Source organism: Oryctolagus cuniculus, chromosome 15, assembly GCF_051225735.1.
Source record: "Oryctolagus cuniculus isolate XC-2025 breed Fujian yellow rabbit chromosome 15, ASM5122573v1, whole genome shotgun sequence".
Taxonomy (NCBI): domain Eukaryota; kingdom Metazoa; phylum Chordata; class Mammalia; order Lagomorpha; family Leporidae; genus Oryctolagus; species Oryctolagus cuniculus.
This window is the reverse complement of record NC_142881.1, coordinates 75,006,441-75,078,529: the sequence shown is the minus strand read 5'-3', so window position 1 is coordinate 75,078,529 and position 72,089 is coordinate 75,006,441. Positions and strand designations below refer to the sequence as shown.

General features: G+C 44.6%; 1 long non-coding RNA gene across 1 annotated transcript; it reads right to left on the bottom strand.

Annotated features, from left to right (window-relative positions):
* Window positions 1-26,870: 26,870 nt before the first annotated feature.
* On the bottom strand, window positions 26,871-55,359 carry LOC149122075 (uncharacterized). Its single transcript, XR_016221727.1, has 3 exons — window positions 54,296-55,359; window positions 53,934-54,035; window positions 26,871-27,133 (listed from the first exon to the last, which is right to left on the bottom strand). It is a non-coding gene; the product is annotated as an uncharacterized LOC149122075 (long non-coding RNA).
* Between the last annotated feature and the right edge of the window lie 16,730 nt (window positions 55,360-72,089).

Here is a 72,089-nt window from a genome sequence, read left to right as displayed (position 1 = left end):
CCGCGGCTCACTAGGCTAATCCTCTGCCTTGCGGGGCCGGCACACTGGGTTCTAGTCCCGGTCAGGGTGCCAGATTCTGTCCTGGTTGCCCCTCTTCCAGGCCAGCTCTCTGCTGTGGCCAGGGAGTGCAGTGGAGGATGGCCCAAGTGCTTGGGCCCTGCACCCCATGGGAGACCAGGAGAAGTACCTGGCTCCTGCCATCGGATCAGCGCGGTGTGCCGGCCGCAGTGCACTGGCCGTGGCGGCCATTGGAGGGTGAACCAATGGCAAAGGAAGACCTTTCTCTCTGTCTCTCTCTCTCACTGTCCACTCTGCCTGTCAAAAAAAAAAAAAAAGAAAGAAAGAAAGAAAAAGAAAAAGAAAGAAAGAAAGATGGAGCTACAGAAAGAGAGGGAGAGACACAAAGAGAGGGAGCTTCCATCTGCTGGTTCACTCCCCAAATGACCACTACAGTCAGGGTTGGAGCAGGGTGAAGCCAGGAGCCAGGAGCTTCTTCCAGGACTCCCATGTTGAGTGCAAAGGCCTAGGACCTGGACCATCTTCCACTGCTTTCCCAGGTGCATCAGCAGGGAGCTGATGGATCAGAAATAAGTAAATTATTTTTTAAAGATGTATTTATTTATTTGAAAGACAAAATTACAGAGAGAGGAGAGAGAGAGGGAGAGATCTTCCATCTGCTAGATTACCCCACAAAGGCTAGGGCTGGGCCAGGTGGAAGCTAGGAGCCAGGAGCTTCTTCTGGGTCTCCCATGTGAGTTCAAGGGCCCAAGCACCTGGACCACCTTCCACTGCTTTTTCCCAGGCTGTTAGTAGGGAGCTAGAAGGGAACCAGCACCCATGACTTCTGGGGCCATCATTCCTCATTTCCTAATTTTTCTCCCTTTCTATACCACCCATTCAGTCTATCAGTAAATCCAGTTATCATTACCTTGAAAATACATCCAGATTGTTATCACTTAGCCCCTGCATTTTTGACCAGCCTCAGCCTGCAGTCTCCCAGTGCTCTCCCCCATCCATCCTTGCCCCATTATAATCCACTTGTTCTCCATCCACAATCCTTGAAAACCTCACTTGAGTCCTGCTGCTTTGTTTAAATTCCCCCAATAGCTTTTGTCTTATTGAGAGTAAAATCTGGACCTCTGACATTTGTGCACAGTGCACCCTCCCCCAGCTTCTTCCTGCAGCTGGGCTGATCCCTAGCTGCTCCCTGAAAACTGTGAGTGTGTCTTAGCCTCAGGAAAGACTCTGGCTCTTCTGCGTGGTGTGCCTTTTCATCCAATACTGGAAGACTGGTCCCCTTACCTCTTCAGCTCTCTGCTTGACAGGGAGGCCTCTCTCATTGTCTACATGAGCTCCATGAGAGGGCTAGCACTCTCATTCATGGCTGTATTTTAAGGGTCCAGAATATTTGCCTGACCTAAAGCAGTCCTTGGTGGGTGGTGGTGCAACAGATGAATTCATTGACGACATTTTAGGAGTCAGAAGCCACAGAGATGTGAGGGAAGCTGATAGGCATTAAGGAAAAGCCACAGACTGGAGGAGCAGATGGACAAGGGAGCGTAAGAGCCAGGGAGTGGCTGAGGGAGTGCCTGCCTCTGGCTGAGTGACATTTCCTTAGCCCTCACAGCTCTATGACAAGGGTCTGTGGTCTTCATCCCAAAGAGGAATTGGAAGACCATGTTGGGATTTCCTCAAATGGGCTGACATGGTTAGTTTTGTGTTTTAAAGAGATAGCTCAGGGTGCTTCATGGAGTTGGTAGAGCAGCGGATGAAATAAGAGGCTGCTAGAATGTTCTCTGTGAGAAAAGACACCTGACTGAACCTTAAATCATATGTCAGTAGGGAGGGAGATAAAGAAATGGCTTTTAGAGAGAGGGAGGAGGTAAAACCCTAAAATTCACGAGTGCAAAACCATAAATCAGGCTTCTTGGGAGGCTGTTAGCATCCTGAGAAGCCGTCTCACCTTATCTGCTTTTCATGCCATTCAAGGGAAGCATTTAGAACTGCCTTCAGAATGTCCTCTTTATCGCAACCAAGGTTGTCATCCTGCAGAAATGAATGTGACTCTAACCAACTTCAACCCTACATTCAGTCACCTGTTCACAGTGCCTGCCTCCCACAGCTCAATGCCCATCACAGGATAAGAGAACATTTAGTCCACAGAGAACCAGGTGAAGAGCTGTATGCCCAGCAGAGGCAACTCTGCTTTTTCAGCCCCTAACTTGGCATTGAACACCCTGGGGCAAGCTGGACAGGGAATTCACAGCTCAGTATCTTTATCTTAGCCTGCATTTAAGAGAGATCAAGTCTCTGACTCTGGGGCCTTAGGACTGGCAGCACAGAGCAGATGCAAGGAAAGAAGCATGTGGGCTCTACACAAGGGGACCCTTGGCAGATAAGCAACTGAAGGTAAGATGTCAGAGCCCTGCCACCTGTTACCACCATGCAGAAGTCGTCATCACCATGCATTTATTAACACCATGTGCATTCAGTGCTGCTAAAGAAGTGTGGCAATAGACAATCATCTGTCATCCCCCTGCACTTCCTGCCTCAGATGTCCAAGTAGCTCCCTGGAGATGCCGTTATTCATATCAAAGATCTCAAAGAACCCTTCACTGAGCCTTCTCCAAATCTCTGTTGAGAGGTGCTTTCTTTTGGTGTGAAAAGCAGTCATGACCAGCAATAGGGCAATCTGACCCTGTTGTGATTTGAAGGTGGGAGCTCAACATACTGCTTATCTACACTTTATTTTGTTGCATTTGAATTCATAGGTCATAATAAAGTATTGCATGTCCACAGATCAGCAAGAAGAATTAATTAAGAGGAGCCTTTTAATGTAGAAAGCAGCTTACTGAGATAATGGAAAAGGCTTTGGTAAGACTTGGCTTAATTGGAATTTTAAGCAATTCTTCACTTGTTGTACCAGATTTTTACTGTTATAGAGAGGATGAGCAAGCTGTTTAAAAGAGCTTACTGGCAGAACTGGACGCAGAGGTTTCAGCACAGGTGGATTTGGCTCAAACAATCAGGGCTGCCTCAGAAAACAGCAAGAAGGAGCATAGGTTTGTTCCCTTGTCACTTCATGAACTTACAAGGCTTATAGCCCTCTATTGTCACAGGTGACCCAGAACCTGGAGGTTGAACCCTAAGGTCACATTCAAGTACAGCAAACGTGTTGCTTGCTTCAATAAATATAAACTGGGATGATATGTATGGGAACCAAATACAGAATGTACCCTTTGGTATTTGAAATGCATGGTGTATGCCCTCAATTCTACCATGTATTTCCTAGTAAAGTCTGGAGACAAATGCCCACCTCACAGGAGCAGTGTGGGTATTAACTGTTCATGAACACATTAAACGCACAGTGCTATGCTGCAATGTGCAATCCTGTCTGTGTAGAACACATCATTGGACAAGACACAGACACTACCTTTGGGAAGTATATAATGCCACGTAGATGGCAGACGAATTACACTGGCTTGGATGAAGCCTTTTCTATTTGAATCATGGTCTATGAACCGATCAGCTGGAAGACAAAGCCAATTGAAGTGCATGTCTTTCAAGGACATAAAAAGGCTGCAGGGAAGAAGAGAGAGCTTTTGTCTTCTTGTGCTTGGCTTAGGGTGGACAGAGGCACCAGGAGACCACTGAGAACTTACCATCACTTGCTTGTCTCACTCTCCCCCCAGGTCCAGATGCTTCTCGTCATACACACCTCTGCCTGCAATTCAGTGGGAACTTCTGAAAGGCTGTTTTCCTGGAAATTAGCTTGATTCACATCTCAATTATCAATAATTATCAATGATTAGTTGATTACATCTTGACTTGAGCTTCAATTGCTGTAAAATGCTATATATCACCCTAAAATATATTCCACTGAAGGCTGTTTCTGTTTGCTTCTTGTTGTCTCATTGGGGCTGAACTCAAATTCTCTTGGCTTACCTCCTGGTGGCTTCAGGGAACATGAATGTATTCCTCTCTCATGACATTTCTTCAGAGTGTGAAGAGTAATTCCTTGGTCTCAAGGTTAAGGATAGGAGCAGCACTTTCAAGGGTGGCAGTTTCTTTATCAGAACATGGTTTCTGTTCTTGCAGTAACAAAAGGATGAAACTGAATCCAGGGTATTGACCTGAAGCTTTTTCCAACTTAGCAGATATGTATGATTTTGAAAATAAGCAGTCTTAAATAAGACCCTGAGGCAAGGAAAGATTCAGCAGAATGTGCATTTGCTGGAATAATAAGCCTCTATCTATAGCAGCACAGAGATGCCCCAGGACAACAGAAAATTCCAGAATGGTCTTCTCATGAGTGGCTGGCCAGTTTATAAGAAGGAAAAATGAACCTATATTGGTTCTCTCCTCAGTGTACATTGTGCAGTTGCCTCATTGAGTCCACTATCGTTAAAAGTCATCATGTTTGTCCTCCAACTCTATCTGAACACCAAACCTGATAGACATGTGTTTTTATCCCCACTCACAAATTAGGTCACTGAGGTTGAGAGAAGATATATACTTGTCCTAGCTTCAGATGACCATCAGGAGGGAAGACTGACATATGGAATGTCAACTTCTCTGGCAAATCAGCAAGAGTTGTTTTACTCCAATGCAGTGGAGTAAAATACAGGAATGTTGTTCTGCTTTCATTTGACAATGACCTAGAGCCACTTTCTTGTGGTTCTGCCATAAAACTCTGACCATTGCTCCTGTCACAGCAGCAGCCACTTCTCAAGACCTTCCCACCCCTGGCCAAGACCTCCCAAACATGAGTGCAACTCAGAGTTACCTGCAAGGCTTCATAAATTCTCAGTGCTGGGTTGTGTTCCAGATTTACTAGGTCTGGGTGAAGCCAGAGAATTTGCAAGTTTTTTCATCAAGATATATATATATATGTAAATATTGTAATAGCTTCATTGAAATGTGCTTCCCATACCATAAATTTCAACCATTTTAAATGTACAATTCAATAATTTTAAAAAATATTTATTTATTTATTTATTTGAAAGTGAGAGTTACACAGAGAGAGAAGGACAGGGAGAGAGAGAGAGAGAGAGAGAGACATAGAGAGAGAGAAAGGTCTTCTATCCACTGGTTCATCCCCCAATTGGCTGCAAAGGCTGGAGCTGCACCGATCTGAAGCCAGGAGCTTCTTCCAGGTCTCTCACATGGGTGCAGGAGCCCAAGGACTTGGGCCATCTTCCACTGCTTTCCCAGGCCATAGCAGAGAGCTGGATCAACAGTGGAGCAGCCAGGACTGGAACTGGCATCCATATGGGATGCCGGCACTACAGGCAGCAAATTTACCTGCTATGCCATAGAGCTGGTCCCAGTGGGTTGTTTTTTTGAACTTCACCTACTTATACAACCATCCATGCAGTCTAGTTCTAGGACACTTCCATCAACTAACAGAGATCCTGTGTGCCTATTTGCAGTCACTCCCAGTGACAAGGTAATTATTATTTCACTTCCTTAGACATTTAAAACATTTTATTGACATAACAATTGTAATATTTCTGGGGTAAATGTAATATATGTGTGTGTACATATATAATATGTGCATAAATATAAAAATAAATATGTATACACTATGTCCTGACCAAGTCATGGTAATCATGTGTGAGGTGCATTCATGCTGTGGCATGTGGCAATACTTCCCTCCTTTTCCTTGCTGAATCATTTTCTGTTCATTACTTAGCCCACAAAGTATGCATCTGTTTACTGAGAATTTGAAATTGAGACAAGTTTCCAGGTGATGCTGAGGCCATAGTTCCAGTAACTATATTTGGAGGAACTTTGTGGTGTAAGCCAATCGTTCTCAACCTTGGCTGCCCATTGGTATGTTAAAAATACACTTGGTCTTGAGGCTGGTGCTGTAGTGTAGCAGGTAAAGCCGCCACCTGCAGTGCTGGCATCTTATATGGGTGCCGGTTCAAGATCTGGCTGCTCTACTTCCCATCCGGCTCTCTGCTGTGGCCTGGGAAAGCAGTGGAAGATGGCCCAAGTCCTTGGGCCCCTGCACCCATGTGAGAGTTCAGAAGAAGATCCTGGCTCCTGGCTTCAGATAGGCACAGCTCCAGCCATTGTGACCAACTGGAGAGTGAATCATCGGATGGAAGACCTCTCTCACTCTATCTGCCTCTCCTGTCTCTGTGTAACTCTGACTTTCGAATAAATAAATCTTTACAAAAATACACTTGCTCTCATCCAGATTTTGATGTAAATTGACCAAGGTGTGGACTGGGAATGGACACTGATTAGAACTCTCCAGATGATTCAAGGGCAGAGCTGAGGCTGAGAGCTGCATCTCTCAGTCCTTGTTATTCTAAGTGTCTTTTTAGGGCCAGCAGCAACAGCGCATGACCTAGGAACTGCTACAGTCTCCAAATCCCAGGCCCTACCTCGGGCTTCCTGCATGAGAAGTGCATTTTAACAACATCCCTGGTTGATTCTTAGACACATGGGGGTTTGAGAAGTACTGCTCCACAGCAGGGTTTAATGCTGAGAAGCAGAAAATAAGAACAAAAGGAAATTTTCAGTGTTAGTCAGCAACTGTAATGAGAGCCAAAGAAAAGGCTGCTGATGAACAGGTGGTTCCTTTTGTCTGCATTGTCAAGATGAGCTCCCACATTGATCAAATCATGGGCTAATTGCCGACCTTTCTCCCCGTGCCTGTGGCTACAGATGAACTCAATGATGGGAGCCGGGTTAACTGGCTGCTCAAAACAGATCTCATTCCCTTCCTGGAGTGTGGATGGGACATACTAATGAGCCTCATCTGTGCCCATCCTAATGAGGTCACACTGGGATTTCTCCAACAGTGTCTTGCCTGCATGGCTGAAGCTGTGTGGAGTCCATGGCACCTCAGCATATAAACCAGATTCATTAATCCAGCTGTGTGTAGCCATTTATTTGTGTGAGCCAATCTTATTGCGGGCATGGTTAAGAAGGCATTAGGGTATAAAGATGAAGATAGAGAGCCTGCTTGGAGGAACTCAATGGACTAGGGGGTCAGAGGCTCTGAGAGGTACTTAATGCCCAGTGTGAGGAGAGTGGTGGAAACCCCAGAAGGAAAGCCCCATGACCACATTCGGAGGAGGTTCACAGAGAAGGTGATTGTCAGGATCATGTTGAATCATTCCTATTAACTCCCCAGGCTGTAAGGATGAGAAAGGGCAAGGGGGCATTAAGCAAACAGAGCAAGAGGGAGAGCAAAGTCAGGAGACATGAAATTTCTGGAAATCTTGCTTCTCTTTTTTTATATTCAGGGTTTGTAAAAAAAAAAAAATTTTGGACCTAGAAGCTCAAATTGTTTTCTTTTGCGGAGAGTGATTTATGCTTAATTTTGAGCTTGAAGCCTGAAATATTTAGTGTGGACAGAGACCCTAAAGGCTGCTACAGTCTGAACAGAAAAGCATAAAGCAAAAAGGAAGTGAATGCACTGTTTTAAGTCTGGGGGCCCCTGGCACACAGAGGTCTACTCAAGGACACTTCTGATGTTTTTGCCCAGGACAAGCAGTCAAACAACCTCCCCCTGGAGCCTTGTGATATAGGGATACACGTGGAGGAGGCATCTCTCAGGAAGCAAACAGACCCAAAAGGCAAAAGGAGACTTGACAGGGACTAAACTCACTCTAGATGTCAGTCTCTGGAGCTCTGTATCGGAGATGGAGTCAGAGACATGGGTTCATATTAGAGCCTTGAAACCCAGCAACCATGAGAAAGAGAAAACGTCTGAATAAAACACCAAACACGAGGCCAAGTTTGATATAGGTGATCAACGCCAATTCCCCACCTGGCCACAGCTTCCTTTCCGTGCTAGTGCTCTGGGAGCCAAACCCAGATTTCAGTGGTAACTAGCACTGTTTGCTTCTCTTTGACTTCTTGTCTTTAGCGAGAGCCTCTCTTGCTATTGGGGGAAGATCCATGAGACAGTCAACAAAAGCATTTAAATGTCCCCCTCTCTTCCTTTCTTTCCTTCCTTGCTCCCTTCCACATTAAATAAACCCACTGCAGCTGTCTGCATTCTGAGGGCTGAAACACATTCAGAACGAATGCAAGGAATTAACATTCAAGGGATTATCTCCTTTCAATCCTCAAAATAGCTCTATGAAGTAGATAATAGCATACTATTCCCATTTTACGAGTTTAGAAACATTGAGGCATGTAATCTTGCTCAAGACCACTCAGCTCCCAAGTGTTGGAACTGATCTGTCCAAGTTTACCCTGGATTGGGCTGCTTTTAGAGGGACTGTTTCCTAAGCCAGTGGCTCAGTAGACACTGCAGGCTCATATGACCTCAGATGCCCCAGTTGCCGTGGTGTCTGGGTCACCACCGTGTAAAAAGACTCCGATGATCTTGGAACAGTCCTGAGATGGTGAAATGTTGCCGTGGGTATGGGTTCTGTGACCTGAAGCCAGATAGCCTAGGGCTGCCTGGAGAGGGTTCACATGAAGTGTCCACGTGTCTCATTTAGAGTGTGTGTTGTATCGTGGGATCAACGCAGGACTTGGATCCAGGGAAGGGCACATGAGTCACAGCTGCAGAATGATTCCATTCTGTTGGATGCTAGCAGGCAAGTTAGCCTGAAAACAAGTTATGCTTATGGAAGGGTTGGATGAGTCCATTGTGGACAGCCCTGAGTGTAGCGGGTCATTTCTTGTCCGTAATTACTCTGGCCTCTGTTGGGGATGGAAAATAAGGTTAATCCATTACAGTCTGTCCCTAGAGCCAAGACCCCCTTGCTTATTTCCACTTTAAAATCCCTTGTTTTATTCAAATGAATGTGATTATTGTTTTAAATTTGTAAATGAATATAATTAACAAAGAAATTCTAACTCAAGTGCAGGATTACATTTATTTGGCATCTACTCCATTAATGTCTAGTGTTGAAAAAGCATTGTTAATCGTGTGCACACTGTTAATTAACTCAACATGTTTAATGGTTATTTTCTTAAATAACTAGTAGGCCACATGTAAATGATCTTTCAAGCATTCACATTTCATTGTGTAAAAGAGTAAAGCACAGAACAGATTGCTCGACACATTAGGTTGAACATGGCCCATGGCTCACTTGTGCTGTCTTAGGGAAATGGAAAACCCTCCTCACCACCTCAACCTAATGCCCATACAAACCCAGAGGGGCCAACATTCCTGCACTTGAAAATATTACCACATTGTCAAAAGAGCAGCAGATCTGCAATGTAAATTGTGAAACATGTTGATTCTGTTTTTCCTGTAACTGTAAACTCAGCAATCTTTGAAGCTCAGAAACAAAAATCATAACATATATCACTACCTGTACACAGGATCGGTGCTGGGGCAGGCACTGCCTGTAGCACCAACATCACATATAGGTACCAGTTCGAGTCCTGGCTGCTCCACTTCCGATGCAGCTCTCTGCTATGACCTGGGAAAGCAGTAGAATGGTGGCCCAAGTCCTTGGGCCCCTGTACCCATGTGGGAGACCAGGAAGCTGCTCTTGGCTCCTGGCTTCAGACTGGCACAGCTGCGGCCATTGCAGCCATCTGGGGAGTGAACCACCAGATGAAAGACCTCTCTCTCTCTGTCTCTCTCTCTGCCTCTGCCTCTTTGTAACTCTGCCTCTCAAATATAGATAAATCTTAAAAAAATAAGGGGGGAATGGGTGCCTATTTTCATTTCACTCTCATGAAGGTTCTACAATTAGTCTATGTATCATCCCATTTTATAAACCCAGGCAAATAACATTAATTTAATTTCCCAGGGTCACACGCCTAGTGTGGTAGCCACAGGGACACTTGGTGGACATTTCCTATTTATCTAAATGGGATTGGCCAGCAGTTTCTTTGGTAGTAATAGCTAAAAGCAACTGATTACCCTGGCTGACACTGTGGCACCACAGGTTAAGCCACAACCTGCAGTGCCATCATCCCATATGGGAGCTGGTTCGAGTCCCGGCTGCTCTACTTCTGATCCAGCTCTCTGCTATGGCCTGGGAAAGCAGCAGAAGATGGCTCAAGTCCCTGGGCCCCTGCACCCACATGGGAGACTGGGAGAAGATCCAGGCTCCTGGCTTCAGATTGGCCTAGCTCTGACCATTGAAGCCACTGGGGGAGTGAACCAGTGGATGGAAGGTCTCTGTCTGTCCTTCTCTTAAAAAAAATACCCCACTTATTGCTTGTTGAGCAACTGGGCTCAGCATCTGTAGGAGATAGAAGATTCACTCTCCAGCATACCTGGAAAACTTCTTCTGTAATCTTGCTTGACATCTTGTGTATTGAAACAGATGTATTAGTCTGCTCAGGAGACAGGAGGCTGTAAGTGTTTTTGACTTTTGTGGTTTTTTTGTTTGTTTTTTGTTTTTTTACTTATGATGCAGGGATGCACCATGGTGAATATAGAGGAAGGAAAGAGGGTGTGTGGTGTGTGTGTGTGTGTGTGTGTATGTGTGTAGAAAAAGATGAGCAAGTGCATGAGCAAGACCGAGTCAGAACTAGAGATGTGTAGAGCAGCACATAAGAAAAGAACTACACTAACATATGAGGGTTCTTGGAAAATGAATCTTATGAGAAAACTATGCATGGAAATTAAAAAAAAGTTTTTGTAGCAAAATATGAATGTATCTTTTATTTCAATTTTTCCATGAACTTTTTACATATCTTGTGTGAATGCTGATAGATGCAGGATGTTTTCCTCCTTCCTTGGTAATTCTTGGGAAAAAAAACAGATATGATCAATGTGGAAATGAATAGCAGCAACATCCAAGCAAGTATCTGACTGCCTGAAAACACAAATCACCTCATTGAATGCTCATCAGTGCATTTAGATTGAGTAGAAACTGAACTTGTTCTCCAGTAATCCAGTGGGAGTGACAGTCTACACCCACAAGTGACAGCTTTTCACTGAGTATTGGAAACTCCTCCACCATGCAGGTGGGACCCAGCATCCTGGTAGCCTTGGTGAGTTAGAGACAGGTAACACTGCACACATAACAAGAACTCTCCCAGACAGTAGACATACAATGAGGCTGGGGCAGCAGGACAAGGCTAGGTGTGCAGTGACAGAAGTGAATGAAATACAAATTAAGCATGCTAAATAATTTCAGTTATTCTACACCAATTTACAACTGTGTTAAATCTGGAGGAGCTGAAGGACTTAGCAAGTGTGTGATGAATCAAGGCCAAGGTGGATGACAAGTGAGAAGGAAAGAACAATTCAGCCACGTACAGCCCAAGACACTGCCAAAGATGTTGCTCAAAGCACAGGTGCCCCAGAATTTCACCAGTGCCAGTGTTTTTAATTGCATATTTAAAATTTTTCAATTCTTGGAATTCCATGGGGTTTTTTGTTTTGTTTTTTGTGTTTAGTGTTCCCTAATTTGTGGCCCATTTGGCCACATTTCCATTATTTTTGAGTCACAGACAAATTAATGGCTGTTTAATGGTTCAAATGTGTGTGTCTATTAAGAGGAAAAAGAGAGAGAGATCTTGCGTCTCATTCCCTTTGGAGAGTTAACTGCATAAGGCCAGTGTAAACCACGATGTATAAACATGCTTCAGGAGTCCAGTAAAGATGCTGATGACTCAAGGCTCTCTTCCTGCCCCCATCTGACAGGGTGAAGATAATGGTGAGGATAGATTGCTCTTCCTGAACTTCCAGGCATGACAAGGAGTCCAGGCCACTGTGCGACAGCTCTGAAGAAAGGCATATGCCTCTCAGAGACTGCTGGCTCACTAGATGCCTGCCCTGCACTGGGTGAGACTGTCCCAAGGTCATGATATTTTACAACTCTCTCTGCCCATGCTGTTCACTTTGCTTGCACCCCTGCCATCCCATGACCCCATTCTAGTCTATCCCTGCTGCAAAATCCTTGAGACTGCATAGAGATGTTTTTGCACATAGCTCTGAAGGCTGGGTAGTGCAACATCAAGTGCCGACATCTGCTGAGCACCCTCTTGCTGCATCATAATGTGGGAGAGGACAGAGCAAGTGAGCTAGCCTGGGTCTGTTCTCACCTTCTTACAAAGTGACAGATGCCATCCTGGGGGCTCCACGCTCATGACCATATGTAACTCTGATTACCTCCCAAAGGAGCTTCTTCTGGGTCTTCCACGTGGGTGCAGGGGCCCAAGGACTTGGGCCATCTTCCACTGCTTTCCCAGGCCATGAGCAGAGAGCTGGATCAGAAGAGGAATAGCCAGGACTTGAATCAGTGCCTATATGGGATGCCTGAACTGCAGGCTGGGGCTTTATCCACTATGCCACAGTGTCCCCCACCCCCACTATGAGCTTTTGAGAGACACATTCAGACCACAACTGTTCACTTTGCTTCAGAGTGAATTCACTCATGCATCCCTGACACCACCATTACTCAGCTCCATGCTGCCTGGAATTTTCTTTAAGATTCAGCCCACACATTAACATACACTGTGAAGTCTTCTCTAATTGCCCAAACGGTGTTTCAACATATATTTTTGTCAATGTTTCTTAGACAATCAACCATTGACAGCATTGACTGTATCTTATTTCTCTGTTTAACTCCAGAGCCTAGCAGGATGTCAGCACAGCTTCTTAAATACATAAGTGATGGACTCCCAGGAAAGTAAAGGGCAAGGGGAGGAGTTTAAATTGGAAAGAAGAAGGAATAAGAGAGGGACAGAAAGGAAAACTTAATTTTCATCCACATCCACCATGGAATATAGACTAGAACCCAAGGCAAGTTCCCAGACTGTTCCTAGTATTCTTCGGCTCTTGCCTTTGTGTCCATCACTAAGACTACTACTCGGGCTGACAGCTTCTGGGGGAAGATTTTCCCAGGGTCCCTCAGACATTGGTGCAGTCTCTGACATTCCTCTTGACAGCATGGATGCCTCTTTATACTCACTATTTTGGATCTCAGAACCATTATAGAATTTCAGCTCTTTCCAATCAGGTCATCTTACATCTCTGAGAGCCACTTGTCTCAAAAACCAGTGGGAAATTCTGTTGAACATCAGCACATGGGGTATCTCATGGTGTCCCTCATTGTGTCCTGAAACTCCTGGGTGTATTCTAGAAGCCAAGGCTGCTGAGACCTCCCCAGAGCTTCTTAGTCCTCACTCCAGAATCCCAGGCTCCCTCTATCCAGACAACTGACATCTCCTCAACTGGGTAGTTGTGCTCAGCTCATAAATAAATGATACCCAGATTGAGAGTCTTTGAGTGAGGGGGACCTCAAGAAGGAGGAGTCTTCCTAATATAATATCTTTTTTAGCCCCAATTTCTAGGACCAAGTTCCTGAATACCAGCACATGTCCAAACAATCAGAATTTGAGGGAGCTACAGTGGAGATCTTTGTTTAGAGAAAACAGTATAATGTAGACATTGCCCATCTTTATTCCACAGATAGCATGGCAAGGAAGTCACTGCCATAAGTGTTTTACATGATGATCTTTGTAATTCTGATGACAGCAATAAATTGCTTTTGAGATGTACTGTGCTCAATTTACAGAAGAGGAAACTGAGGCATGGGGCTGTGGCACTGGTTGGGTTCTCTGGGAAGCAGTTGCTAGATGGAATAAGGAGTAAAAAGGGTTATGAGGCACAACTCCTGTGAAAGAACAGAACAGGAAGTAGCATTGATCAAGGGGTACCATCAGGCCAGAGTGAAGACTTGCTAACTCAGTGGGGAGCAGAGCAAAGATAGCCCATTAGAAGAGTCTCTCTTTTGAAAGAAATGCCTCACTAGGGAATGTCTTCCACCACCATGCTTAGTCACTTGTAAGGCTGCCCCAAGAGTAGCAGGACCTCTCCATGAAAGCTGAGTGGACCCTACTAACAGTGGGAGGGAGTCAGCTGCCCACACTCCCCTCCACGGAGCAGTGAGTCTGTTCTTGGAGGGGCAGCTGAGCAGCATAGCCCCATGCCTGCCACAGGTGGTGACCTTTTCCACTGTTATCCATAGTGGTGTGTATTGGCAAGGCCAGGATATGAACCCAGGTTATATGGTTCCAGCCCCTGAGCTATGTATGTAAAAGCCTATGGCTTTTCTATAGTGGTCTGTAGTGGACAGTTAACCCTAGACACACTACAGACTCTTCCACCTCTCTTCTCTATCAAGTTGCCAAGGCCCTCTGACACCTGCACAGGACTTCCTTATAAGTATGCTGATGTTCAGGACAGCTCTGTTGGTGAGGGCCAAGAAAACCTAGTCTAGTCTTTGTCATCTCTTCCTTTCCTTGCAGATAGTATGGGCCCTGAGTTTCCTCCGGAGGTTGTATGCTTTGCTGTCAGCCCCACTTCCTTGTCTTCTGGGTCTTCATCACCCCACTTTTCAGTCTAGAATTTTCTAGGAGAGAGTAAAAGCAACTTTACCCTTGTATTTCTCAGTATTCCAACCCACATCCCTTCTCTCTTCATGCTTGTTCTATTGTGAGAGCAATCCTGTTGGTTTCACTGCCTTGCTGTTTCATCCTGTGTCCTCTCTCAACAAACTCCAGGCATAGTCTCTGTAGGATTTGTCTGAAGAAAATATCTGCTTCTACAGCATCATATTCAAAGTCGACTCTTTTGACTGCTCAGGTGCCAACATCTTCACTGTCCTGCTAAGCGGACATCAGAGCATTACTGATCCCAAGTTTAACTTCAAAATTACAGATGACAGAGTCTCTCTCTCCCCCCTCTCTCTCTTTCTCTCTCTCTCTCCCTCCTTCCTCCTTCCCACCCTCCTTCCCCCCTCCTTCCTTCCCTCCCTCTCACCTTCTCAAATGCCTATCAACTAAATAGAACCCTCAGTTGCCCACCTTGACATGGTTCAACATGCCGGGGCTCTTTTTGAATGGATTCCCAAAAGAGAAATTGCCCTGCACCATTGCTATATGGTCACTGAGCTGACCAAAGGGGCATTCAGCAGAGAAAGAAAGGAGATGATCTTTGGGGAGATTTGCTTCTGTCCCCCAACCTGACTGAGATTTGAATTTTTCCTGGACAAGGATGACTTTGTACCCAGCTGTTCCCCTATGGAGTCTGCTGTCAGTGTATTAATGTGATCCTTGTGTGGCCCCGAGTGAATAATGATAACCTGGCAGACACGCAATTATGCACTGACGATTTCAGAGCTGCCTCTGCCAGTCCATCCTCCCCAGCCACAGGCAGCTTTTGAGCCTGAATTCTATGTGTTTTCTAAATCCATCGTGACCTAGGTAGGGGCCAGCAAGCCCACAGATGCCTGGGTGTGATGGGGTTGAAGCCCAGATATGGTGTCCCCTCCCCAGGTGCAGTGAGCAATTGTTGGAGTCTGTTTGCAAGATGATACCCCAAATGTTTTGACATTGAGGCTACATCTGCAGCAATAAGCCAATGGAAAATGTAGCTGAAGAGATGATAACGTGGCACCTGGGAAATGAAGCAGCATCAAAAATCTAATTTCCATGAGCAAATTTCCAGAGCACTCACTGACGGGACCATCCTATTCACCTACATCTTTAACTGAGCATTTACAAGCTCTGATTCTATTAGATTTTATACCAGACTATGCCTGTGAATGCTTTTTAATAGAAAAACTAATTAAAATAACCTTATAGTTTATCAAGTGTGAGAGTTTCTTTAAAAGGCAAATATAGGTGACAGACCAGACTAAGCTATGGCTCTAGCTTTTTCCTGGTGAATATGATGAAACAAAAGAGATCTTAAAGCCCTGCTGGAGATTAAGAGAAAACCTTACTGTAAAATTTGGGGGTTGTGTGCCAATTTTTATTTAATTTCTGGTTCCAGTTGATATCACTGTTCTTTTCATGCAAGGCTAGTGTAGCCATGTGTTCTGTGAAGGGCACACTCTTGGCCCGATGCCCCCAAGGGACCACTAGCTTTGCACTCTGCAGCCAGCCCTCCCAGGCCCAGTAGGGAGATCAATCACTCAAGCATCTCCCAGGACGCCAGGTCAAGTGGCAAAAGTTCATCCTCCAGAATCTTCAGTCCTTGGGACCTTTGCAGCATTGGTTGTCAGCTTGATGAGACCAGCTGAGTTTCTGTGCACAGTTTCCAGACAGCACTGGGCAGAACAAAACCTGAGAGGCCAGTGCTAAACCCACAGGCTTTCTGAAGAGGAAGAGTGAGATAGAACATCACGCTGCAGTAGGAAAAGCAAACCATCAGCCTCGCACTACCCAGTGCCCTGTAAAATGAACCAGTTGCACTTGGGATTTTGTTTATTCATCCTTAAATGGCCGCAGTGGGTGAGCCACTCTCTGCAAAGGCATTATCCCGTGGCCTCTCCCTCATCCTCCTCTGGGAGCAGAGAGCCCTTGCTGTCAGTTACTGTTAGTTCCCTCTCTCCATATCTGTGGTCATTCCACATGCGTAGACAAAGAGTGGATTGAATCTTTATGTGATCTTGTTGGAACTGGGCAGAAGACCAACAAGACATGGAGGATAGTCCTTGAATGACATCCTCAACCCAACACCACTCTGGGAAGAAAAGTATCCATTTTGAAAAATCACATGTGGATCTTATTAAATGACAAATGCCGAAGGTCACAGTGGAAAAGTCACTTTGGAAAAGATTTTCAGATTATCAGAGCCCTGTCAGGTCACTGCAGGGAGGAGCTACTAGGGGATCCCTAAGGAAAGTTCACACTATCTCACACTCATCAGAGGGCGGCTAGCTTGAGGTAGACACTAGACAGTCCCTGATCAAGGGTTCTATGTCTAACCCACAGGGGAAGGGAGAAAGCAAATGAAGAGAGCTAGAATTTCCCAAGTATTTCTAGAGATATCATTGGAAATTAGGAGAGAGAGAGAGAGAAAGAGAGAGAGAGAGAGAGAGAGTCCTAGTAGATCAGTTTCCTTTTCTGGAAGACTGCCCACCTATTCAGCACAGTCCTTGGTTTTCATTGTCCTGCTGAAAGTGGGCATCTCTGGACACAACAAAGCTCTGCATATCTGCACATGGAGTGTTGAGTTCCCACCTTTCTCCCATAGAATAACATCCCTCACACCAGCCCCACTGAGAAATGATGTGTATCAAGTAATGGAACCAAGCTTCTTCGCAACCATCGGTCTCTGTGTTGTGATCTTGGTCTCTCTGGTCTTGAAGGGCTACAAGTCCTTGTCCCTCCATCTTTGCCTGTGCCCTTTCTTTTGAGTGGGTTGTGCAGCTGGAGCAATCCAATCTTGAATGCAGTGGTTTCTAGGGAATCATGGCCACAGAAGGTTACTGCCTTTCCCCTGGACATGGAACCCCAGGTTGGAAGTGGCTGTAGGCTCTTGAAATAGATTGTCATACATAGGCATGACTTCTCTGAAAAGAGTTTGTTTGGTCCATGTTCCTGTAGAGACATTTCTATGTGCAATCCACTGTGTCTTGAAACCTGCAGAGGGAAACACGTCTGTCCTCAGGGAAGGTGTCAGTCCTGCAGAGGAGACTTGGAAATACTCATCAGACAGGAGCCTATGGGGGTGGAAGCAGGGGCCAGAAGGACTTCCAGGCAGGGACAGCTTGGCTGCATGTAGCCCAGGGTCGTGTCTCTGGCTGGCTGTAGGAAGTAAGTCTCAAGTCTCTGCTTCTGTATGAGGCGGCTTGTAAAGGGCAGTTGCCCTGGGCAGTGGTAAGGAAAGCCTATTCCAACTGCTCATTATTTGAAAATCAAGTGCTATTTTCTAATATGGGGAAATTACAGGTTGATAATGTGATTCTGATGGGAACAAAATACAGTGGTTGATCCCTCCCATCAGTCAAACCCTGATGTCAGCAGGCAATCCCCATGCCAGGGGTTAAATTACAATGGTTTGAAAGGGGAGGCTTTTAAACATAAATATCAGGTATTTGTGTTTTACTTTATGGAAATTCTTGACCATTTAGCAGTTTGGTAATTGCTATGCACAGCTGAATAAATACACAGTGAGTTCTAAGTCATTCACTACTAAAGAAATGGAACTTTTTTCTTCCCCTCTCACTCCCTCTCTCTCCATATACATTTGTAACTTGTTCTTAGAGCAACTCCCTTTGACACCGAGGTTGGCAGTTCTTTCTGTCTAGGACCAGAGGTCGGCTTGACTTCCGGGAAATTCCCAAACTGCCAAATATTCTCTTTCCTTTCCAATTCAGAAGCGTTGACTGAAGTTGATGGGAAAAGAGAACATGGGATCCCTCAGAAATGAATGTGTTTTCCCTGTTGCCCAGCCCGGCTCTCCCTGAGCAGGTTGGATACCTCTGCAAACATATAAAGTTATTTCTTTCCTTCCTCTTCTCTAGCAGCCAACATCAAGACAGAGCTGCAGCAAGGTGGGGCCTCTTGGAGGGAGACTGACCCAGGACACACTGAGCCAGCTGCCATGCCACTCAGGACATCGGCAGAGGCCATGCCTTCTGACTGGGAAACACCCACCACCCTTCTCCTGGCCACCCTCCTCCCCTTCCTTCAGACATACTGTGCAAGTCCCCACCACCCCAGACAGCCTGGCTCCATCTGAATCCTACAGACCAGGCCCTGTCCCTGGTTATTGGTTCTCATTGTGTCCATACTTCTCTTTCCAACTTAGCACAGGGAGTACATAAAGATTCTAAGTGGCAAGCAGGAGCCAGAGAGCCGGAACATAGAGGTCTTGGAAGTCCAAGACAGACAAGCTCTATCCAATCCATACATGTACACTGTTTCAGTCTCCCCTAACACATCAAAGCGAAAGCAAACCACAGAGGAGATAACTTCCAACTGAAGTCAGCTACAGCAGGTGTTTGGACCTGCTCTCTAAGGATCCCATCAATGTCCACACTTATGTTAAATCTTCAACTAAGCTGTGCTGGATTTGCAACATAAATAGGAGACTACCTCAAAAAGTTCAAGGAAAGATGGAATTCAAAGGAAAGTTTATTTTGTTGCAAAACAATTTTGCAATCCAATCATGGGATTTTTATAATATGCAATTTTCCATGTTCTTGAAGACCCCTGGCATGCACAGATTTCAAATATTTTGGGAGTGGGCATTTGGCACTCAGTGTGTAAGACACTGCTTGGGAGGCCCACATCCTATACTGGACTTATTTGGGTCCTGGCTCCTCTGCTTCTAATCCAGGTTCCTGCTAATGTGCATTGTGGGAGGCAGCAGGTGACAGGTCACATATTTATGTGCCTGCCACCCATGTGGGAGATTTGGATTGTGTTCACCATTTCCAGTTTTGCCCTTGAGTAACCCCAACTGTTAAACACATTTCAGAAGTGAATGAAGCGATGGAAGATCTTCCTGCCTGTGACTTTCAAATAAAGTACGATAAAAGCAAATATTTTGCACCAAAATGAACTTATCTTTTAACTCCATTTTCCACAAACTCATTGACATTCCCTCACATATTCTACTGCCTTCAGGGTAATTCCCCAAGGTGAGTTTATTTCCAACTCCTGGCTCTTCCTCTTTGCCTTTGTTCTGAGAGGCTGTGTCCTCTCACAGTGAGCTCAGCTCCTCTTCTTCTGGCTTCCTTGCCCTGTGGTCTCCTGGGCTTTGGCCTCCATTGTGTCTGTATTCATTGTGTGTGGTCTACACCAGGCATTCTCAGCTGGGCCTTGAAAAGAAGTGGCCAGGTCTTAGTTTTTCCCTAGGGTCTAGGAAAAGAATTCAAATCAATCATGGCAAGGAAGGAAACTTTAGAACAAGTTTTGATTTCTCAATGGTGAGGCAGGCATTTACGTCTTGAATTCAATGATCAGAGTTGCAGACTCATCAGAACATGGGATGAATATAGAAAGTAGGGCAAGAACTCCTGGTTTCCTTGTGCCAATGTTTAGGATTAATCTTGAGGCTGAGAACTGGGTCTAGGTCTGGTGTTTAAAGTCAGAAGCCTCTATGGGTAGGTGGGAAGATGCAGGTGCACATTCTTAGAATATCTTCTTACAGGTCTATTCTTAACATCCCTCTCATTCCTTGAGAATCACTGGCAATCTGAAAAGCCCAGAAGCCTCAGTCAGTGTTATTTCCAGCCACACATTTTCTTTCTAAAAGAAAGGATGGCAGCTGATGTTGGTGACTTCATTGCTGCAATCCAGGACTGCCTGTGCATGTAGCAATGTACTCCCCTCACCTTACAAGAATTGTGCCCAACAGCTCCTCTGGGCCTTCACAGCTCATTATCACCTCGTTAGAGAGGATTGCAGGTCAAACTCTGGCACCAAAAAAGCCACTGTAGATAGGTCCTCAGTGACATGGTTATTTGTGTACTTTTGTTCAGAATTGAATTTGCATGCTAATTACCTTTGAGCATCTATGCACATTCCACAGGGTTACCTGTAGATGGTAGGGACTCTCTTCCTCCTTGAACTCTAGTTTTGTTAAACTGCCATCTTATTGACAAGCAATCATACGCACTGAGTCTTTTAAACACAAAATTGAAGGCACTCCTATTACAAAACTTCAGAAGGCTGTTCATTAATTGAACTTCCAGACTGGGGGCCAGGGAGGTGCCAAGGTCAAGAGGACCACACTCATCAACACGGGAGAGGGCTTTTTTCTCGCTGGAATCAGTGTGCATGACAATATGGAAATTTATTGTCTAACATGCAATCCTGGAGATCAAGTGACTCCTCTCTACCAAAATGTGGCTCCAAAGTCCTCAAATAGTTACTAAGGGAACCATTGTGCCCACTGTAGTGTGTTTGTGTGCAAGTGTTTTGAAGCACAAAATGCCAAACTGTGTGCATTAACTGCAGCTGACTCTTCCCAGATTTTACTCTACAGTTTTAATTCAAACGTAATTGACCGTGGTAATGCTGAAGGCACTGAAACCCTTTCTTTAGGGGGATAAACTCCCAAGCATTGCACCCACTGGTGAGACATGCTGCTGCACAGGAAGGATTTACACAGATGCCCTGTTGAAAAGTCATAGGTAAGACATTGCCTGGAAAAGAAAAAAGTGGTCCTTAGAGGGGTCCCTGGCCCCCAGTCTGGAAACTCCTTAGAGGAGTTGCACAGAGAGAGAAGGACAGGCAGAGAGAGAGAGAGAGAGAGGTCTTCCATCTGCTGGTTCACTCTCCAGTTGGCCACAACGGCCAGAGCTGTACCTATCTGAAGCCAGAAGTCAGGAGCTTCTTTCCAGATGGGAAGTGGAGCAGCCGGGACTCGAACTGGCACCCATATGGGATGCTGGCACTGCATGCTGTGGCTTTTCCCACTATGCCACAGCACTGCCCCCCCACCATCTATTTTTATGGCCATTTAATAAGATGGACTTGACGTGACAAGCTGAGCTACTCCTGGGATGCCAAGGTCTCCCAACCGCCTTGCTGCATTTCCTTGAATGATTTGTAGGTTCCACCCACACTGGGCCTTCTACAAGGGACTTCAGCAGAGGAGTGAGATGGAGAAGATATCAGGATTCTATGAAACTACTTCAATGCTTCTCCTAAGTTGGAACTATAGGACTTGCTGAGAAAATGCAGTTGAAATTGGAGCCTGTCCCTCTGGTTGAATAAGACATTGCGTGGGAAACTTCTCAGGATTCTGAAAAGCCATTTGGTGTTTGGGCCGGTGTTATCACCAAGCTTGAGAAAGCCTGATGTTTACCATGGGGTCTCATAGACACCTCTCAGAGCACCAGGCAAATGCAGCAAGACCACTCGGGATGAGCTCTTGTGTCACCTCCTCCCCATCCCAACTGATGTCTCCCCAATACACCATCAAGACACCCTAAGACTTCTGCCACAGCAACTATGTACGCTAAGAGCACCTGGTCGTTGCACAGCTATCTCTCCCTAGAGTGCCTCCTTCCACTACTGTGTTGTCTTTGTCTTTATCATTCCAGACCCTAGCAGATGCAGAATCAACCCTCAGGTTGAATAATGAAAGAGCACCCAAGTGTTTCCTATGACTCAAAGAAAAGTTCTCTTACTGTGTGCTTGGCTTGGGCTAGCCCCCATCCTCCCTCTCCCAGGCACGTTACAACCCATATATAATTTGTGGTCTCCTGGCCCCTGTGCCAGTGGGCACTGGCAGTGTCTGCTTCCAAGCTGAGAGGATGACAGCGCTTGCTGCAGTGAGAGGAAACTGGGACACTCCACTTAGAAATGCAGCCCGAATGTTCCCAGGGGTATCTGCAAGGTAGGTTCATTAACCATTGGCCACTCTATGCAGGAATGAAGGACGCAGCATCTGGAGAGTTATGGAGAAATGATTGTTGCTGGTCGACCCTGTGGGAGATATCCAGGCACAGAGTTCCAAGAGAAGAGCCCCTGACTTCTTTGTGAACGATGCTGAGCAACCTCCTCCTTTGCCAGTCCATGTGCTGGAGCTCCCTGGAATCTACAAATCTCACCCTCTGACCATCTCCACTCTAAAGAGGTGATGGTGACAACATCACAGATGTTAGGGGTGGGAGGTTGAGATTTGGGCTGGGGAGTGGTGTTTGTGGGGGTAGAGAGAGACCAGTACAGAATTGCCCTGATTATATGCTCTGCTTCTGAAGTATAACAGGCATTTCCTAGATTGGCTTCATGCAAGGAGAGTGTTATGGTGGGTCTAGCCTGGGACCCCAGAAATGCCCAGCTCAGTACTGAGCAGGAGAGGGAAGGGAGACAGAGGGAAAAGAGGGCTTAAACTGCCTCGCCCCTCCCAGTGCAGACACATTACACGCATTGTTCCATTTCAGTCTGGAAAAACCTGGGTCACTAAATATTCTTATCTCCATTTTACAGAAGAGAAAATTGCATCTCATAAACACTTGAAAATTTTGAAGCCAGTAAGTGGTTGTAACACCACACTGGAGGGCTCTGTCTCATTCCAAAGCCCTGGCCCATTCATTTTACTCAGGAAAAAAGAGAAAACGTGTGTGTGTGGTGGCAGGGGGAAGCAAGCAACAGACAAACAAGAGAAAGAGAAAAGGAAATGTAGAAAGAAAGAAATGAAAGTTGAATAAACCAGGAAAGAAAAAGAAGAGGCGTCTGAACCCATGAGCCACCCCCCTCCAATCTGTATTCTAAGGCCATCTCAGGACAAATGATAATCAGCAGATCTGCCGGCCTTTCCAGCTCTTCCTGTCTTTTCCTCAAGCTAGTTTCCTTGGCTGTTTGGTTCTTCATTTCCTTCGGGAAGTAATTTGAATTTTGGTGAATTTCTGTACCAGTAGGGCTTAGTAGTTAAGCATAATAGGGCAAAAAGCACGTTAATTTAAGGGCAGTGTAACAAATGAACCAAGAACTGCATGAGTTACTTCCTTGTGGGAGAAAGATGAAGGGGGTAATGCCAAGGTATCCTGATCCACTGCATGGCAATCAGTGACATTCAGTGGTGTAGGTCCCTTCAGGATCCATCTCACTGTCTAGTCTATCAGGCCGGACAAGGCACCTGCACCCCTCCAGGGTGGACCAGATGCCCTTAGGAACGGTGCTTACAATCTCACCATGGTGTCCACTGGAACATCATCTCAGTGTTGACTTTTGCCTTTGGGAGATTAGACACATTCTGATTTCTGCACCTTTTAATTTGAACTTAGTGACATCTGTCCATCTTGTTTGATGGAGCATTCTTTTGTTGTCTATAAGATGAGAAAATTCTCCTCTGTGCACATGGCAAATATTTACTTCCATGTGACTGAGCTATCTTGTGTGACTTTTTATTTTACATTGAAATTTATAGAATTTATTTGGAGATATTATTTGAGGTAGGGAAAAAATTTATTCCCAATCATGAAATATCAGGCATTAAAGGCCTTAGTCCCATATTTTCATCTTTTTTAAGATTGGGATATTCTTTTTTTGACAACTCAAAATTCTTGTTTATTATAGTCCTTTTCTCCATTCATTCTGATTATTTTTGTAAAGGAGGAAAATCTTTTCTAGCAGTGCCTAAATTTCAATTTATAAGTGCTTTACTATATTTGCCTTTTCCATTTATTCATATTCTCTCTCTCTTCTCCCCACACCCCCAATAAATCTTTGCCTCCTCACTATCATCTGCGGCCCCTTCTTTTGATTTCTTTAGTAATATCTCAAACATCTCTTTTAGCATTAATTCAATTTTCTGCACCATCAAGTTTATTAGTTTTTGGGCTGGATGCCAATTTTAAATATGACATAGCTTTTTTGGGGAGTTTTATGGAAGGCTTTTAAAATGTAGCTTATTTTATTTTATCTTAGAACTTTGGCTTCTTTTTGTTATTATTGTTGTTGTTGTTTTTCAGATTTATTTATATATTTGAAAGGCAGAATTACAGAGAGGAAGAGGCAGAGAGAGAGAGAAGTCTTCTATCCATTAGTTCACTCTCCAAATGGCCACAATGACCAGGCTGGACTGACCTGAAGCCAGGAGCCAGAAGCCTCCTCCTGGTCTCCCACGCAGGTGCAGGACCCAAAGCACCTGAGTCATCTTCCAGTGCTTCCCAGGCCATAACAGAGAGTTGGATCAGAAGTAGAGCAGCCAGGACTCGAACCGGAGCCCATATCAAATGCCAGCACTGCAGGTGGTAGCTTTCCCCGCTACACCACAGTGCAGCCCCTGTGTTTTGTTTTAGGTCACCTACTTTTTCCTTCTGTGTCATTTTCTTATTCCATGGTCCTCTTTATCTTCCTAAAAACAAACACCCAATAATATTTTTAAAATAAGATCTATTTTCTCACCCACTGTCAAGGATATGTTTTTCTCTGCTGCAGAATTTTCTTACAGACCACAAAGTTACACATAGTAAGATACTGAAATCTTTGGCAGGAATCCAAACTCCCTCACCACTTTCTTTGCAGCTCGGTGCCTCTGAGGGCTCTCAGGGAAGTACCACCGGGGACACACTCTGCATCTGATTTGCTGCTAGCTCCTCTTTGCTCCCAGGTCTGGAGGCACTCTAGTCCAAGTCAGCCCAGGTGTGCAGCCTCACTGAGGCATGAGAGAGGTCAACATTTGTTGGTAATCTCTCTATCCCATGCTACTGTATAAAGGAAGCTGGAAGTTTAGCTTCTTTTCACAATTAAAGTCCCATCTCTAAGTCTTCTTGATGGAGACATTTGCAGCCTATGCGTAGGGTGATACTTTCAATGACTGTTTGCCACCTAGATGGCCATGTACCTGTTTGGATCCTGATAGGAAAACCTTCCCTGAGGGAGTGTGTCCATCCCCTCACCACATCTGTAGGCAACTCCATCAACCAGAAATACAATTGTTTCTTGTTGCCATCACCTAAGTAACTCCCATAAAAGAATGAAAACAGAACGTGGAGGATTTGAGGGCACTTCCAAAAGTTCATGGAGAATTGAGCTGGAAGATCTATTTACCTTGGTGCACAAAATTTGAAATCCACACTTAGAGGGGCCCAGCAAAAAGTTCCTGGAAAATGTGCATTATGAAAAACCCATGCATGGATTGTAAAATGTTTCATACAGAAATAAGCTTATCTTGTAATTCCATGTTTCCATGATCCTTTTGAATTCACACATAGAGTCTTTTAGGTGTTGCCTTTCCTTTAAACAAATCAAAACAGAAATGATTATCCACCACCGTATATGATGTACAGAAAGTTTGTGGAAAATGAAATTAAATGATGACTTTCTTTCAATGCAAAATGTTTGAAATTTCTTCATAACTCACATTTTCTGCAGACTTTTTGAAAACCCCTGAAACTTATGCTCCTCCAGGTGTTACTGCTGCCTCACCTGGTCTAACACACACACACTGAACACACAAGGCCAAACTCCCAACATGTGCTTTTCCACCTGTGGGATTCAGAACTGCTGTATCATGGTGGGTATTTCAGAGGGCAAAGGAAATGGGAAACAGGTGAGTGGCAGGGATTGGAAATGGATACAGATTCAATGCATGAGTTTTGCTTCCTCCGGCATTTGTTCCATCCCTGTGCTGCACCATTTCTAGTACAGTCTTTGCCAACATTTAGTGTACATGAAAAGCACCCCTGGTTAGACACAGACCCTAATTCAGCAGACTGGAGGTGCAGCCTGCATGTTTGTGTCTAACAAGCTCCCAGGTGATGCTGATGCTTTTGGCTCAGGGGCCACACATTGAGTTCAGGTTTCAGAAGTCTGCTGTGCAGGGGTGTGTGTAACTGTTTTAGTCTGGAACTTACTTATCCTCCCTATCTGGGTCCTGAGCAGTGCCCTGTTCCCCCTTTCTCTGGGCTGGAGGGCACTCTGCTGAGTACAGGTATGTGCACCAATCGCACCTGAGCTTGTGTGTGTTCAGATAGACACGCATGCACACAGTCACCACTTCTGTCACAGGATCACTGTCCTGCCAACAAACGGCTAAGTTAGTGCACTCCATGGTAGCCATGCCAATTCAGTGGAGCTTGATCAGTCAGGAGAGGGAAATTATCTACGCACAGTTTTCACAACGTGCGTTGTCCATGAACTTGTTGAAGACCCCCATTGTATGCATGGATTTCAAAAACTTTGTGCACCAAAATAAAATGACCTTATGTTAAATTGTTATCTATTTGTTGGGGGGCAGGGAGGGAGAGAGAGAAAGAGAGAGATGTTCTTGTCCTTTGCTTCACTCCCCAAATAGCTACAATGGCCAGGGCCAAAATCTAGAGCTGGATCCCAATCCAGGTCTCCTCCATGAGTGGCAGGAACCCAACCACTTGAGCTCCAGGAAGCGGGAGTCAGGAGCTGAGTCAGTGCTCAAATCTAACTGCTCTAATGTGGGAATGCAGGTGTCAGCTGGGCCAGGTGCCAAATGACCACTCCTACACGCATCTTTCACTTCCGTTTTCCGTGAGCTTTTGGCAGTGTCCTCATGAAAGTAAATTTAACAGAGGATGTTGAGCATATGGATTTGTGGAGCAGATACAACATCTTGAATGATGCGTCACTGAGGTAGAACATGAGGAAGCAGTGCCCACACTAGATCAGGGAACAAAGTGAAACATTAGAGTTATGCAGATTTAGAAGTTTTAAAGAAGGGGCCAAGCAGAGTTAAAACTTACCCGGTGTTGGTGCTTGAGCCCAGAGGGCAGGACTCAGGGGCCCAGGCCAATCCTCCAAGGAGACAGTATCTGGTGGGTGCTGGTGCCTCTGAGACACACAGAAGAATGTTGGCTCTGCAAGTGTCCGAGAAACTGCAAAGCGGCTCCAGCTGCTGCTTCGGGAAGAAAGTGCCCTGGCATGTAGGAAGTGCTGCTGGGGTGATGCCCCCAGGAAGAAGAAGCAGATGAGGAGGGTGTCTCCTGTCCCTTCCCCAGCTGTGAGCCTCACGCTGTACAAACAGAAATACAAGGGAACATCACATGAGTTAGCAGCATCAGGGAACCATGCTATAAGAATAGGCCTTTGATTTCATAAGCCATGAGCTTGAGTGACTGGTGCTAGCCAGGTGCCCAGTGTCCAGGCAGCATGGTGCTCATCACCAGATGTCACAGGAACCTGCCAAGAGGAACAGGAACCCTCATGGGAAGTAGAATTCCCTTGCCAACCTCCCTGGAGGCCAAATGAAACCTCCACCAAAGGAAAAATCAGTTCTGGTAAGGAGTTGGAACCTTGAATTAAACCAAATGATTAGTTTATTAAACAACACTGAGGTGACATGAAAATGGCTTTTTAAATGAATGAGGTAGCTTTAGATAAACAATATGTATTTATCTCCAACACCCCCCCTTCTCTCTCTTCTCTCTCTCTCTCTCTCTCTCTCTCTCTCTCTCTCACACACACACACACACACACACAATGCAATGCTGTGACCCCCCAGTCCTGGATGTTACGCTCATTTGGGGAGTGAATCAGCAGGTGGGAGCTTTCCCTGTCTCCTCCAGTCTATGTGTGTTTGTCAAATAATTAATAAATATAGGGGTAGGTGCTGTGACATAGTGGCTAAGCCTCCGCCTGCAGTGCAGGCACCTCATATGGGCACCAGTTCTAGTCCCAGCTATTCCACTTCTGATCCAGCTTTCTGCTATGTCCTGGGAAAGCAGTGGAAAAGGGGAGAAACTCCTGGCTCCTAGCTTTGGATTGGCCTAGCTCCAGCCACTGCCTATGACACCAGCATCCCATATGGGCGCTGGTTCAAGTCCAGGCTGCTCTACTTCTGATCTAGCTCCCCACTGATGTGTTTGGGAAAGGAGCAGCAGATGGCCCTGGTGCTTGGGCCCTTGCACCCACATGGGAGACCTGGAAGAAGTTTCTGGCTGTCGGCTTTGGCCTGGCCCCAGCTCTGGCCATTTGGGGAGTGAACCAGCAGATAGAATAGAAATCTCTCTCTCTCTCTCTCTCTCTAACTCTACCTTTCAAATAAAATAAAAGGAATCTTAAAAAAATATTGACCAAAGTCATACATCTAAGAAGCAGTTAAACTGGTACTCAAATTCCAATGTTCCACTTCCAACCTACTGCCCCTTCTCCCACCCCATGTTAATCAGTTGACAAACAAGTGCAAACTTAAATGACCACAAATGACAAGAAAACAGTGCTGAAGTGCTCCATGATTGGTCAGCTGTTCTCACCTCTGTCTTTAAGACAAAACAAAGAAAGTAGTTTGGAAAGGAAATAGCACAGGCCAAGAGAAAGCATTCGCAACTCCATTGCAGATCATCTGCAAAAAGGTTATTTGCATTTCGTTTTATCTATCCAATTTTTCTTACACAATTGCCTAGTGTTATCTTGAGATCTAAATTAATTAAAGTTGGCCAAAGGGCACAGAGACAAGGAAGCAGACTTTGTTTCAGCTGTTCCCCATCAGTGCTGCTCTTCAGCACTGCAGGAGCTGCAGAAGGCGCCTCTAAGTAATTTTCCCCCCTCTGCCTATGTTCACATTGTCTCTGCATCTCCCCTTCTTTCAGCTCATCCATTTGAAAGTGGCACCTGTGTAACCAGCCCGCTCTCTCCCTCCCTGTCTCTCTGTGCCCATCATTGAAATTACACTTGAAAATGCCTTTTTTTTTCTCTACAACTCTTAGCTCCCGAGCCAAGAAAATCTCATTGCCTTTGGAACACCTGCATTCAGAGAGTTTACAGGTGAGTTGACACCGACATCAGAGTCAGCTCATTGTCCACCACCATGGACCGAAAGCTCCTCCTGCAATCGGTGTTGCACTGCAGTCTCAGGATCCAGCTGCAGACCTGAGCACTGCTCACAGCTATGCCTCACTCATCTGCTGGCCCCCAGGCTCGCAACCCCACTTGCACCACCTCTTCCTTACCCCTGCTGCACACCCAGTGGTCTACAAACACGCTTCTGCCTCGCAACTTTTCCTGCAGTGTGCTGACAGGATGACTATCCTAAAACACAAATATTTTCCTAAAAGTCCCCAATAGTAGAAACTTCATAGCATTCTCCTACCTCATTTTTTTGATAAATATTTCTTGGTTCCAAGTATTTTGATTATACCAGCTTCAGGCCCGTTTTGCAAGTTCACCTTTGTCCTCATCCAAACCGTACTGTCTGCAGGTTCCTTAATTCTCTTTGTTGCCTGTCACACACTGGGATTTCAAAGATGGTATGTTTCTGCTCCCAGTGCTTGCTTGCTTCATTATTAAATTTGGCCAAGGCTCACTGGAAATGTCACACTCTTGCTGCTGCTGTCCAGGATCCTCAGACAAAATCAATTGCTCCCTCTTCTCTTTGCGAATGTGCATAAGGTCCGGGCATTGCACAGGCACAGATTGCAGTAGTCTATAAAAAGAATTAATTAGTGTATGATCCTCACTGTATCTTGATATTGGTTAGGCCCATAGCGGACTGCTTCACTCTTAAGAACATTAATATCTTGTTTCTTCACTTCACAGACAAAGACACAATTCCTAGTTAGGATGTCAAGTTTCAAAATTTTAAGAGGGGTGGATCTTTAGCCTAAAGGTTAAAATGTCTGCATCTCACATCAGAATTTCTGGATTCAATTTCCAGTTCTAATTCCTGACTCCAGCTTCTTGCTGATTTAGTCCCTGGAAAGTAGTTATGACAACTCAAGTCACTGGGTTCCTGCCACCTATGCAGGATGCAGGAGACTTGAACTGAGTTCCTGGATCCCAGCATCTGCCCTGGCCCAGACCTGTACATGTAGCACTGTGGGCATTTGGGGAGTGATCCAGTGGAGGAGCTCTCTCTCTCTGCTCTCTCTCTCTCTCTCTCTCTCTCTCTCTTTCTCTCTGTGTGTGTAAGTAATAAATCAATCACAGTTTCTAGGACAGGTATTTGACATAGCAATTAGGATACCAGTTATGATACCCCTATTCCATGTTGGAGCACTAGGTTTGAGTTTGTGATTCTAATTTCATGCTCTAATGCAGACTCTGGGAGGCAGAGGGTGATGGCTGAAATGGCTGGGGCCCCTGTCACCCATGTGGAAGACCAGGATTGAATTCCTGGCTCCCAGCTTTAGCCTGGCCCAGCCTCAGCTGTTGTGGAAACTTAGTGAATGAACCAACAGATGGATACTAGCTTGCTGTCTTTCTCTTTCTCTCTCTCTCTCTGTGCCTCTGAAATAATAAATAATATTATTATTATTGAAATAATAAAAATAACAATAATTTCCAGAAGTAACATTGGTTATTTGAAGAATGGAGTCCCAGGATTCTTCTCTCTTTATTAGTCATTCCTGGAAGACAGGAGAACAAAAAGAACATCAAAGTTCTTTCTAGAGCTTCCACTATATCAGGTGTCTTTGGGGTCTCTGACCTGGCAAAGGTTGCTTGTGACTGTCTCAAATCTTTAGTTTCAGTTTATTTTTTGAAAGATTCATTTATTTATTTGATAGGCAGAGTTACAGACAGAGAGAGGGAGAGACAGAGAAAGAGGTTTTTCATCCAATGGTTCGTTCCTCAGATGGCCACAACAGCCAGTACCAGGCCAATCCAAAGCCAGGAGCTTTTTCTGAGTCTCCCTCACAGGTACAGGAGCCCAAGCTAGGTCTGAGGCAGATTCATCGTTCTTGGCAACACAAGCCAGAAAACATCAATTCCTGATGACTTACTTTAAAATCCTGCTTTTGGATCTGGTAAACTTCGTTTTATAAACAGCATCTATAGTGTATCAGTGTTTTGGTAAGAATTTTCATTTCAGTATTCTGTTATACACCAATTCACACATGTAAAATAGAAGGCAACATGAAAGTGCTTTTCCTAAATAATCTTTCTTGTTATAGTTGTAAGTTTACTTTTTAATTTTAAAATTTAAAAGATAAATAACATCTGCCACCCTGGAAATTATTAGGTGCTAGAAATATCAGAAAAGGGTATTTAAGAGCATATTATAAGAATACACAGGAGCCGGCACCGCGGCTCACTAGGCTAATCCTCCGCCTTGTGGCGCCGGCACACCAGGTTCTAGTTCCGGTCGGGGCACTGGATTCTCTCCCAGTTGCCCCTCTTCCAGGCCAGCTCTCTGCTGTCGCCTGGGAGTGCAGTGGAGGATGGCCCAAGTGCTTGGGCCCTGCACCCCATGGGAGACCAGGAGGAAGCACCTGGCTCCTGCCTTCAGATCAGCGTGGTGCACCGGCCGCAGCGGCCATTGGAGGGTGAACCAATGGCAAAGGAAGACCTTTCTCTCTGTCTCTCTCTCTCTCACTGTCCACTCTGCCTGTCAAAAAAAAAAAAAAAAAAAAAAAAGAATACACAGGAAAATAAACCAATAAAACACAGTAAAGATAGCAATATCACCAAAATATTAACAAAAACAACAAATTTGATATTCCAGATCTGTAAAATCTTTTAATTAAAATATGCTTATCAACATATGGGTTTAATTATGGCATAGCAAGGACAGAAATGAATCAATGAACACAAAAATATGTCAATATGCTTCTTGCAATATAAAAATTATTAAAACAATAGGTCAAATGGAATTTAAGGCCCTGAGAGACAATTTATAAGAGTCAAAAAAAAAAAACACAACAACAACAACAAAAAAAAAAAACAAACAACTAGAGTCCCAGAAGAGAGGACGAGAGAAAGGAGGGCACAAATATTGAAAGAATTATTCCCAAATTTGTTCAAAAGCAATTAGATTCAAGCATCCCAGGAAACCCTGAACATCATACCTTTGTGGAGCACCCTACCTTGGCGTATCATAATCAAATTGCAGAAAACAATACAAAGAGCAAAACTGTGAGAGCAACCAGGTTGTATCACTGCATTACATGCAGGAAAGTAATAACTTGAAGGACGGTTGACTTCCGACTCAAAACTGTGGTGATCAGAGAACAGTGGGATGACCTCTGTTAAAGGTTGTTAAACTGTCAACGTTCTGTTATGGGAGGAGAAAAGCAGGGAGATACTGGGCAAAAGATGAGGAATTTCAGCTGAACAAGATAGACTAGCTCAGGAGATCTATATTACAACACAGTGACTGTAGTTAATAACAATGTATTTTACACTTGAGAATGTTCAGAAAAGGCTGATTTTAAGTGTTCTTGACTATGTAAAGTAACACTTGTATTATTCAGTTTGATTGAACCATTTCACAATGTAGACATATTTCAAGGACTTCATGTTGTATACCATAAATATATACTTCTGTTTATCTGATTCATCTGAAAAAATCAGAGAAATCTCTCATGCAACAAGATAAATTGAGCCGCGGCTCAATAGGTTAATCTTCCACCTGTGGCACCTGCACCCCAGGTTCTAGTCCCAGTCAGGGTGCTGGATTCTGTCCCTGTTGCTCCTCTTCCAGGCCAGCTCTCTGCTGTGGCCTGGGAGTGCAGTGGAGGATGGCCCAAGTCCTTGGGCCCTGCACCCAAATGGGAGATCAGGAAAAGCACCTGGCTCCTGGCTTTGGATCAGCGAGGTGCACCGGCTGCAGTGCACCAGCCGCAGTGCGCTGGCCACAGTGGCCACTGGGGGGGGGGGGTGAACCAATGGAAAAAGAAAGACCTTTCTCTCTGTCTCTCTCTCTCATTGTCCACTCTGCCTGTCCAAAAAAAAAAGAAAAAAAAAAAAGAAAAAGAACAAAAGAAAGAAAGAAAAAGATATTTGTTGACCCAGAATTCCATAGGCAGCAAAGACATTTTAATAAATGAGAGCAAAATAGATATGTTTGGATGAAGGGAAACAATTTGAATTTACTGCCGATAGGACTATAGCACAAGAAATGTCACAGACATTCTTTCAGCCTGTAAAAAATATCAGAGAGAAACCTGAGCCTTTGCAAATAAGAACACTTGAAATGATAAATAATTGGCTACTTTTTATGTTAACTTCTTTAAAAATCCATATACTTTTTAAAGCAAGCACTATAAATTGTTACCTTTTAAGGCAAGAAGATGTAGTACAGATGACAACTGAAACATACAAGGTGGTTTGAGTAGATAATTATTTGATTGAGACTTGCACTGTGGCACAGCAGATTAAGTTACTGCTTGCAACATCAGCATTCCATTAGAGCACTTGTTCAAGTCTTAGCACCTGGGAAAGGAGCAGAAGATACCCCAGGTACCTGGGCCACTGCCACCCACAGGGGAGACCTGGGCAGAGCTCTGGGCTCCTGGTTTTGGCATGGATAGGCCCTGGCCCTTGTGGTCATTTTGGGGAGCAAACCAGTAGATAGAAGATACCTTTCCCTCTGTGTCTTGCCTCTGTCCTGTCTGTGTCTCTGCTTATCAAATAAGTAGAAATAAATCTTTAAGTATAATAAAAATAAATATTATTTTTACTGCAGAAGTTTTTGTAAATGCCCGTTTGCTATGTTTTGACATGAGTATAGAATGTTATCAAAAATGCTTTGTTTACATATGTGATAGTCATCACATGATTTTTCTCCTTTGTTTTATGAAAGTGTGATAACACTGATTTATTGTCAAATGTCAAATGAACATTATGGATCTTGATAAATATTATCTGTTTTTTTTTTTTTTGACAGGCAGAGTGGACAGTGAGAGAGAGAAAGAGACAGAGAGAAAGGTCTTCCTTTGCCGTTGGTTCACCCTCCAATGGCCGCCATGGCCGGTGCGCTGTGGCCAGTGCACCACGCCTATCCGAAGGCAGGAGCCAGGTGCTTCTCCTGGTCTCCCATGGGGTGCAGGGCCCAAGCACTTGGGCCATCCTCCACTGCACTCCCGGGCCACAGCAGAGAGCTGGCCTGGAAGAGGGGCAACCGGGACAGAATCTGGTGCCCTGACCGGGACTAGAACCCAGTGTGCAGGCGCCGCTAGGTGGAGGATTAGCCTATTGAGCCATGGCGTCGGCCACCTGTTCTTGACATAGTAACTTTTCAGTATCTCATTGAATTTGATTTGTTACTGTTTTATGTAGTATTTCTATATCAGAACATTCTAATACAATAAAATCAATTTTTCTCTTAATAGATAAAATTTTTAAAGATTTATTTATTTGAAAGGCAGTGAGAGAGAGAGAGGGAGACACACAAGGAGAAGTCGATCCACTGGTTCACTTCCCAGATGGCCATAACACCTGGAGCCAGGCCTTTGTGAAGCCAGGAGCTTCTTCCAGGTTCCCACACATGGATCCAGGGGCCCAAACACTTGTACCATCTTCCACTGCTTTCCTAGGTGCATTAGGGATCTGGATAGGAAGTGGAACAGCCAGGACTTGAACTAGCACCTGTGTAGGATGCTTGGAGCCATAGGCAGAGGATTAATGTACTATACCACAGAGCTGGCCCCTAAGGAAATATTTTAATTATGTAAGTTTAAAACTTAATTACCTCGCTTTCTTTCAACATTGTTTCATTATGAATGGCAAAAAGACAAAAAGAGCATCACCCTTCACCCAACAACTCCTAAGAGAGGAATTGTCAACAGCATTATGAGAACAAGAGATCAAAGAGCGTGGCATTCTCAATAACACAGAGGACGTATCCTGAGTGAAACAAGAGGAGAACGCCTTAAGCAAATGAAAGACAGAGATGAAAATTCAATAAAATGACATAAGGAATACAGAGGGGAGATTTACAGGGCACTAGTTGATCAGAGAAGGATTTTCAAAGCATCCAAACAACACAAAAACAAATGCAAACCCAGGTAAGAAGACAGCATGACTGACGTGGATGCACACAGAATCAGTAGGGCTTTCGGTTCACAGGGCGATTTTAAAGCTGTGCACTTAACATCCTTTTAACAACTCCACTGAAATGAATAATGAAATATTAAATTGGGAGAAGCACATACCACTACTTGAAACTAAGGAAGCCTGGTGCCTGAAGCTAAGGAACACCTTAAGAGTCCGAAGGCTGGCGTGAAAGCTCAGCATAAAATAAAGGATCAGCCCAGTGTTGCAGAGCTGCCCATGCACAGGGGCGGGTGGAGAGCGTCCAGCAGAATCTCAGTTTCAGTGCTGAGTTCTGAGAGCAGAGCCGAAGGCAACCTTTGGCTGAGTGCAGCTGTGGCCCCGCCAGGGCCAGTGGTAACCGGCACAGTGGACCTGCCCTTGTGGCTGCCACACCAGAGGAACGAGGGGCTGTGTCCCGGCAGGCACCTCCCAAGAAAGGATCTGTCTTTTTACAAAACAGGCTGTCTTCCAGATGTGCCTCAGCTAGTATACACCCCCCAAAAAGGAGAAAAGCCAGAGCAGGCTTTAGCAGAGAGGCAAAGCTCTCCGTTGCACCTGTGTACGGGTGTGCAGATACATTTACCACTTGCTATGATTTCAGTGTTGTTTTTCCACACCAAAACTGAGGTGTAGGCTTAATTCTCTGATGCAACAATGGTATTGGGGTGGCAGGGCCTTTAAGAGAGATGACTAGGCCAAGAAACATTCGAACAGTTCCTCCTCTTGTGGTTCTAGGTTAGTGCTTGCCAGAGTGGGTTATTATGTAGGAGATTGCTCCCCTGGTTCCCTCTCTTGCTTCCTCTCTTACCATGTGATTTCTCCCACACATGCCTGCCCATGAGATAATATCTGCCACATTAGGACCCAGCATGAGGTCCTCACCAGTGAGCTAAATCAACCTTCTGTTTCTTTTTCAGTGACTCAGGTAATCTGTCACAGCAACACAAAACACAGAGACACCGTTCCATCACCCTTGCTTGCTCAAACTACTACAGGTGCCAGCCTCAAAGAAAAAGTTCCACAAGGCTCAACATGCTCCTTTCACTCACCCAGCCTTGCAGATGAGAGCAAGGCACTGCCAGAAATCCAACGGTGAGAGAGGAAGCCACAGTGTGAACCAAGGAGCCCACACTCCATATAACCACCCTCTCTGGAGAGCCCTAAGCTGGAGTCGCAAGAGCTAGAAGCCCAGGGGACTGCATTAATCTGCCTTAAAGACCTAATCTCTTTTCTTCAAGGCACCACTGCCTCAGTAACATTTTGTCAGGGACGTAAGCCTCAACGTGAGTTTTCCTGCAGACAAACCACATTCAAACCATAGCAAGGGGTAACTGTATCTGCACACCTACACAGGTAGTCACACCCATCTTCAGTCTCCCTATCAGATAAACATAGAGACCCTTTAGTGACAGCGAACAGAAAAGCAACACATCATGTGATTATGAGAAACGTGTGAAAACAATCAAATGTTTTTTTCTTCTAAAACAAATATATTCTAAGAACTCAAAAAAAAAACCCTCAGGAAACATTTTGCTTTACTCAAGATCTGAGTTTCATTGTGCACAGGGAAAAATGAACAGTTAGAAAATATTGCCTTCAAATGAAAATGCAGAATACAAAAAAAAAGCAGGAAGGCTATGAAGGCAGCAGGTGTCAGGCTGGAAACTATAGAAAACACTGAGGGAACAGCGCTGTGGCGTAGCAGGTAAAGCCACTGCCTGCAGTGCCGACATTATATGAGGGCATGGGTTTGAGTCCCAGCTGCTCCTCATTCAATCCAGCTCTCTGCTATGGCCTGGGAAAGCAGTAGAAGATGGCCCAAGTCCTTAGGCCCCTGCACCTGTGTGGGAGACCTGGAAGAACCTCCTGGCTCATGGCTTCAGATCAGCACAGCTCTGGCCATTGTAGCCAATTAGAGAGTGAACCAGCAGATATTCCCTCTCTCTCTCTCTCTCTCTCTGCCTCTCCTCCTCTCTCTGTGTAACTCTGACTTTCAAATAAATAAATAAATCTTGAAAAAAAAAAACACTGAATGAATCTAGTTTGGAACAAATCAGAGATTAGCAGAAAAGTATATGGACTGAGTCTCAGATCATGGATAGAATCCATGAAGACATACTACTTATCTGTATTTATCCTTAAAGACACACATTTAAGAGTTTAAAAAAAAAACACCCTGAAACAGATGAATAAACAAAAAAGAAAGAAAAAACCCACTGAACTGAGGAATAAGTCTTCACATCAAAAGACTCTGTCAAAACAATTCTACCCAGGATGAGCATGGGGTACTTTGTGAATTTAAAAAATGAAAAGAAAGGGGCCGGTGCTATGGCATAGGGGGTTAAAGCCCCAGCCTGCAGCACTGGCATCCCATATGGGTGCTGGTTATAGTCCCAGCTGCTTCACTTCCCATCCAGCTCCCAACTAATGGCCTGGGAAAGCCATGGAGGATGGCCTCAGTAACTGGGCCCATGCACCCATGTGGGAGATTCGGAAGAAGCTCCTGGCTCCTGGCTTCAGATCGGCCCAGCTCCAGCTGTTTTGGGGAGTGAACCAATGGATGGAAGACCTCTCTCTCTCTCTCTCTCTCTCTCTCTGTGTGTGTGTGTGTGTGTGTGTCTACCTCTCTCTGTAACTCTTTCAAATAAATAAATTATAAATAAACAAATTCAAAAAATGAAAGGAAGAAGAGAATGTGAGTTCTCATTCAGAAATCCCTTTTGTTTTCTCCCAGCTCTTATAAAACTTATGAAATTACTAACGTAGGAGAAATCAGGCAGTTGTGTTAAAATATTACAAACTGCCATCAAAGAGCCAGCACCTGTGGTGCAGCAGGTTAACACCTTGGCCTGAAATGCTGGCATCCCATATGGGTGCTGGTTTGAGACCCAGCTGCTCCACTTCCAATCCAGCTCTCTGCTATGGCCTGGGAAAACAGTGGAAGATGGCCCAAGTCCTTGGGCCCCTGCACCATCGTGAAAGACCTGGAAGAAGCCCCTGGCTCTTGGCTTTGGATTGGCGCAGCTCTGGCCGTCGTGGCCAAATGGGAGTGAACCAATGGATGGAAGACCTCTCTGTCTCTCTGCTTCTCCTCTCTCTGTGTAACTCTCACTTTCAAATACATAAGTAAATCTTTAAAATAAAAAATTGCCATTGAAGTGAAAAAATGTGGAGTGATTCTAGAAAATATTAAGTTAATGGAATAACACTGATCCCTGAACCTGATAAAACTATATATATAAAACCTATAAAAACAACAGGGAGGCATCTCAAGTGTTGTTTGTCCAAAAGAATCCTTTTAAAACCAAGTCATAGAAAGCAGCAGCAAGGATCCCAGTGTGAGACTGTTTTACTGCGTCATTAATTAGAGGGCTACAGGATGGCTGCTGCAACTCCTTGCTCTCAACCCTTCTGTTGTTGCCATTTTCCAACTGGATAATGTCCGCAGGACATCTCTCTACAGATGGCCGGAGTTCCGCCAGGTGGCGCTGTAGTGGGATGGCTGGGGGCTCACTGTGAGCACTGGGCAGCCAACACGTGGTCTGCAGTAGCTCCCTAGGTGCCTCTGTGAGGAAACTTGCCTGCTCATACCTTCCTGAACGCTGGACACGGTGGCCTCAGCAGTCACTGCTATGACAGTAGTGTCACATGTGTCCCCTGGACAGTAATCATTCTGAATCTCTAAGCTCCTTGATGCATGCAAATGAGCAAGCAAAAGAAATCACCAACACTGAAGGAAAAAAGTACTACTGAAAAAATGTAAGATCATGAAAGGGAGAAATCAAAGGAGAAAATCAAAATAAACAGAAAGGAGTAGCAACACCAAGGGAATCCGTTATATGGACCGCAGAGGGACTTTACCTATTTTGTGCTCATATTTCCATATAGATGAAAGGATTCTCAGAAAAGCAGAAAACAAAAGTGCAATTATTAAGATTAACTGTTAGAATAACAATACAAAGTTGGATGGCAGAATTGCCGTGGGTAAAGATTATTTTATTGATTTAGAAGTTAAACCTTTAAAAATAGTCCGGCATAAAGCTTAAATAGTCAAAGAAATAAAGGATTAAAAGACACAAAGCAGGAAACCTGGAGATTAGGTCTACAAAAGCCAGTGTCTGAAGCCAGTGGCTTTGTGGTACAGCAAGTTAAGCCACTGCTTGTGATCCAGCTTCCCATAAAAGTGCCAATTCCAGTCCCAGCTTCGCTACTTCTTTTTTTTTTTTCAAAGATTTATTTATTTATTTTGGAAGGCAGAGTTACAGAGAGGCAGAGAGAGAGAGAGAGAGGAGGCAGAGAGCGAGGTCTTACATCCTCTGGTTCACTCCCCAAATGGCTGCAATGGTTGGAGCTGAGCCAATCCAAAGCCAGGAGGCTGGACCTTCTTCTGGGTCTCTCACACAAGTATGTGGGCAAAAGTACTTGGGCCATCTTCCACTGCTTTCCTAGGCCATAGCAGAGAGCTGGATCAGAAGTGGAGCAGCCGGGACTCGAACCAGCACTGCAGGTGGCGGCTTTACCCACTAAGCCACAGTGCCAGCCCCTTTTCTACTTCTGATTCAGCTGGGGAGACAGTGAAATATGACCCAACTACTTGAGCCCCTGCCACCTATGTGGGAGAACAGGATGGAGTTCTCGGCCCAGTCCTGGCTGTTGCAGCCATTTGGGGAGTGAACCAGCAGATGCAAGATCTGTCTCTCTGCCTCTCCCTCTCACTGTGTCACATTGCATTTCAAATGAATTAATAAATAAATCTTAAACACTTTACATGTAGAGATTATACAAAAGAAATAAAAATTAGATAGCATAGCTCCAAAGAATTTGCGTATGAATTAAACATCTGCCATGAAAATGAAAATTGTGACAGAACATAGACGAATACCTTCATAACAGAGTAAAAGAATACTTGAACAAATTGCCAAACATGCAAAACTAAGGCAAAAGAGGGACACAATTGGCTATAGAAATTAACATTTTTATGACAAAGGCTAAAAAAATACACACACATACATGTGTGTGTGTGCATGTGTGTGTGTGTGTGTAAAATGGATTGGTGTATGAAACAAAGTATTGGGGCCGATGCTGTGGCATAGAGGGTGCTGGTTCAAGTCCCAGCTGTTCCTCTTCCCATCCAGCTCTCTGCTATGGCATGGGAAAACTGTGGAGGATGGCCCACGTCCTTGGGCCCCTGTGCCCACATGGGAGACCCAGAGGAAGCTCTTGGCTCCTGGCTTGTGATTGTCCCAGCTCCAGCCATTGCAGCCATTTGAGGAGTGAACCAGCAGATGAAACACCTTTCTCTCTGTCTCTCCCTCCCTTCCTCCCTCTCCCTCCCTCTCTCTCTCTCTCTTTAACTCTCTCAAATAAACAATACAAATCTTTAAAAACAAAGAAACAAAGTGCTGAAAATCAGCAAGAAAAAAAGACAAATCATAAAATGTACAAATGTCAAAGATGGGGCTATGCAATGACAAATAAATACATGAATGTGTATCTTCACAAGTAGACAAGAAAATGCATTTTTAAATTAAGATTAAATGTTACATTGTTGGGTTGTCAGAGTGGAAGTCTTAAATAAATGCAGGATGACAGGAAGTGCCAGTGAGGGTTTAGAATAATGGGTGCTCTCACAGACTGTTGGAGGACATGCCAGTTGGTGACAGGTTTTAGAAAGAACGTGTCCATTAATCAAAATGTAAAGGCAATTACACCAGTATATTAAAATTCATATACAAGAATGTTTACTGCTTCACTGATTATAATAGCCAAAATGAGGAAGCAACCTAAACATTGCCTGTAAAAAAGTGCTTCACTTAATTATTTGATAGCCATAAAATGGATTATTGTAAAATCATTAAAATATATATATGGGCCTCTCTACCCATTACAAAGACCCTAAGATACACTTTTGAGTGAAAAGAAGGAATCTTGCAGGATGGTTCACGTGGAATAATCTCATCTTTTTAAGCGCATGTGTTCAAATTGTGTCACTATGCACCTACCTACAGGCAAACTCACCACTGAAAGAACACCCCACACAGCTGATAGCAGTGACCAGCTAATAAGCAGGTTTGGGGAACCTTTTTCCCCCAATAAGGGCCATGTGGATATTTACAGCATCATTCCCAGGCCGTACAGCAGTATCCACTTAAAAGGCCTGCTGTAGATTCATGGAACTTTGAGTCCTGCCTGGACTTGCCTTGGCAGGGCCAGACCAAATGGTCTCACTAACCTCACATCCTCCAGCCCTGCAGGGGAGAACATGCCACACATCCCCTCATGGCACCTACAAGCCCGTGCAGCCATGGTCTTCACGATACAGCCCAACAGGACCAGAGAGTAGCGTCTGTAGCCCAGTTGGGGTGTGTTGATTTTCCTGATAGCCACGGGAATGATGTTTCTCCTCCACACAATTCATGGTGTTGGGGGACACAACATCCCTTATTCACTCCTTCTCTCAAGAACATCGAATCTGCTCTGTGATATTGGTGAGAATATTGCAACCAGTAAGCCTTGTCCCAAGAGGTTTCAGAAATGTGGACCTCACCCACCAAGGAAAGGCTGTTGGATGCTGTAGGAGACACTCTCCTTCTCAGAGACCACAGCTGTTTTGAGATTTATTTATTTATTTATTGGAAAAGCAAAAGTGTGTGTATGTGGGGAAAGGGGAGGGGAGAGAGAGAGAGAGAGGGTCCATCTACTGGTTCACTCCTTAAATGACTGCAACAGCTAGGTCTGAGCCAGGATGAAGCTGGGAGACTGGAACTCCAACTGGTACACCACATGGTAGCTGGGGCCCAAGGACTTGGACCATCATCGGCTACTTTCCCTGGTACATTAGCAGGGAGTTGGATTTGAGGCAGAGCAGCCAGGACTTGAACCAGCACTCTACTATGGAATGCTGACATTGCAAGTGGCAGCTTAACCTGCTACAACACAATGCTCGCCCTGAGCTGTGCTATTTTGGATGACCAAGTGGCAGATAATAAACAATAAAATATACAATAAAATAAACAATGAAACCAATCAAACATATAAAAAGTTACCTAAGTTAAAAACACTAATATCTGGATACCTGGGGCCTTGAATCTCTTTGCACAATAGTTGTCCATTAAACATCTACTAGGGGCTGGCGCCACAGCTCACTAGGCTAATCCTCTGCTTGCAGGACCGGCACACCGGGTTCTAGTCCTGGTCGGGGAGTCAGATTCTGTCCCGGTTGCCCCTCTTCCAGGCCAGCTCCCTGCTATGGCCCGGGAGTGCAGTGGAGGATGGCCCAAGTGCTTGGGCCCTGCACCACTGGCATGGGAGACCAGGAGAAGCACCTGGCTCCTGGCTTCAGATCAGTGCGGTGAACCGGCCACAGCAGCCATTGGGGGATGAACCAATAGCAAAGGAAGACCTTTCTCTCTGTCTCTCTCTCTCTCATTGTTCACTCTGCCTGTTAAAAAAAGAAAAAAAATCTATTAGGTAGGATGTGAAGTACCTCCTGTGTGGATCTTTTTAGCAAATCTTCCAGCCAGAACCTTTAATAGTTTAAATAACCTACCTGAGATAACACAACTGGTAAGGAGTGAACCCAAGCTCTGGAGTCTGCTTTTAACCACAACATCCACAGTTCCTCCTGTGGGGAGAGCTAAGGTGTCAGTGAAATCCCCAAATAAGCTGTTTGACCCTGCTAGTCAATTTCCCCCAGGCAGCGTGGGTACTTTTTTCTCTGATCCCCAGGCAAATCCCAACTCAATGACAATTCACTCTGCAGAGCGTCAGGGTTTTGTGTGCGTGCTGTACAACAAGCACTGACTATTGTGTGCTTGCCTTTCCCTTTCCATTCTTCCTCCAGGTTCTTTCTTTAGTTGAGAGGCCAAGATAGTGCGAATATAAACAGAGAGAGAGAGACAGAGAGAGAGAGAGAGAGAGAGAGAGACAGGCAGAGAATGAGAGAGCTATCTTCCATCCACTGGTTGATTCACCAAATGGCCACAATGGCCATGACTGGGTTGGGCCAAAGCCAGGAGCCAGGAGGTTCATCTGGGTCTCCGGCATGGGTGCAAGGGCCTACGAACTTGGGCCATCTTCCACTGCCTTTCCAGGCACATTAGCAGGGAGCTGGATTGGAAGTGGAACATCTGGGACTCAAACAGGCACCCATGTGGCATGCCAGTGTTGCAGGCTTAATCTGCTGCACTGCCATGTGAATTTAATATTATGAGCATACAAAAGTTCCTGATTCACTAAAGTGCATGAAATGCAACCCTTTTTCCCGTGCCAGCCCGTGGCCTATTCTCTCACCAGCATCAGGCAATAGAGCACAGGGATTAAAAGGTCTAGCTGCTATTGGTCTATGTCCATGGTCATTCTTTACAAAGGAAAATGTGATGTCAAATCTTTGCACGCACATTCTGCTTCACTTCCTGGCATTCTTGTCTCATGGGATGCAGTCATTCTGATGTCTTCTTATCAATTCACATAAGCCACTCTTGTCAGCGTTACTTAGGACTGCCTCCTGGTTTAACACAGACTCCTGTCAATCCTCCTGGAACTGATCACAGGGCAGCCATTGTCACTCCTAGCCACTCTCCATTGTTCTTGGAAGTGATCCTGGTGTGCTTCTTCTTCTGCCCTTCCTACCACTCCACTGGCAGGCGGCTCTCTCTGATGAGCACCTACCTGTTCATTTTCCTTGCATCTTCTTCCCTGAGCATGCCCCTCCCCGCATCTCTGTGGGAGCAGTGGGTGCCTTAGTAGTGATATTCCTGTGCGGCTCCCACCAAAGCTCCATGGTCTAAGAAGGGGGGTGGGTCTGACCCATTTTTTTTATTCCCTAGGAAAATTGGGCTGGAATCCAAGGGAGAGTCTCATTGGCTACCCAAGCTATCAGATATAAACTGCGGGGATCAGAGAAACAGGTAGGACCATGAAGGATGGAACAGACAGACTGGGTGCTGGTGTTTGAAACCTGGGCCTCTTCCTCAGTGTAAAACCTCTGGCCTCTGGTTTCTTGTTTCTAGAGATAGCAAAGGAAAAATAAGGGGGCGTTGAATCACAACAGTGTGGACCAATGGGAAGAGCTTAGTGTGAGCTTCCAACTTCTGATCTCAGGGTTTGGGAAGTCAAGCAAGAGCCTCTTCCCAGAAACAGGAGAATGGATGCTACGCAAACAGGAGAAGCCATAGGGGCCTTTGAGGTTTTTTTTTTTTTTTTTTTTCATTCTCATAGAAGCTCCAAAGTATTGATATAGTTTATGCAAATTACATTATGCAAAGTATATGTGGTCACATAGCTACTTAGAGGGAAAGGAGATTTACATCCAAAACAGCTTCCCACAGTGTCTGGGATCTTTCCAAAGCAACGGAGATTTTCCAACACCTTTATTTTCTGTTAATCTGATTTTTTTTCTTTCTCCTTCCTCCCTCCTCTTCTTCCTTGAAAGAACAAAATGAGATTTTTAAAAGAACTCTTTTATTGTATAAATGTCATCTTATTAATGATAACAAGTCTATATAGAAACTTTCCAAAGAGAACATCACTTCTCTTTTAAGATAGAAGAAATTGACAGTAGCATGAACAACCTGGAGGGAAGTGGCTTGTTGCCCTTCTCATGTCCAGTGGGGCTGGTGGGGTAGACCTGTGGTTATTTGTTTTGTTTTGTTTTGACAGGCAGAGTTAGTGAGAGAGAGAGAGAGAGAGAGAGAGAGAGAGAGACAGAGAGAAAGGTCTTCCTTTTTCCATTGGTTCACCCCCCAAGTGGCTGCCACGGCCAGTGCGTCGCAGCTGGCATGCTGCACTGATCCGAAGCCAGGAGCTAGGTGCTTCTTCCTGGTCTCCCATGCGGGTGCAGGGCCCAAGGACCTGGGCCATCCTCCACTGCACTCCCGGGCCACAGCAGAGAGCTGGACTGGAAGAGGAACAACTGGGACAGAAGCCGGTGCCCTGGCTGGGACTAGAACCCGGGGATTAGCATAGCAAGCTGTGGCACTGGCCTACCTGTGGTTCTTCATCCTGGCTCCCTATCAGGGTGTCCTGGGAAGTCTTTGGTTATGAACCCATATTGAAAGTCTTCATATGCAAACAACTCTTCTCTGGTAGAAGTGAGAGCTGAGGTCAAAACCTCACTCTCTTCTGGGACAAGTTCTTGGTCTTGGTTGATAGAAAATACTTTATGCACTGCTTTTTAGTCAATGGAAGACAAATTGTTGTCTCTGCTGTATTCTAATTAACAAAATAAAGCATCACATAAAATCCAAATACTACATAAAGATTGAACATTGAATATTACCAAACATCCTGGTCTTTATCAAACTGATAAAACTGATAATGATGTACCATGCCATGTTCAATTATTTTGAATTCTTACTATGACAGAACATATTTTTGATATATTTCTGAAAGTTTCCATTTCTATTTCTTCCAATTGTCACTTTTCCCCATTTTTCTACTTTTCTGTTGCTTCATTTGGCTTTTATTGTTCGGAAGGAACACATTACAGAGTATAAACATGAATGCTTCATTAATTATATATGTGGATCATCAGCCCAAGTTATGATCTGTCTTGTAACCTTGACTATTTTAAATTTGGTTGAATAAACAGAGTAAGACAACTGTGAAGCCACAGAGGTATGGCTATTTTTAAGTCAGGGGAAGATCAAATTAGTAAGCAGGGCTGAATGACTGTAACAGAGTAGAAACATGTTTTTTTTTGGTTTTTTTTTTTTTTTTTTTTTTTTTAAGGATGCATTTATTTATTTGAAAGGCAGAGTTACAGAGAGGCAGAGTCAGAGAGAGAGAGAGAGGTCTTCCACCCACTGGTTCATTCCCCAACTGGCTGCAATGGCCAGGGCTGGACCAGGATCCAGGAGCTTCATTCCAGTCTTCCACGAGGGTGCAGAGGCCCAAGGACTTGGGTCATCTTCCACTGTTTCCCAGGCTATAGCAGAGAGCTGGATTGGAGGTGGAGCAGCTGGGACTGGAACCAGCCCCCATATGGGATGCTAGCACTGCAGGCGGCAGCCTCATCCACTATGCCACAGCGCCGGCCCCAACATGGCTGTTTTTAAGTCAGAAGAAGATCGAAATTTGAATCCTGTGCTCTGACCTTTGGGGTTGCCTAAATCCCTCTGTGCTTTTTGATGAAGAAGGTTCATCTTTTCTGACTAATATAATTTTCTGACTAATATAATTTTGAAAGGATTAAAGGAGATCACACAACTGAAATCACAGGCAGGTATCAAAGCACCATTCAGATTTAAGTGGCCCATTGTGATTCCATGCTGTTAGAGGGAGCACCATGTGTTCCTTCCCCAGAAATAGACCTAACCATCGCCTTTCATGTCAGCAAACTTAATTCCAATGAACAAGGCGAGGATCATAAGCACTAAACGTCAGCTTATTGTTTTGCAATCTGTTGTCTTTTTCCATGACTGATAACACTAATTCAAGCTGAATGGCCTGCTTAGTTTTTCTCTTTTGTGGAATGACAATAAGAATTGTCTTTTATGTGATGTGACCTATTCATTTTGTGAATGCTGTTCTAATAGTCTCAACAGGGGCTTTGTACCAGTGCCTTTGTTCATTGGTTACCAAATCCAGTGCTGTCATTTTGCCTGCTCCAAGCTCTAGTTCCAAAGACAGTCTTTTACAGGCATCCGTGTCTGCTGGTCTTGTTAACTATGTCTTCTGTTAAAAAAAAAAAACAAAAAAAAAACAAAAAAAAAACAAAAAAAAAACAAAAAAAAAAACCCCTTAATTAAAGACAAATACTGCATGGTCTCACACATATGTGGGATCTAATGTGTAGGTGATAATATACAAGTTAAAAATATGATGGTGGTTATGAGAGGCTGGGGAGGATTGGGGGAGGGAAGATTGGGGGAAGGTTGATTGACAGACACTAAGTTATAGCGGGGTGGGAGTTAGAAGTTCTGTTTCTATTGCACACTAGGTGACTATAGATAATGTTCATGTACTATGCATTTATCTGTTAAAAAAAAAAAAAAGCTTAGAGGGACCAGTGCTGTGTTGTGGTGGGTAAAACTGCTGCCTGCAGTGCCGGCATCCCATAAGGCACCGGTTCGAGACCTGACTGCTCCACTTCTGATCCAGCTCTCTGCTATGGCCTGGGAAAGCAGTAGAAGATGGCCCAAGTCCTTAGGTCCCTGCATCTGTGTGGGAGACCTGGAAGAAGCTCCGGGCTCCTGGCTTCAGATCGGCAAAGCTCCAACCATTGCAGCCATTTAGGGAGTGAGCTAGCACATGGAAGACCTATGTTTGTGTGTGTGTGTGTGTGTGTGTGTAGGAGCTAAAATTAAACAACTTCACCATAACATTAACAAAAATAAGCAAGAGACAAGCCAAATGCAGGAGATCTATATGAACTTGATACAAACCAACCATGGCCTACACATTCCTTCCTCAGGACCCTACACTGACTGTTCAAAAATATATAAAAACACAGACTGAGGAGGCCAGTGGGGACTCTGGGAACAGATTTTTCTGAGTGCAACCTCACAGAAGCTCCATGTTAACCCACCGCATTCAGATCTTACTGTGAGAGTTCTCCCAGCCAGCCCTGTGCTCACCAGGCCTTGAGGCCTTGCTCTCTCTGAGTGGAGACTCTGCCCCTTTGAAGCCAAAACACTAGCCAGACACTGGGACTGTAATCACCCTTAGAGACCTGTGCTTTCTGGCTGAGCACCACCCCTGCAGAGGCTGTACAACTCTGCCCTCTGTGGCTAAGGCAAGTCCTGATAACACTGGAGGTCCCTTGGGAACCTTGGGTGGTTGGTTTTTCCAGTGTGTTGTGTTATGCAAATTCAATGTGTGATTTCACTACTGCATAATTAAAAGCCTTATTGGGACCAGCACAGCCTCCATGCCATTACTACACTCCTGACAGTCTGCCTCTGCCTCTTTGTAACTCTTCCTTTCAAATAAGTAAATATTTTTTAAAAAACTAGAAAATTAAGTTGTGGATATTTACACTACAAAGAAATGTTAAATACTTGAAAGGATATGTATCTTTATTTGATGGAACATTGCACATTGTATATGCATAATGATTCAACACATAAGTATGTGGAATTTCATATTCTTGCTGAAATTGTTTAAAATTATTTTAAAAAGTTAATTTTTAAAAAATAGTTGCTTAAAAAATAAAAAATACAATCAGGGAGCCAGTGTTATGGTGCAATGCCGGTATCCCATATGGAAGCCAGTTCAAGTCCCAGCTGTTCCACTTCTGATCTGGCTCCCTGCTGATGCTCCTGGGAAAGCAGCAGAAGATGACCCAGGTAGTTGGGCCCCTGACACCCACATAGGAGACATAAATGGAGGTCCTAACTCCTGGCTTTAGCCTGGCCCAGCCTTAGCTATTGAGGCCATCTGGGGAGTGAATGGAAGATAGCATACTCTCTCTCTCTCTCTCGCTCTCTCTCTCTCTCTCTCCTCACCCTGTGTAACTCTGAATTTCAAATAAATAAATCTTAAAGAAACCAAATTGTTGTAGTGCCTATATCCAGTGTATTTAATATTCAACAATATTATATTTTCTAGCTATATTCTGGAAAATCTGGCATAATTGATTTCCTGACTACTGAGGATGTTTTGAGCACTTCCTTCTCCCTTACATTCAATAAGAGAGGATCACTCAGGCAAAGGGAAAATGCCCTGTTGCAAAGTGTTCATGCACTCTCATTGGTTACATTCAAAGTGATTTTGAAACAAACAAGCAAACCCAGAGCCCTTGGCCGCCTTCAGCCTTACAAGATCTCTGACAATGTGTGTAGTCTGGGAACTGGTCTCTGCTTCCCTCCACTATCCCTATGGATTCTGGGGCTCTTCCTGGGCTCATCCCTGCTCCCTGCTCCCTCTGCCTGGCCCTCTGTGGTCCCGTGATGTGGAGCTCTGTGTTGCTGAGCTTCTACCTTGGCGGCATCTCTGGGCCCCTGCACACATGCTGCTTCTTCACTGATGTGCTCCTCACTTCCCTTGTGAGGCTAATACATGCCCAGCTTTAGGTCCCAGTTCCAGGGCCCCCTTTTCAGACACCTCTGATGTCCTGGGCTGCCCCATGTCCCTCTGCTAATCCATGACCCTGATCATAAATGCATTGAAATAGTTATTTATGTAATTTTAAGTGAATTCCAGTCATGCCTACCCATGTTGCCTTTTCATACAGAAGGAAAAACTTGTCTTTATTGTTTACTACTCTATTCTGAACATTTGGTCCAGTACCTGTTCCATAAATAGTTATGAGTTGGGCAAATAAGTGAGAATCCATGTATGAGATGCCAACATTTTTTCACCTCCAGGGTGGGCCTCAGATGTCCGGGCCCAACAAGCTCTGAGGAAGACACAGCTTTGCTATTTCTCTGTCTTAGGATCTTGATCAAGAAGCTAATTATCACCTTTATGCCTCCATATTTTCTTTTCTGAAATATGGAGATAACATATTACCCTCACATACAGTTATTGTAAAATATAAATTAGATTGCGTCGTGCTCACAATTATGAGAGCACTTCAAAAAGTCCATGGAAAACAGAATGAAAAGATGAGTTTGTTTCAGCACTAAAAGTTGAAATTCAGGGGCAGCAGGCTAAACTATTGCATGGACTGACGACATCCCATGGCGGAGTGCCTGTTTGAGTCCTGGCTACTCTGCTTCTTATTGAGCTCCCTGGAAAGCAGTCACTGATGGCCCAAGTACTTGAATCCCTGCTTCCCACATGGGTGACTCAGACGGAGTTCTTGGCTCCTGGCTTCAACCTGGACCAGACCTTTCTGTTGTAGCCTTTTGGGGGGAGTGAACCAACAGGTGGAAGGTCTCTCTCTCTCTCTCTCTCTCTTTCTTTCTTTCTGTCACTCTGCATTTCAAGTAAATAAATAAATTTTGGGGAAAAGTTGAAATCCATGTATATGAAGGATCTTCAAAAAGTTCATGGGAAATGCATTCTATGAAAAAACTATGCATAGATTTCAAATTTTGTTGGCACTAAAAGGAACTCACCTTTTAATTTCATTTCTACAAACCCTTTGAATTACTCTTGTACCTATTAAAGTGCCAAGCACATAAGCACCCCATAGAAATTTGCCAGTGCTCATGGTGTATAATATAGATCTGACTTTGTCTACAAAAGATGCCATGTACATGTCACTAAAACCAAGTTGACTGATATCTTAGTGCAGCCAACATCAATGGCAGATCAGCTCTGCCCCAAAGCTGAGTGAGGGTGTTCTGACTCTGATGTGGCATAGAAAGGCCATCTGCTGTCTCTTGAAAGCCACCCAAGAGCTGAGATGTGATTCAAGATGCAGCACCACAGAGCTGCTCCCAGGAGAGCTGCTGACTTCTCAAGGACAGCCCAACTCCGATCCCCGATTACACCATTTACAATAGATGGGGTCTCTCCCACTGAGGGATGCCCAGCAGGCTCTCACAGTCACAACCCCAGCATCACCTGGTCACTAGCCAGTGCTGGAGAGAGAACATTCCAGTAACATCCTGGTCTGGACATCACACTGATTTCAGTTCTAAGCACAAAGCCTGTACAACCTTGGCTTGCACAAAACTCTACAGCCTGCGAGGCTGTGTGCATATCTACCTCCACAGAAGCCAGCTTCTTCAGCATACCCATCTCAGATGTGGCTTCTGCTTTATGTTGCACAATAAAGCCATGTTTTAAAAAATCTGTTTAACAACCTCTCATTTCTGCTTACACATTGTTGAGAATTACATTGAACTGAAAGGAGGAGCACCAGGCCCTGTAGAATGCAATTTCTGGGAAACTGGTTAGGAAACAGCAGGTTAAAAATTCAGTGTTATTGGATTCAGCCATTGTTACTAAGTGAATTAATTTTGTATAATAATTTCACACAGAAGATGGGAGGGAAGACTGTAGGTGAATGAGGACTAGCTCAACGCAAGGTTCACTCAGGCAGAGATGTCCTAGAACAAATCCATCTTGGCCACATGCTCCTCACTGTGGAGCACACATACAGCACCTTATACATATTCGAGGGAGTTTCATGCTGAGGATCCACCTAACAAGGTGTCTGAGTCCATCTGGGCTGCTATAACAAAAATACCACAGATTGGATGGTTTGTAAACAGCATAAATGCATCACTCATCACCCTGGATGCTGGAATGTCCAAGATCAAGGTGCTAGCAGATGGAGGGGCACACAAGCCCCCCCCCCCATGGCTCTTTAATAAGAGCCCTAATCTCTCACCCACCTCCAGAGGTCCTACCTCTTAATACCACCACCCTGAGATAAGGTTTCAACATAGGAATTTCAGAGGAACACACACTTTCAGACCACAGCACAAGGAATAAAACTCCAGCTTTGCTTTTGAGTTGGTAGTGCAAACCACATGTCTAAGCAGGGATTTTAGCTGTCACTTCCTGACACCTTAAATCCAGGTAAGGCCATGTGACCAGGTTTTGTCAAAAATAAATGATGGGCAGTTGTTACACACTCCAGCTAGGCTGCCTCTTGGGACAATGACCTCTTGTATCAGAGTTCCTGGGTTCAAGTTCTGGATCCAGCTCCCTTACCAGCTTCCTGCCAGTGTACATCCTGGCAGGAGTGATGGCTCAAGCAGTTGGAGTCCCGCTGCCCATGTGAGAGAGCTGGATCATGTTCCTGGTTCCCTGCTTAAGCTCCAGCTGTGCCACTGCAGGTATTTGGGGAATGAACCAACAGATGGGAGATCTCTCTGTCTACTTAAAAAAAAAAAAAAAAAAAAGAACACTGAAAAAAAGTAAATGAACAAAGTGCTGCAGGTTTCTTTGGATGTGAGGCAGTTAAGAATAGGGTTTGCCTGCTTCATCCTCTAGTTCCTCGTCTGCCAACTGGTTGCAGACCCTAGGGGAAGGTGAAACCATGAGATGGAAGCAGCCTGGGTTCCATTATCATTGCCAGGAGAAAGTCACCTGTTGACCAGGAATATCCACATTATACTGTTTTATGAGTAAGAAATGTATTTCTATCATCTCAAAGCACTGAAATGTTATATTTTATTATAGCAATTAACATTACCCTGTTTTCAAATTTTCATATATTTGAGAGGAAGAGAGAGAGAGCAAGACCAATGAGGGAGGGAGAGAGAGAGAGAGATAGAGAGAGAGAGAGAGAAACACTCACCAAATGCCCACAATGACTGAGCAAAGGCTGAAGCCGAGAGCCAGGAACTCAATTCAGGTCCCCCATGTGGGTATCATGAACTCAATTAATTGAGTGACCATTGCTGCTTCCCAGCACCTGCATTGGCAATCAGCTGCAGTCAGTAGCTGGAGAGGTGGAGGTAGGTACTCCAATATGGGACATGAGCATCCTGGCTGATATCTTGACCATCAAGCCAGACACCTGCCCTAACATGCTGTCTTTTTTTTTTTTTTTTAAGAAAGAACATCCTAAGATTTTCAGAAGGCTCTTAAGATCTTGAAGTGCTCCAAGAAGTGGAAACATTTGCACTGGGTGAGCAGGACCCCAAAGCTGTGATGCCAGGGGCAGCCCTGTGTCCAACACACAATTTCATGGGCTGGTACTTATTCTCCTGCTTGCCAAAGAGATTTCTCTGTGCATCCAACTTTGACACATTTGAAATCCGGTGACTGTTTCTGAAACAGTACCAATTGCTCATTTGAGATAGTTGCTTGTTTTCAACATTTGTTCTTGTTGACTGCCTGAAATTTTGGTCCCTTAGCTTCACACCCTTGTAAAGGACATTTGGGACCATGGAGTCACCACCTGTAGATTCCTTACCTCTTCCCTTGTGGATGGGAGGCCTGATACATGCCACAGCCCGCTCTTCACTGAGCAACAGGCTAGAAAGTTGACCCTCTGATGACCCAAGACAACAGAGCTGACCAACATGTTGGAAGCAGACAAAGCTGTTAACACCACGCAGAAGCAACCAGAATTTGAGGATGGAAGAACTTAGCTTGGTCACAGGGTATGTTTGAGTCCACAACTGAAATCAGGGTAAACCTGAAGAGGACTCTTAGGTTGATTAACCAGTGGTGAGCATCAGAATCAGAACTGATCATGATGATATGAATTTACGTTTCCTGGAGAGTCTGTTTGGGTGGATTTGGACCCAGGTGTGGATCACTGCAGTTTAAGCTCATTTCTCATGTGATTATTGTGCACATAATCATTGAGAACTATCATATTAAACTGAAAATTGTCAACACAGGACAATCAATAAGAAGGCAGCATAGAAGCTGATGCAAAAGCATAAGTGCAATTATTTCCAATGTTAAATAGGAAGTGGAACAATGTAACTTGTTAAAGGAGAAAAATAGACCCATCCTATTATTTGACTAAAGTTATTTAAATCACTAGTCTTGTTATCCTGCCTTGGTCTTGCCCAGTTACGTCGTTCAGAAGGAGGCAGCGGATTCCTCAGTACTCAAGGGGGTGTATAAACTCCTACAATGCAGATGTTGCACTCTGAAGAGATATCAGTGTCCAGGATGGCACTGGGATGCGTCCATCCAGAGAAGGCAGGAAATGCAATGCATAGGCGTGTCCATCCTTTGTGGACACATTTCAACCACCTGGTGCCAATTTGATCTCACAGACTCTCTTTAGAGATGCTGGTGCTGGCAGGACAGTAGCATAATGGAGAGCACAAGTTGGGATCTTCAGGTCTTAAACAAAAGCACCCATACTCCTTGCAGAGGGTTGGTCTATAGGAGGAGGTAGGATAGTAATTACCTCATTCTAGTCATCAAATGAGCTTCTTAATTCACAGTTTTAGACTTTGTCTTCCAAATGGTAACTACTCAACTACTCACCTATATGTAAGTCCACATGGATTGCATGTATGCACACTGCATATGTGTATATTCTGTCATATATTTCAATGCCAGTCCCACCTTTCCAAGAAGGACTTAAATTACTATTCAGTAGAAATTCTTTCCAGATCCCTAAGTTCATTGATGAGCAAGGCTCTGTCTATTCTTACGAATGCCTTTAAGGCAAGGACATTGCAAGGGACACATGCAACAGAATAAATAACCCAGGCCAAATATGTGGAGCATATATCAGGACTTACCGCGTACTCTTGCCTTATCCTCTTCTCCTTGGACTCACAAAACCATCACTGCCATTGGATGTGAGGCTTCACTTCTAACACTCACAAGGTGATCTCAAGATTCTAGAACCAGAAACCAGATCCTTCAGCTGCAGCAGGGACACCAGCCATGCCCAGGAGTTCTCTTCAACATTTATCCCTGAGGTACCAATTATGTGCAATTACAAAACATTACCATTTTCTCCTGGCTTACTGTGCCCTTCTACCCATCCCCCCCTTCTAATGCTACTTCTTGCTACAACTTGCAGAATGGATGTGATCCCAGAATTGCTACCCCCATCCTAATGAAGCTCATCCCTCTCCCTGCATACTCCCATCATCACCTGCGTTCATTGATGAACAACGTATCTGCATGTCTTCAGCCACAGGGGTGAGGCTTGGAGGAGCTCCTCTGTGTGATGAGATATTCAGAGAAGCAGTAACTGTTCTTAGGGAGAGGCTCAGGGTGAGTGCCACTTGGAAGAACAGTGTGTTCTTTGTGGGTGAACTGCTGTGTCAAGGAGCCAGGCACACAGCTGAGGGCCGCTCACCAGGGCCAGTAAAAGGCAGCATCAAAGGGAGGGATCTGAAATGTGAAAAAGAATCAATAATCATTCTTCAAAATGAGGCCTTTTCAAACATGGCAAATGTCACTGGCTCTTGGCAACACTACTTGGGATTTATTCTCTCAAAAAGGGCACCACCACAGGGCTGGAATAAAAAGTCCTGGTATGCTATTCTTTGAAATGGCAAAGTGACAGGAAGGTAGGCAGGGGAATTCAGACCCAGATGTAAATTAAGTGTGCATAATTCCTTGAGGTGTTTTTTCCATCTCCTAGGGGCTCTGCTGCTAACCCCAGCTCAGGTCAGGGTGTGGGGAACCTGCAGTGTCGCTCCCCCTCTTCGTGGAGGAACGACACAGGACCCTGCGCTATTCTTTTGTCTGCTCGGCCCTCCCCGGGTTTGCTGCTGGTTCTTCCCGGGTTGGCTACTATCCCTTCCACCTCCGTGGAAGGGCAGTTCCCCCTAGCCACATTCCCCACTTCCGCAGGGGAGCGGCACACCGCCGGCCGGCTCTCTCGGGGGCTGCACAGGTGTTCCCCTTAGATGTTCCCCATAGATGTTCCTGGTGCATGCAGTCTCTCTCCTCCTTTATAGTCCTCCTCTGCCAATCCCAACTCGGCTGCCCACACGCCGAGTACGCTGCTCTCCTCCAATCAGTAGCAAGTCCTACAGTTTATTGGTTGAACTGGAGGCAGCTGTGCGGAAGCTGTTTACTTCTCTCCCAGCGCCATATTGTGGGAGAGCAGATGCACAGAATAAGTCTTAATTCCAGTAACTTAGTCTAGTCCAGGTTGCTCCCCACAGAGGGAGAGCAGATGCATAGAATAAGTCTTAATTCCAGTAACAGTATAGTCTGAGTTGCTCCCCACACTGCAGAAAGAATCTGGGCACCCTGGCTCCCTCTCACATCCCAGAGTCAAATGAACATCAATGGTGGGGGCTCATCTCTCAGTCACTGACTGCTTCCTGTCTTGCATTCGGCATCTCGGCTTGTATGATTGTCTGTTAGGCAGAGAGACAAAGAGGTAGAGATAGACACAGAGAGATCTCCTATCCAACTGATTCACTCCCCCAAATGCCTACAATGTCTGGGGCTGTGCTGAGGCCAAAGCTGGGAGCTGGGAACTCAATCCAGGACTCACCTGTGGGTGTTAGGAACCCCACTGCTTGGGTCATTATCACGGTCTCCCAGGGTCTCTATTAACAGGAAGCTGGAGTTGGGAGCTGCAGTCAAAGCTCAAACCCAGGCACTCTGATGTGGGCCAGCAGTGTCTTACCCACCAGGTCACACACTCATGCTTACAGCTCAGGTTTTTAAGCCCCAAAATTGACTCCTTTCCTTGGCTCCTCCCTCTCTTTCTTGTCCGCCTCCAAAGACATGGCTGCCTCTGATTATTCCACTTCTCTCTTTCCCGTGTCCCCAGTCAAGCCTCCTGGGCTGCGATGAGGGCCCTGATTCTGGATTCACCTCACCCCAACACATGTGTCATTTTTACAACTGAATAATAGGTCTAACACTTAGTCTGATCATAATACTCTCTGAGTGTTTTTTTTTAAGATTTATTTTATTTATTTGAAATACTGAGTTACAGAAAGAGGTAGAGCCAGAGAGAGAGAGAGGTCTTCCATCCATTCGTTCACTCTCCAAATGACTGAAACAGCTAGAGCTGAGCTGATCTGAAGCCAGGAGCCAGGAGCTTCTTCCAGGTCTCCCACACAGGTGCAGGAGCTCAATGGACTTCGGCCATCTTCTACTGCTTTCCCAGGCCATAGCAGAGAGCTGGATTGGAAGTGGAGCAGCCAGGACTTGAACCAGCGCCCATATGGGATGCCAGCACTGCAGGCCAGGGCTTTAACCTGCTGTGCCACAACGCTGATCCTTCTTAGTGTTTTTTTTTTTTTTAAGATTTGTTTTATTTGTTTGAAAGGCAGAGTGACAGAGAGAGAGGGAGAAAAGAGAGAGAGAGAGAGAGAGAGGGAGATCTTCCAATTACTGTTCATTCCTCAAATGCTGCAACAGTTGGAGCTGGGCCAGGCCAAAGCCAGGAACCAGGTCTCCCACATGGGCAGCAGAGCCCCAAATAGTAGCGCATCTTCCACTGCTTTCCCAGATGCATCAGCAGGGAGCTGGATCAGAAGCAAAGGACCTGGAATGTGAACTGGTACTCAGATATGGGATGCCAGCATAGCAAGTTTTGACTTAACCTGCTGTGCCATAAACAGCAGCCCCTAGGGATAATCTAAAAAACAGAGTTCAAATTTCTTGCACTACATACCAACTCTTTCCCTCCGTAACTCCAATCTTTTCTTCAGTCCAATCTCCTGAGTCAATTCCCAAATCCCTATAATACAACCACAGTTTACTGCACCCCCCAATACATTACGCTTACATTTTAGCTGCATCTCTCTCCACCGCCCACCTGGAAAAGATCTGAACTCATCCTTATATAATGGAATATCTCCTAGCCATGAAGGGAGCCACAGGAACACAGAGTGCATGGATGGCACTCACAGACAAGTGTTGGGCTGAAGAAAATATTTACAAATCAGAATATACCATAAGCATCTATAAATGTGAAATTAGAAAGCAGACCTTATTAACCCATGGTAATAAAATAGTGGTTACCTCAGGAGGTGCAGAAGAATGGGAGAGGACACAATGACACTTTCTTGGGAGATGAAAATATCACAGCCAATGTCTTGGTCTGGATAATAATTACACAGTTGTCCTTGTATGCAAAAATCCACTGAGCCATACAAGGAAGACTGTGGACATCACTGTGTATAATAGCAGCAGGTAAGGCACCTCTTAAAGGAATTATTCCCCCACCTCACTCTCTGCCCATAAAAATGACTGGCCTCTCTTTTATGTCTCTGCTGCCTATAATATGATGATACATCTTGGTAGAGGCATGGGCATTTGGCCTAGTGGTTAAGATGTTTGCTGGGACATCTGCATCCCACATCAGAGTGTCGGTTCAATTCCTATATGTGGCTCCTGATTCCAGCTTCTTGCTACTGCAGACCCTGGGAGGCAGCAGTGATGGAGGAGACCAGACTGAGGTCCAAGCTCCAGGACTTGGTCTCAGCTAGATTGGTGGGGGCACCATAGGCATCTGGGGAGTGAGCCAGCAGATGGGAGCTCACTCCCTCGCTCTCTCCCCCCACTCCCTCTTTCTCTCTCTGGGATAAAATAAGAAAGCAAAGGGGAAAAAAGTGTTTATTGGTTTCTCTGCATTTCAAATAAATAAAATCATGTGAATAAAAATAGATAAATTAAAATTAGGAAAAATAAAATTAGGAGATAAGTGTTCCTTGATCCCAAAATTTTGAAATCTGCACCAAGATTTTCCAAAATTCACATTTTCCATGAACTTTTTTGATGACCCATCATATGCATGGATTTCAAATGTTTTGGCACCAAAATAAACTTACCTTTTAATGACATTCCCCATGAACTTTTTGAAACCCCCAACAGTCCTTATTTGTGTCTTTCTTGCTCTTAACCTCTGGAAACTTTATAAGAAGAGATTGCTTAGCATTTTTCTTTTCATCCTTGACACTTAAAATGGTGTTTGGTCAGTGCTTCTGTATGCATTATGCTAAGAGATCACAGATATTATCAGTTAGTTCATTATGAATGTGACGCTGTTTCTGTTATAAACATCTAACAAGCCTATTCCTCAACAGGTGGGATTCTTACCTGCACTTTTCAATCACCCAGGTGTAACTTAACAAACTACAGTGTCTTCCTATTTAGAAGCTGAGTGCAGGCAGGTGTTGGGCCAACCTGATAAGAAGCTGGTTAAGATGCTAGTGTCCGGTAACTGAGTGCCTGGGTTAGATGCCTGGCTCTGGCTCCTGGCTCTGGCTCCTGGCTCCAGCTTCCTGCTAATGCAGACCCTAGGTGACAGCAGTGATGGCTCTAACATTGGATCCCTGCCACCCATGTGGGAGACTTGGATGGAGTTCCAGGCTCCTGGTTTCAGCCTCATCCAGTTCCTGCTGTTTCAGGTATCTGGGGAGTGAATTGGCAAGTGGAAGTTTTCTCTGTCTCTGTCTTTGTCTTGTCTATCTGCTTCTCAACTAAATAAATCAATTGATGGGGGTGGGGAGAGAGGGAGAGAGAGAGAAGCAGCTGAATGGAAACAGCAATTTGTACTACAAATCGTGGTGCACTGGGCCAAGAGGACACTCCACGAGGCCTGTCAGTTGCATGAACATCAGGCTGGTTAGTTGTTTAAAGAAAATAAAATTAATTTGTAGCTGTCAGTCATTTGAGCAAGATTTGCTTCACTTCTGAGCTTTGACAGCACTAATAACCAGCACTTAAATTGTCTTTTCTGGAAGCAAACAGTGAAAGCTGAGAACTAGAAATATGAGGTTCATCTCCAGTTCCCAAGCCAAACACAGAGAAACTATTGTGGCCATATAGTTTTTATACCATTTTCAAAATTTTAATAGACGGTTTTGCTACTGGAAGCTCCCCAAATTAGCTTGCTGTTTTTCTTTATTACCACAAGGTTAATACAGTCTGAGTGTTTTGGCAAGGCTGACAGTACACAGAATGGGGAAAAAAGAACCGTGATTGCCTATAATAAAGAGGGTGTGAAGGGCGCAGATTCAACAAGCACTTTATTGAGTGACTTTTGGCAATGGGCACTTGGACATATTTTAATTCATTTATGCCTCTCGGCAATGTGATGGAGAAGCAGTTTATGAGACCTGATTTACGGACGAGGAAGTTGAAAGCAGAGAGGCAAAAGACTGCCCAGTATCATATAGTGAGTGCTAAAGTGCAAATGGAGATGAATGCGGCTCACGCTGAATCACGTGACCCATCACGAGGTGTGTGATGAAATGCTCTGCCAAAATGGTGTAGGAGGAACAACACTCTTCACTCACATTTACCCCTCCTTAGTTCAAGTAAGCCAGCCTCCAAGGCTGAGACGCTTCCCCCAACACCATTCAACTCTAGGCAATATTGATTGACAGCCACCAAGAAATAGGCCTCGTTCTATCTACTTACTGTTTTTTCATTCATTAGGAGAAGAACATAGCCCTGATCCACCAGGAGAACCCTAGCGCATGATTAAAGCAGTTCCCATTTCTGCAAGGCTTAGCCCCAGATGAGGATGGTCTTAGGGTGACAATCTGCATGCTGGTTACTTGCACAGAGCAAGCAGCTGCAGCGTGCCCTGCGGTCACCTCCTGCCTGCACTCAACCTGAGTTCTTGCTCTCAAGGGTTGGGAGTCCCTAGGGGTCAGCCTCATTGTCTCCTGGGCTTCCTGCTTGGAGTTGAGCCAGCCCTGCAGCGTAGGAGGGGTTAATGAGACGATGCTGGAATGTCAGTGACTCAGAGGGGAAGAGTGTGGGATGTGATCTCCTCTTGAGAACTGAGTATACCTTCTGAATCCAGGAAGAATTAAATCGGGAGACATCAGCTACAGGTTCAAGGTATTCTGTTCCAGAAAGAATGATCTAAGACCTGTCAGGTGGCAAGGGCTGTGAGCTCCAGTCTTCAAGGTGTTTAAATCTTTTGAGGAAAATGGACATAAATTGTTGCCATTCAATGTGGAAACTGCCAAAAGAAAGATAGGGAAGCAGGGTTATGGGGCACGGAGAAGTTCACACCTAAACCACCGGAGAAGCTGAGAAAAGTTGGGCAGGAAAAATGGACAAATATTCAAAGGCAAAAATGCAGCACAAAGTAGAGTACAAAGGCACTGCGGGTGGGTAGGGTGCGGGTGGGAGAGGTTGGACCACAGACTTAACATTGGTGGTGAGTTTGAATAGATTTTCTGTCATTGTTTTATCACTTTTTTTTTTCTGTTGTTTTAAGATTTATTTGAGAGGCAGAGTTAACAGACAGATAGAGGGAGAAACAGAGAGAGGTCTTTTCATTCACAGGTTCACTCCCCAAATGGCCTCCATGGCCGGAGCTGGGTCCATCTGAAGCCAAGATCCAGGAGCTCCTTCTGGATCTCCCATGTGGGTACAGGAGGTAGAGGGTCCAAGCACTGGGCCATCTTCCACTCTTTTTCCAGGCCATCAGCAGAGAGCTGGATCAGAAGAGGAGTAGCCAGGATATGAACCAGCACCAATATGGGATACCAGTGCAGCAGGCAGAGGCTTAACCTGCTATGCCACAGTGCTGGCACCTGTTTACTTATTTTTGTTTGGCTGTTAACTTGAATGTCTTTTTTTTATCTTTAAAAAAAAAAAACACACAGGTGAATGATCTCATTTGAAAATATAGGATCAGTTCCTATGTCAGGGTTCTCCAGAGAAACAGAGCAAACAGGATATATATTTCAAAACCATGATACACACACACACACACACACACTCACATACAACTGCTTCAAAAAGTTTATGGACTGGGCCAGCATTTTAGCACAGCAAGTTAAGCCACTACTTGCATTGCTGGCCTCCCATACTGGAGTGCAGGTTCTAGTCCCAGATGTTCCACTTCCAATCAGCTCCCTGCTAATGTGCCTGGGAAAGCAACAGAAGATGGTCCAAGTGCTTGGGCCCTAGCCACTCATATGAAAGGCCCAGAAGAGGCTCCTGGCTCCTAGCTTTTGGCTCCTGTCTCCTGGCTTCAACCTTATCCTACCCTGTTGCAGCCATTTAAAGAGTGAACCAGCAGGTGGAAGACCTGTGTCTCTGTGTCTCCTTTCTCTCTCTCTCTCTTTTTCTTTCACTATAACTCTGACTTTCAAATAAAATAAATAAACCTTTAGAAAAATCAAGTTCATAGACAATGGAATTAAAAGATGCTTATTCCGATGATAAATAATTTGAAAGCCATACATACAAGGGGCTCTCCCAAAGGTCATTCAAAATGTATTTTATGAAAAGAACAAGGTGGAAATGGACTCTCTTGAATGTGGAGCAGGCTAGCAGGCCAGAGACCCCAGGAAGAGTTGTGGTTCAAGTACAAAAACGGTACTGGTAGAATCTCCTCTGCTCAGTGGAGATGAGTGTTTGTTCTGTTAAGGCTTTCCTCTGATGAGACAGGGCACACACACATTAATGTAGAACAATCTGCTTTACCCAAAGTTCACCAAAATCTCAGCCGAAAAAACTATCTTCACCGTAACATCTAGGATAACCTTTGACCAAATATCTGGTACTGTGCTCCAGTAAAGCCAACATATAAAATAAAGAGTCTCAAGTCTGTAAGAAAAGGAGACAAGATGAACATTCTGAGGATTTTTACAAGGTCTTTGGCTAATCCAGAGCCTCGCAGAGACTTTAATCAAATAATGATAAATCACATGATTTATAAAATAGGTAGAGCTGCATTGTAAATGATGCCTAAATGTTTAATTGAACAGATGTTAATGATATTAACCGAGACAAATATAGAAAGAAAGATAGGATTTGGTCATGTTGAGTTTAAAATGGCAGCGTGACAGCTAGATAGAAAACATGCAGCATAGTAAACACAGGTGCAGATGGGCGTGTACGTGTGCAACCGCCTCATTTTTGGAATTGTTATTACACAACTGACCACTGAAATCATGCATTTCCAGGAGGTAGGGAAAGAAGGGGCAGCTGGGAGGGTGCTCCCAGGAACAGCAATGTTTCAGACAGCCAGAGGGAGCCGGGAGAAGGGTACAGAGAGAGGATGCGCCAACAATCCCTGGAAGAAGTGCTGAATCGAGGGAGAGGATCTTGTAGGGTGTGGGCAGGAGAGTGGACATCGATTGAATGGAAGAGGAGCCATGTGTGAACAAAACAAAGGAACAAGGGCCCTCTGCTTTCTCCTAAATTTCTGTGGCTATGGAACACACCTCCCCTGGAAGGTTGAATCAGGACAGCATGTGGTAAGGCACAGACAGAAATGTGAGGACATTGGCCATAAGGAAGCTCCAGCACATCGATATTAATGATTAGTGCAAAGGGTGGAGGAAGAAATCATACTTGAATAGAGCAGAGATAGTGTGAAAAATAGACACACACTGTCAGACATTTGAAAACAAGACAGTGGGGGAGGTAAAAGTGGAATGTGTCTAAGGACATAAGGGGGGGAGTGCCAGCATCATGGCACAGAGGGTTAAGCCGTGATGCCAGAACCTGTATGAGCTCTGGCTACTCCATTTCTGATACAGCCCTCTACTAACATGTCTTAGAGAGCAGCCAGGGGCTGGCACTATGTCATAGCAGGTACAGCTGCTGCCTGCAGTGCTGGCATCCCATATGGGCACCAGTTCTAGTCCCGGCTGCTCCACTTCTGATCCAGCTCTCTGCTATGGCCTGGGAAAGCAGTAGAAGATTGCCTAAGTCCTTGGGCCCCTGCACCCACATGAGAGAACCAGAAGAAGCCTGGCTTCAGATTGGGCAGCTCTGGCCATTGAGGCCAATTGAGGAGTGAACCAGTGAGTGGAAGATCTGTCTCTGCCTCATCTCTCTCTGTGTAACTCTGATTTTCAAATAAATAAATAAATCTTTAAAAAAAATAAAGCAGCCAAAGATAGCCCAAGTACTTGTGCCCCTGCCACCCACAATGAGAGAGCAGGATGGAGTTCCAGGCACCTGGCTTTGGTGTGGCTGAGCCCTAGCTGTTGCAACTATTTGGAAAATGAACCAACAGACAGACAATCTCTCTCTCTTTCTCTCTGTGTCTCTGCCTCTCTTCTGTAACTCCTTTTTTTTAAAAGATGTATTTTTTTTTTGAGAAACAGAGTTATTGACCGAGAGAAGGACACACACACACACACACACACACACACACGGGGTGGTGGGGAGAGAGAGATCTTCCATCTGCTGGTTCACTCCCTAGATAGCCACAATATCTGGAGCTGGGAATATCTGAAGCCAGGAGCCAGGAGCTTCTTCCAGGTCTCCCATGTGAGTGCAGGGGCCCAAGCACTTAGGCCATCTTCCACTGCTTTTCTCAAGCTATTAGCAGGGACACAAATTAGTATCCATATGGGATGCTGGCATTGCAGGCAGCAGTTTTACTTGCTACACCACATCGGTCCCTAAATAATTTTTTTAAATGAAGGACTTAGAGGAATATTCCATTATTTAACAGAGAAGTAGGGAGCATTTATCCCCTCTTCTCCCCCGCACCTTTGCTTTTCCTTCCAGGTAGCAGGTGGCTACTGACAACACTGCTGTGTTCTTTCCTTCCCAGCATCTCCCGTTTCCCCAGGGCCTGCAAAGTGAGGTATCTCCCTAGTGAAGGTGGAAAGCAGAAACTCACTGTGTTTGATGTGGAGACTCCCTCTACATCTCAGGAGCCTGTGGTGTGTGCTTTGACCCAGGGACCTGCAGGGAGGGACCCAGTACTGCTGACAGCTGGGCTGATCTGTCTCTCCAAGACCAGGAATCAGAAGAAGAGGCACTCTCTGTATGTCCTCGGATGTGTCTCCCATATCACTGTCATTACATTTGGTGAAATAAGAGCTGCTTTGCTGTTCTTGTGCTAATTTTTTGTCTTGACGTTTAATAGACATAGACAAATGTGCATGAAGGAAACGTGCTACTCTCATGCACTTGGTTCCTATCAAGGGCTAACACAAAGGCCTTGTGTGCATGCTTCGTCATCTGTATCCAGGCTGAGCTCCCTCAAAGCAAGGATGGGCTTCCTCCCTTAATGTCCCAAGTCCCTGCAGGACTCATAGGAGGCATGGAGACCAGGCTTTGTTAGTGGTGCTGGAAGCATTTCTCAGCCTCTGTAAATTTCACACATTCTCTTTCCTGATTTGGTTAAGTAGCAGATAAGGCTGAAAGAACATGGCTCTAGCCCACTTAATACAAAAAAGCATTAATAACCGGTACGTGTAAGAGGAGCTCCTTCAAGTCACCAAGGAAAGGGCTTCACATGGTGAGACAGAGCAAGCTACTGGCTCAGGCCTCCCCCCTCTTCTTACAAAGCCACCCAAGGCTGTCACAGGGCTCCATCACCACGACCTCATTGGATCCTAGTTACCTCCCAGAGTCCCCATTCACCAAAGAACTTGAGGGATTCAGTTTTCCAAAACATAAACTTTTGGGAGACACATCCAAACCATTGCAAAGACATGGGCAGGGGTGTCCCTATTCCATCTGAAAATGAATAGTTTGCAGATGTGTAGGGGACAATGACTAGGAAATAGCTAAAGGCTTTCAATAATACAATCGTGGGTCACATCTTCACATGCATGGAAAGAGCATGCTGCTCAGAAGTAGATGGAGCGCTGCAGTAATGTGCTGAGCCTAGATGTCCATAAGCACAAGCTCAGGGTGAGTGTGGGCACATTGCACAGCAAACTCCTCTAGGCAGGCTTTCCTCTAAGTGGAGAATGGAAGTTAAGGTCTTCTTCAAAAAATAAAAACATAGGGGGCCAGTATTGTGGTTAAGCTGCTGTTGGCATCCCATGTCAGAATGGCTTTTCAAGTCCCAGCAACTTCACTTTGGATCCAGATTCCTGCTAATGTTCTTCCTGGGAAGGCAGCGGGGGATGGGCCAAGTACCTCAGCCCCAGCCAGCCATGTTGGAGACCCAAGTGAGGTTCCTGGAAACTGACTTCAGGCTGGCTCAGACCTGGCCATTTAAGGCAGTTGGGGAGTGAACCAGGAGATGGAAGATCTCTTTCTACAAAAGTCTACGTCTAGCTCTAGCCCTGTTTCTTTCTTTTTTTAAAAAGATTTATTTAATGAAAGACAGAGTTACAGAGAGAGTTAGAGACAGAGGGAAATACAGAGAGGTCTTCTATCTGCTGGCTCACTCCCCAGGTGGCCACAAGGCCAGAGCTGACCCGATCCTCCGAAGCCAGGAGCCAGGAGCTTCTTCCAGGTCTCCCATGTGGGTGCAGGGTCCCAGGGACTTCTGCCATCCTCTGCTGCTTTCCCAGGCCATAGCAGAGAGCCTGATCAGAAGTGGAGCAGTTGGTACTAGAATCGGTACCCACATGGGATGCTGGCGCTGCCAGACAGGGCTTTAACCTGCTACACCACAGCGCTGGCCCCACCTAGCTCTGTTTTCACCTTTCCTTCTCCCTGTGATTTTTCATTTCAAATAAATAAATGAATAAATTTGTTAAAGTCAGACTGCATCCCTTGTATCACTTAGGAAGTTAGGAATTCTATTCCAGTGAGGTATCAAAGCCTTGAAGATGAATTATTTGAACAAGTACAAAGTCAGGTGGTTCAGTGCAGGGACAGCAGGTTCTCCACGTCTTCCAAGACTGAAGTCCTGTGTTTGAGCTCCCCATCAGCACCCCTGAGATAGGCGCAGTCTTCCTTACAGTGAGGGGAGAGGAAAGCCAGACCCCGCAAAGCTACCCTGAGTGCATCCTCTCCACTTATGTGTCATCTGTGAGGACCCTTGGACATATAATTATTTTCAGCGGAGACAGTTCCACCTTGAATACAATCAATGGAAGGCAGTTAATGATATTTTCACACATGTGCAACAACATTGAAAATGAAGAAGGGGAGGGAGAAATGAGGGGGGAGGGATTGGAAGAAAAGTATATCTGTGATAGAAGAAAGATGCAGTAGACATGGAAATGGAAGACCATAGACATGGCTGTTAATCCTTCCACCTTCATTTCCCTGCATTCAGCCTAAAGGCAAACTCTTCTCCTTGAAACTATGTTCTCAACTGTAAAATACTTACAGACAACATGTCTGTAAAGATTAAGTGAGATCTTTTGTGTAGCATTGATAGAATAATAATTTTGCATATTAAGTGCTATGTAAAAAGGTGTTTTTTCTTTTCTTCCTAGAACAACTACCATCTATATATTCATACAGTCAAGTATGCATTCTTTTGGATCTATAATTGTTTCACAGATGTCATGTTGTATCTTTTATAATGCTATTTTAATTTTATTTGGAGAGCCCTACAAATGCCTGCAGCAGCCAGGGCTGCACCAGGTCTAAACTGGGAGCCTGGAACACCATCCAGGTCTCCCACGTGGGTGACAGGAACCCAAATACTGGAGCCATCACTTGCTGCCTCCCAGGGTGTTCTTTGGCAGGAGGCTGGATCAGAAGCAGAGGAGCTGGGTTACCGGCACGGTGCTCCGACATGCCTTGTGAGCATCCCATGTGGCGGCACAAAATGCTTACCCCAAGTTGCCATGTTGTGTCTCAAGGTGACTTTCTGCTCTGTGAGGGCAGGGACTTTGGAGGCCTGTGGGACCCTGTAAGAGACAGGAGTGTATTTTATACTCCATCTGTCCTCTGCAGGACACTTTGTCCCTGATACCCTGGACACTGGGCAGCACTGTCGTCAGAATGATTCCACATGGAGATGACAAGGGGCTTTCAAAGTGGGGCCCCAGGGAATGGGAAAGAGTGGCTCTGGCAAGGGAGAGCCCTCCAGAACTTAACAGGCCTGAGCAAGAAGCACCTGACTGCTTATGAGGCCTTGCCGTGGGAAGGAATGACAGCGAGGAGTTCAGAGAGGAACAAACAGAGCTGGGTGGTCTCTGCCTGGTGGAGATTTTGAAGAATGGAGATTATGCATGGGTCATTCCACGAGTCCTGGAGGGTACTAGAACCTTAGTCAATGACTCGATGTCTGTAAACCTGAAGTTACTCTTTTATATGATTTATTTGCTTATTTGAAAATTAGAGTTACAGAGACAGAGGGAGAGACAGAGATCTTCCATCCCCTGGCTCACTCCCCAAGTAGCCACAATGGTCTGAGCCATTGGCTGAAGCCAGGAGCCATGTGCTTCACCTGAATCTCCCACGTGGGTGGCAGTGACCCAGGCACTTGGGACATCCTCTGCTGCTTTTTGCCCAGGCGCATTAGCAGTGAGCTGGATTAGAAGTGAAGCAGCCAGGACAGGAGTGGCACCCATATGAGATGCCGGTGTTGCAGGCAGCGGTGTAACCATTAGCCCACAATGTAGAGCTCCTGCTCTGATCTTAAAGCATGTCTATTGTCTGTATATCCAATTCCAAGATTATTTTCAAGTTATGATGTGGGAAGGCTCTGAATAGTGAGGTAGATTGTAATTCTAAGAACTCTCATTTTCTTTCTCACTCTCTTCTCACTCTCCTTCTCTCTCTCCATATGTATATAAGCACATACAGTTATTCCTGGGTATTCAGGAGACATTCATTCAGGATCATCACAGACACCAAAATTTGTGGGTGTTCCAATCCCTTATTTTTTAAAAATATTTATTTATTTACTTGAAGGGCAGAATTACAGAGAGGCAGAGGCAGAGAGAGAGAGAGAGAGAGAGAGAGAGAATCTTCCATCTGATGGTTCACTCCCCAGATAGCTGCAATAGCCAGAGCTGTGCCGATCTGAAGCCTGGAGCCAGGAGCTTCTTCCGGGTCTCCCACGTGGGTGCAGGGGCCCCAGGACTTGGGCCATCTTCTGCTGCCTTCCCAGGTGCACTAGCAGGAAGCTGGATGGGAAGTGGAACAGTCAGGACTTGAACAGGCACCTATATGGAATGCCAGCACCGCAGGCGGCAGCTTTACCCACTATGCCGCAGTTCTAGCCCCTCCAATCCCTTATTATATTATGTGGAGAAGCATTTGCCTATAACCTATTGCCCCGGCCTGCGGGGTAGTCAACTAGGACATGAGGAGGGCAGACCTGAATGGAGAGACAAACCAGACACGAGAAGGGAGACCAAGACAGTACTCTGATCAAGGTCTCAACTTTATTGGAGAAGGAGGTGGCTTATATAGTATAAGGCAAAAATTGTACAGTTGAGGGTAAGCAGGAGTCATCCCACAACATAGATCAAAGGAATAATTTCACAGGAATCAGTATCAGTTTGACAAAGGGAGTTACAGCGAGGTCTTACAGCTACCAGATGTGCTTATCAAGGTACAAGAAAGAGCACTGAAGCCAGAAGGCCAAGCACTAACCATATCAGTGAGTTGTACAAATGGAATTTTCTAGTGAATCCTCCTTACAGGAACACAGCTGAAGGTTAGTCTAAACAAAGGCCTATACAGGGAAACCAGCACAGTGGCTCCCAACATCTCCCCCTTCTTTGTATATAGCAAGATGAGGTTACATGTCATTAGTGCTATGCCGTCACGTTTTTGTGAGCAGTGCTGTTTTTTGTTTTATAATGAAGCGAACGATGGTGCCTGTCTTAGGTTGCGGGTTCCATCTGCACATTCTTACCCATCATCAGAATTCATCATCATCGATGAATCCCTGTCTTAGGTTGATATGTGCGGCAACCCATCTTACCCGTCATTGACTACCCACCGTCTTATCCTCTGGGGGATTTCCAAGGCCTGGTTATAAAATACATGAAACACCTGCCGACAAGATAGGCTGTAAGGAGGCTTATGAGGAAGCTTATGAGGAAGATTACAATCCCCACAAACAGTTCTTTAAGCCAGGAGAAATTTGGCAGCCAAGATGTAAGCCAATTGAATAAGCTTTCGGACCCTTTGTCTTGAGTAAAGTGAGATGCAAGCTCTGTGAGTTTTTGGATTTCACTAGCAATACTAAGAGAATTATCAGTAAGATTAAAACAACACATATTTTTAACTTGATTGCATTTTTGTGATGTAATAAGAGAAGATAATCAATGGCTGCACAATTATCTAGAATACCTTACCGTAATACTTGATGTTTTTCCTTTGACAAGGATAGGGCCGTTGAAGAATGATTGATATATATATATCAATATATATATATATATTAAAGCCAGTTAAATTTAGCAGTGGGAGGTTGTATACCAACTTTATTGACACTAATGTTGATAAATTCTGATAACCTACTACCATCGGACCAGCCTGACATTAGGCAAGAGATGAAACATATAGCCAAATATCAATTATTTTTGATTACAAAGGAGGTTTGGTACAAAGTTTTAAATGATGAATGTCAGTCCATACAGACTGTAGCGAGGTTAGCACAAATTGCAGAACACATGGAAAACATCCCATACAAAGTAGGAAAAGCAGTAGCGGTCCAGCCAACATTAATAACCAATGAATCCATTGAAACCCTCCAAATGAATAGTGGGTTAGTAATAAACATATGTTGCATTTTACTCTTAAGTTTATCAATAACAGACTCTATATATGGCACATTGTTAGTAATGTTAAAACAACATCCCCCTGGTACAGATTTACATCTTATATGATTTTTTAATAGCAAATAATCGATAGCCACTCGGTTTAAGAGTACTCCTGAACGAACTTGATCCAATTCTTCAGCTATATTGGATAGCGCAGTAGCAGTAAGATTGATTGTTTTGGTCACCAAACATGTAAGCCTTCATAGTCCACGATTATTTCCATAAGCCAATCCAGGAACTCCCACTAGCTGTATAGCCATGGTAAAGGCAGGTCTCCAATTAAGATGACACCATCATCACAGTTCTCAGGTAATGAGCGTCGTTGTCATGTCTTTGGAAATACAGATGTTAGCATCGGGGCCACCCGGTCCAATGAGCAGTTGCAAAAATCATCAGGGGCTAACAATGTCAAAGCAAATTGGTTGCATAAAAATACCCATCCCTTAGGAGCCCATGTCCCATACCAGTACCGGATCAGGTCCATTTGATTGATTGGTGATAGGATCCCTCCATTTTACCAGTGCTCTTTTCGCAGCTGTTTGTGGATGCCAGTGTTGATTAGCTGCAAAAAGACCATCTTTATCCAATGTAAAAAATTTAAAATGAATAAAGCATGTGAGAGCCATTTGTTAGGAGAATGGGCAAGAATCCCAAACTCCCCCTTTTTTATTTTATTAAAACATTGCTTTAAAGTGTTATGTGTACGTTTAACAATGCCTTGACCCTGAGGATTATAAGGAATGTCAGTAACATGAGATAGAAAAAAGTTACACAAAAATTTTTAAAAGAGACAGAAATATAAGCAGGTCCATTATCCATTTTAATTTGTTTTGGAGTTCCTAGGGAAGCAAAAGTTTGTAAGCAATGGGCAATAACATGTCTTGTAGCTTCACCTGTATGTAAGGAAGCAAAAATAAATCCAGAACAAGTATCAATAGACACATGTATATATTTTTGTTTACCAAATTCCATGAAGTGGGTGATATCCATTTGCCATAGTTGATTGGGGAATAAACTGCGAGGATTAATTCGAAAGTGAGGTACTGGTAACTGGATGAAGCAAGTAGAACAGAATTTTACAATTTGTCGAGCTTGTTCTTGAGTAATATTATGTATTAAGCATAACGTATGAGCATTTAAATGATGTAAAACGTAATTTTTTGTTGCTGTATCAATAGAATATATGCATAGAGCAGAATCTGCCAAACGATTGTCCTCTACCAAAGGTCCAGGAAGATTGGAATGTGCTCAAATATGACCTATAAAGAAAGGGCAGGTATGCTGTCGAATGACAGTGCAAATACGAGAAAACAAAGGAGAAGCAGCTGTGGATTCAGGAAGGAATGAACAAGTGTCCAATCGAGGCACCGATAGGAACACATATTTGCTCTCAGTGTATATGTTAACCGCTACATCCAAAGTAGACTGCAATGCAAGTGCAACAGCAGCTAATTCAACTAGCTGTAGAGATGAAAAAGAGGTGTTAATAACTGTACGGTGACCATCACAAATTACAGAAGCTTGACCAGTGTTGGAACCCTCTATAAATATCAAGCCAGCATTCTCTAAGGGTTGAAAGCTTGTATTTCATGGAAATATACAGGAATGATGTCATAAAAATTGTATCACATTATCTGCTGGATAGTTATTATGAACTTGTCCTGAAAAAGAAGCTAATGTAAGAGGCCAGTCTTTAGTGAAAGACAGGAGCCATATTAGCTGTTTGTTAGTATATGGTTGCTTGACATACACATGTCAGTTTTATTCCAAAAAAATTTTTTTACATTCTAGTCTCCCTTTAGCTATAATCTCAGCTATTGTATTATAATATGGTACAACATTTTTTTAAGGGTAGCCTGTAAATATATCCAAAGTAAAGGGGCCTCTTGCCACAACAGAGCAGTGGGTAAATAATCTGTAATCAAAATAATAAGAATTAAAGGTTGATTATAATCAATGCAAGAAACAAAGCTCTGAGATAAGGCTTGTTGTACCTTTTCCAAGGCTAGGCATGCTGCAGGAGTAAGCACTTGTTGGGAGGTAGGGAACTATCTCCCTTTAGGATATCGAATAAAGATTTATGGTCTCCTGTTGTGAGGTGGAGATGTGGACAAAGCCAATTAATATCCCCTAGAAGTTTTTGAAAATCATTTAAAGTTTGAAAGAATCCAATTGTAAGGTGACTTTCTGTGGAAGTATTTTTCATAGGTACAATTGGAAGCCTAGATATTGATAAAGATATTGAAGTTGCATTTTCTCAGGGGCCATGATAAGACCAAAAGCAGATGATTGCTCTTTCATTACTGTTAGACATTGCATCACCAAAAATTCCTCGGGTCCAGCTATCAAAATATCATCCATATAGTGTATAATATATAAATTGCTATATTTTTTGCAAATTTTTTGAAGAGCAGCATCAATGAATTGTTGGCACAAAGTAAGGCCATTGGCCATTCTTTGAGGTAAGATCCTCCATTGGCATCTTTGCATAGGTTCTTTAAAATTTACTGATGGAACACTGAAAGGAAATTGGGGACAATCTTCTGGATGTAAAGG